The 72,089-nt window shown below is 40.6% G+C and overlaps 3 protein-coding genes, 3 long non-coding RNA genes and 1 pseudogene across 6 annotated transcripts; 3 read left to right on the top strand and 4 right to left on the bottom strand.

Annotated features, from left to right (window-relative positions):
- The first annotated feature begins 27,131 nt into the window (after nucleotides 1-27,131).
- Nucleotides 27,132-27,596, top strand: LOC141589889 (putative mitochondrial protein AtMg00310). The gene has a single exon (XM_074410508.1). The coding sequence runs from the start codon at nucleotides 27,132-27,134 to the stop codon at nucleotides 27,594-27,596; it is 465 nt and encodes a 154-aa protein (XP_074266609.1).
- An 18-nt stretch (nucleotides 27,597-27,614) lies between these two features.
- Nucleotides 27,615-28,690, top strand: LOC141589887 (uncharacterized). Its single transcript, XM_074410507.1, has 2 exons — nucleotides 27,615-27,816; nucleotides 27,900-28,690. The coding sequence occupies exons 1-2, from the start codon at nucleotides 27,615-27,617 to the stop codon at nucleotides 28,688-28,690; spliced, it is 993 nt and encodes a 330-aa protein (XP_074266608.1).
- An 8,618-nt stretch (nucleotides 28,691-37,308) lies between these two features.
- LOC141590978 (uncharacterized) lies at nucleotides 37,309-38,101 on the top strand. Its single transcript, XR_012520570.1, has 3 exons — nucleotides 37,309-37,415; nucleotides 37,526-37,645; nucleotides 37,751-38,101. It is a non-coding gene; the product is annotated as an uncharacterized LOC141590978 (long non-coding RNA).
- Nucleotides 38,102-38,844: 743 nt separating this feature from the next.
- LOC141590979 (branched-chain-amino-acid aminotransferase-like protein 1) lies at nucleotides 38,845-54,495 on the bottom strand (annotated as a pseudogene).
- A 317-nt stretch (nucleotides 54,496-54,812) lies between these two features.
- Nucleotides 54,813-55,550, bottom strand: LOC141590977 (uncharacterized). Its single transcript, XR_012520569.1, has 3 exons — nucleotides 55,455-55,550; nucleotides 55,133-55,234; nucleotides 54,813-54,917 (listed from the first exon to the last, which is right to left on the bottom strand). It is a non-coding gene; the product is annotated as an uncharacterized LOC141590977 (long non-coding RNA).
- A 589-nt stretch (nucleotides 55,551-56,139) lies between these two features.
- LOC141590976 (uncharacterized) lies at nucleotides 56,140-56,844 on the bottom strand. Its single transcript, XR_012520568.1, has 3 exons — nucleotides 56,714-56,844; nucleotides 56,347-56,411; nucleotides 56,140-56,256 (listed from the first exon to the last, which is right to left on the bottom strand). It is a non-coding gene; the product is annotated as an uncharacterized LOC141590976 (long non-coding RNA).
- Nucleotides 56,845-60,679: 3,835 nt separating this feature from the next.
- On the bottom strand, nucleotides 60,680-62,755 carry LOC141589886 (uncharacterized). Its single transcript, XM_074410506.1, has one exon. It carries the CDS (start codon nucleotides 62,753-62,755, stop codon nucleotides 60,680-60,682), a length of 2,076 nt encoding a protein of 691 aa, XP_074266607.1.
- Nucleotides 62,756-72,089: the final 9,334 nt, after the last annotated feature.

Genomic DNA, 72,089 nt, shown 5'->3' with positions numbered 1-72,089 from the left:
ACTTGCGCACCTTGGCACTCATGCTCTTCTGAACAAAAACAACAATGAAAACAATCAATCAATAGTACTAAAGAAGGGGAAATCAACAAACCCTAATTTTTAAAGATCGCCTAATTCAACTACAACAATATAATTATCAATAAATCGGATCAAATAGAATTAAACTGAACAAAAACAACAATGAAAACAATCAAAAGCGAAAAAAAATCATAGAGGATGGATGATAATTACCTATATGGATGCGCAACAACTGTAGGAAGAAAGAAACCGCCATCGTCGCATATGGCACTGTGATATTTGAGAGGAACTCGGTGGGTGAGAGTGAGATGAGTAGTGAGTAATGAGAAATGAAAGTGAGACGGAATGAGTGGAGTAGAGAGTAAGAGAGAATGGTAAATATGTGGTTGTGAGTGAATGAAGAATGAAGGGCCGAGATACAAAGGGAAAGATCCAACGGTAGAGGGAGAACTTGAGGTAGCACTATTCATAGCTACAGTTATCCCAAGTATAAACTTTTATAGGAGTTAAGGATAGTTATATATATGTACGATTTTATTTTTGAAAATATATTTGTTATTAAATTTAATAAAATTTATATTTTATAGTTAAACACGATGGTGAATGGTTGAATGTTCGCTCTTGGTTAGTCTTGGTCTTTTGATATTATTTTTAATCATGATTGATACTTGTATGGTTAAGGTTGAGGAAAAGTCTTGGTCAACTGTTATTTTTAATCATGATTAATTAAGCCTTGTTCAGAAGAGTACACAAGGATTAGCTAAGTAAGCTTAGGCGTTTGGCGTTTCATCAAGTATCCCTTGTAACAGGCATATCCGTTACAAACTTACAACGGCAGGTTAAGTATTATTCATGTGGGTAGATAAGACAAAATAGATTGTTACTCTCTAAACACTCCGCTTTTGTTTTATCTACCTACATAGGTAGTACTTGACCCGTCAAGCTTGCGATGGATATGCCCGTCACAAATGAGAATTTGTGTAGGCGTTTAGGGATGCCTCATAGACAAAATCACGGTTAACTACAGTTGAAACGAGAAGAAAAACAATTTTTCTCTATCGAATAATCCTTGGACAGTTAAGTAAAATCAAGACCCAAACACAATGGGAGGAGTGACTCGACTCGAAAACAACTCGACCCAAAAATAACCTGATCCAAAATCCTGCTCGAATGATCCATATCCTTCACATGAAGCTAAGTAATAAGATAAATAAATGTGTGATTATCAAAGAATGTTGAATCTTCGCTCTAATTAGTTAAGTCTTGGGTCTTATTTTGTGTATTTTTAATCAAGATTGATAATTGTATGGTTAAGGTTGATCTATGGTTTTAAGTCTCTGTCTTCTGGAGTGTAACTTGGGCTAACCTTTTCAACAAAGAGTAATACGCATTTTCGAGGACCGTGGGCCGTGGGGTAGTTAAGGAACGAATTTGAGTGCACGATATTAAAGGTAAAATGAAGCTGTCTAATTGTCTATCAAGGGATATTGTTTACACAAATTCTCATTATAGACGGATACTATCCGTTTATACGTATAGACGGATACCATTTCTCCTCATAAAATACCCATTTTCCATAAATTGGGAAGCACATGGGGGTGCCCCACCTTGTCCCCCCTACCAATTTTATTAGAGATCTTTACCCGTCTGTTCGCCCCACCCGTCTATACCAAGACCTATTGGTTTGTTTAAGGCTTACGGCCAAGACATATACTCCCTCCATTCAACTCCACTTTGCAACTATGCTTTTTGCGCGGGTGTTAAGAAACGGATTAAAAAAACTATTAAAAGTACATAGGGAAAAGGAATGGTGGGGTTAAAAATATTAAAAAAATATAAAGGTGAGTTTTATGGTGGATTTGTGTGGGGTATGAATGACATTTTTTGTAAATATAGATTTTTAATAAGGATAGAAAGGTCTTTTACATGTCCAAATAAGGAAACCTGTAAAGTGGAGTTGAATGGACGGAAATAGAATACTTGTAAAGTGGAGTTGAATGGAGGGAGTAATTTGATGAGTTGGTATGGTTCTCACATCATAATTAACTAGTTTGAATGCCCGTGCGTTGCAACGGGGTAATTAACTTATTTATAATGCAAAAAAAAAACGTTATAATGGTTTAATGTTTACATTTTATGTGTAATGATTTGTTTACATATTATTAAAATATCTCTTTAAAAAAAATAAAAGATTTCATATAATCACCCCACCTTATACTAATCTTTCGATGTGGGACAATTCTACTATTTATAAGTAATATATTCACCAAACTTGGATTTTTTTCTGATGTGGGACAATTCTACTATTTATACGTAGTATATATTCATCAAACCTGCATTGTTTTTCATTGTGGACAAATAACATACTCAGAATTACACCATCTTTTTTGCACTTAGTTCGACATCCAACCAGATTCCGAATACCGAATACAGACAATTGTTACTCATTATATCTAATAGTTATATTTAAATTTAATAATATGATCAAGTACTCTCCATTAATATTTGTACGTTGTTTTTCTTCAAAAAAAATTTAACATAATTGAGATACGGAAATTTCTTGTGGTACCCCTTAATTTTGTCAGATTTTCCATGTTATCCCGTTTTAAGAATCTGCCTATGGTACCCTTGAGGTTCTATTTTTTTGCCCATGGTACCCCCTAATGTAAAGGCTGTTAAATGGATGTTAAGTTTGATAGCGTGGCGATAAAATAACAATTAAAAAATAATACCCCCTTTATTGTTTTATTAGTACGGATATCTCTCTCTTTTAAATGAAAATTTAATTAACTATATCATTATAATATTGGAAATTTCTCATGGTAATCTTGAACTTTGATAGATTACACATGCTACCATGGACTTTTGTTTTCTATTTTTTTTTATCATAACTAAAATATGTGGAAATGATAGGAACCTATACTCTAATGATAGAATATTTTTTAACACGATTCTAATTATATTATTTAAACATAGTATATTTACCACACCTACGTTATTTTTCAATATGGGACATATAAAATCTATAGGTAGAAAATATAATGATATAAACTTTTAAGAGCTCTCCAAGACAATACTTAAGAGACTCAAAAGATTTTGGGTTGATGCCTAAGTTCCAAGGATGTCTCATATTTATAATCATAGAATCACCCACCTTATGCTATATTTCGATGTGGAAAAATTCTATTTTTTATATGTAGTATATTTATCACATCTATATTATTTTTCAATGTGGGACATATAACATACTATGAAATACACCATCTTTAATATGTGCAAATTATATGAAATCTATATATACTCTAATGATAGCATTTCTTACCATGAATCTAATAATATTATTTTCATAATTTTTTTACCGACATTATTTTGCCAAATAAAATGTAAAAGTTTTTATATAAAAATTAGAAACATCACTTGAATATAAAATATTAAATACAGAGTATATATTATAATAACTAAAAGATTCTCCAAAGATTAACTTATGTTAGATAAACATCAATTTAATATAATATAGAAAATGTATATTTATGGGACAGTTCTATTATTTATACATAATATATTCACCACAGCTACATTATTTTTCAATGTGGGACATATAACATACTAAAAAGTACATATCTTTTATATCAAAAAATTTTGGGTTAATACCTAAGTTTCAAGGATGCCTCCTATTTATATTTATAGAATCACCCTACCGTATACTATTATTTCAATGTGAGATACATAATTTAATTATTTAGACGTAGTATGTTCATCATGCCTACATTATTTTTCAATTTGAAAGATATAACATACCAAGAAATACATGTCTCTTCTTAAAAAAACCACTATTGTATACATATTATTTTTCTTTGAAGGTAAAACCACTTAGTCTCGATCATTAGATAGGGATCTCTACATCGTACATATAACGACTCATTAACGCTCTATTACGCATTCGAAGACAACCATTAGTAAAATCTTTAGTTTTGTCTTGCGTCAGAGACTACCATTAGTAAAACCTTTAGTTTTGTATTTTTTGATTTTCTTGTTCATGTTCTTAACTCTTTCCCGGGTAGTTCCCAACGATTTCCACTTTATTTTTTATATCATATCGTAGATAACCTTTAGTTTTGTATTTTTTGATTTTCTTGTTCATGTTCTTAACTCTTTCCCGGGTAATTCCCAACGATTTCCACTTTATTTTTTTATATCATATCGTAGATGTTCCGGGTGTAATTCCAGAGCAGATATTTGTTACCACTCGTAGCTCGTAGAATGATGTCCTTGCTTGAATCCTCCTTGCGGTCTCCTGAAACGATGAACAAACTGAGGGCTCGGCTTTGGCCGAGCGTACTCACTCCGACGCTCAAGTCAGTTAACTTGGAGAGGTAAGTTGTTGTTACTTGGCTAAGAGTATAGTGTAGAGAGATAAGGAAGATATTACCAGATGAATAGTGGTTATTAGGTTAATTTTTTGATCCCTTCCTCAATGAAGGTTGAGGAGTATTTATAGGCTTTCACCTTTTGTCACGTAGTGGCCAAGTGGCCAAGTGGTAGCAGGTGGAAAGACCGTTCTACCCTCGGCCGATGGACCTATGGCAGGCCGGCCGAGGGGTCTTGGATATGAGTACGCGGATATGTGCCCCGGCTGGCTGGTTGTCATGCCGAGACCCAGGTGACAGGCCGATGAGATGTATCGGCTAGGCTGTCTAAGTCGTTGACTTTGCTGTGGATACCTTTGACCATGCTCAATATGTTGACTTGGTCAGCGGTGCAGAATATGCCCCATCAATTTGCCCCCAGCGTAGTCTATGCCGTGGTATGGGCTCCGATGTACGTTGAGCGTATATTCTGCGCAAGTATTTTTGCAAAAATTTCTGCATCGGCTTCTTCTGATCCGTCGGCGTGGTTCTTGTTAGGCCGTACCATATCCCCCCTCCACATGGATGCGTAAAGGGGATCCGATGTGGAAAAGAATGTGACGCTGGCCGAGACCAGGGCTGGGAGTGCCGGTTGTTTTTGGTTGCCCCCGGCCGGTGCTTCCTAACTTGGCTGATCAGGTGGCCGGCGGAGAGCATGTATTTAGGAATTTGTTGAGGAAGGTGAATGGGCGAAGAGATGTGAATTGGCGTGTTGGAGACGCTTGGTTACTGTTGCATTGATTGACGTTCAACTGTTGCAACGATTGACATTCCGCGGTTGCATGTCCGACACGTGTCTGTTCGCTGATTGGCTGACGCTTCATGGGCTGTGCCCTGATTGGTCCTTTTCCATGGGCTTTTCCCTATAAATAGGGCATTTTTTTCGTGATTTTGGCCATTATTTTCATTTCCTCAAATTTTCTTAAATTTTCTCCCAAAATCTTCATTTCTCTAAACTTTCAAGGGCTGCTTTTTCTTCCAATCTTTAGTCTTCGATCCGGCGAGTGTTTTTCTTCGAGGTAAACAAACAAGTTCTCTTCTATTTTGTTAGTATTTGTTGTGAATATGTCTTCTGCTGGTGCTGGACCTAGTGTACCTGCGTCGGGGGGCCCTAGGTCCCCTTCTCCTGAAGTCGATCCTCGAATTCTGGAGGAATGGGAGGATGATGATTCCTGTGGTGATTTTGGTGATGATTTTGGTGATGAGGTGGAAAGGCCTCGTCCTAGTGAGGGGAGGCAGTACGTTATGGACCACGGCTACGTCTGTAAGATCCGTCTTGACCGTACTTGGACTGATAAGCTCGCCAGATGTTCCGGCGAGAAACTTTTCGGGGGCCATTTCTTCTTTGGAAGGGGATACAAAATTGTTATCCCTGAGGAGGGCCAGGCCGTCTGTTGCCCTCCACCAGGCCATATCGGCGTATACATGCGGCATTTGGAGTACGGGCTCCGGTTTCCGCTGAATAGACACGTTATGGCCATAATTAGAGCCATGAATGTTGCCGTTGCACAACTGCACCCGTTGGCTATGAGGACCATAATTGGTTTTGTCTGGCTCTGTCTCTTCAAGGGAGAGGCCCCGACGGTGAATTTATTCCGCCGGCTTCACCACCTCAAGCCATCAATCTCTGGCCGCGTCGGATGGTACAAAGCAAACGGAGCGGGTTACGTCTCTGTCGACAAACTCTCTTCTTGCAAGGGTTGGCAAGATCGGTGGGTGTACGTAAAGGTGCCGGATGACTATCCGCTGCCCCGCTCCTTCCAGCAGCGAGTTAACTTGCGGTGTGAGACTCAGGCGGAGCACGACAGATGGATCACCCGGACGAAGCTTAAAATGGATGCCAGCAGTGTCTATCTCAAGGAGGATGAGAGGCTGGCAATGAGGCTCTTTGAGGTGGACAAGAGTGGTGTGCCGAAAAGATGGATTCCCCCGACGCAGATCATTCTTCAGGATGAGCCGCTCTGCTATGTCGGCCTCATACCGGCCCTGGCACAGGGTGAGTGGGGTCGGTGTGAGGCCCATCACCGTTCTCAATATTCCTTGTTTTTCGAACTTCGGTTTACTTTCTCTACTTAAATCTTGTTTTGTCTCTTTCACAGACCACTTTGGAAAGGACCTGTCTGAGGATATTCTCCGTAGAATGGGGCTGCACAAAGATAAAACCGTTGCTAATTTGCATCCCAAGGCTCCAGCCCACGACCGCAGGGTGTCGCCGAATGACCTTATGGAGCAACGGCTGAAGGGTCTGAGCAGGGAGGAGGCCCAGGCGAGGGTGATTAGCGGCGTAGTGCGTCGGACGCGAAAAACCCGGTCTTCGGTAGGCGACGCGTCGTGACACCGGCTCCCCCTAAGAAGGTGGAGGTTGTTGATATTCCCGATGAGGGGGACTCTGATGCGGAGGGATCTCCTCTTATCCGCAAGAGGAAAAGGATAGCTTCTGCCGCTGGCGTGGAAGTGCCTTCCCCGGCCAAGAAGGCCAAATATGGTACCTATCTATCCTGTGGCTCAACTTTAGCCAAGCTTTCTGGTATGTCGATACATGTTGATACTGATGCTTTTATTAAAATTTTGCAGACCAGCCTCTGTCGGCTTTCTCTCTCATTGGGCAGCAGGTGGAGGGGACCTCTGCGCAGGTTGGTGATCAAGGCGCCACCGTCAACCCTTCATCCCAGAAGGCTTCCCTCTCCCAGCCGCAGGCTGTCGATCAAAGCGTCACCACCGTCCCTTCATCCTAGAAGGTTTCCGTCTCCCAGCTTATGGAGGAAGGCACGAAGCTAATTAAGGAGCTGGCGAGGTGGAGCGTGGTTACCGGTGCTCGTCTCATGGAGCAGGAGAAGGCCGTGGCTCGGGCTGTTTATGAGCGCAATGCCACTAAGCAGGTGGTCGCTGCGTCGGCGGCCGGATCTCCTCAAAGAGCGAAGCTCGGGGGAGATGCTGAGAAGGCGCTCTTGGGCGAGAGAAAGCTCGGGAGGACGCTGAAAAGGAGGTCCTTGCCGAGAGGGCCAAGGCCGAGACTGCGGCACTGAAGTCGCGAAGTCGCTGGAGAAGTGTAACCTTGTTCGAGGCGCGCCGACCTTTATCTCCCGCAGAGAACGAATCCAGGGAGCTGCAACAGCCCAAAGTGAGGTGGTTCGAGGCAAAGAGGCCATCATCGGGCAAAAGGAGAAAGACATTGAGATGCTCCAAACCGTCATGCTCCCTAACATGTGTGCCGAATTCGGATTTGGCCAAGGAGTCGCTAGGGAGGTGATCGGGGAGCTTTTCCCTCTTGATGGTTCCTTTCCATGGGGCAAATATGACGAGCTGCTTGAAGATAAGCTCGAAGCCAAAGAGAGAGCCGTGGCGGAGAAGGCCCAGGAGGCGGTGAGGGCGAAAGTAGAGAGGGAGGCGGCCGCGGAGAAAGCAGCTCTTGCTGAGAAGGCTAGGGCGGCCAAGGAGGAAGCCGAGAGAATGAAGGCGGCTGATGCTGCTGAAGCTAAGGCTGAGGCTGCTAGGAAAGCTGCTGGGTTGCCTATTGAAGAAGATGCGGCTACTGCTGCTGATGGCGAGCAGCAACATGCATAGGAGAACAAGTTTACAGCAGATCTGCGTTGACTCCTCACATACTACCATGTCTTTGCTCGATGAGAACAAGTTTACAGCAGATCTGCTTCAGCTGTTCGGGAGCCAATTAGCAAGCCTTTTTCCCGCCATCTTCGGTGCTTTAAATGACATAATTGTAGCTTTTGCTTTTCTCTCCTTGTATTTTGTACAATTTTGGTAGGCTGAGTTTTGGCTTATCCCAATGGGGACGGCTGTCATCTCCATTCTCTTTCACCTGTTAACCTGTTATTATTAACAAGAGTTTGCTTCTTTTGGTTTTCGCCCTGGCTTGACCGAGGTAGTTTAGAGTGTGTATCTCAACTGTGTTTAACGCTTTCAAGCCATTTTGTTTGTTTATCAACCGTGCTGGCCGCGACTGTTGCGACGTCTTCTTTCTGATGGAGACTGCCGCTCTTGTCGGTACGACAGTATGAGTCGCGCGTCATTACACGGATAGCGTGTTACGCGGCGTCTACCACTTTAAGTGACTGCCGAAGCGTCTACTATTTGGGGTGACTGCCACAGCGCTACGTTTCTTCATGGAGGCCACCGCTCTTGTCTATGACAGTGTGAGCCGGCGTCTGTTAATGGATAGCGTGTTACGCGGCGTCTACCACTTTAAGTGACTGCCGAAGCGTCTACTATTTGGGGTGACTGCCACAGCGCTACGTTTCTTCATGCAGACCACCGCTCTTGTCCAATTGACAGTATGAGACGGCGTCTGCTTCCTTGACACGACCGCCGCTCTTGCCGGAAGGACAGTGTGAGACGGCGTCGGCTTCTTGGTGGAGACCACCGCTCTTGTCCAATTGACAGTATGAGACGGCGTCTGCTTCTTCATAATGACTGCGGGAAAAATCAGCACTTTGATGGGAAAACTTAGATTATTCTACATTAGATACAAACATGCGTCGGGGTGCCCACAACTGTTTTGGACACCTCCGCCGCTATACAAGGCTTTCGCAAAATCGCCAGCGTCCTAAAGGCTCGCCCCCCTCGTCAGACGTCAGTTGCATCCATGAGGTCGTCTTCCTGTTGTAAGGATGGGGCTTTTCCCCTCTCTGACTGTTTTGCCACTTTGAGGGATTGCATGTTGCATCCTCCGCGGATATCTGGACGTTGACCACCTTGTCCTTCTCGTCCTTGGAGACGAGCTTTTGCGCTTCCCCCCGGTCCGAGACATACAAAAGTGTAAGAGCCCGGATGGACATTACCGCGTCGGCCTCGCTCAGAGTGACTCGGCCTATGAGAACGTTGTAGGCTGACGAGCCGTCGATAACCACGAACTCAGCTAGGACATTCTTGGCCGCATTCCCTTTGCCGAACATCACCGGTAGTTTGATTGAACCCAGGGGTACCAGGCCAGCCCCGGAGAAGCTGTATAACGGATGGGTGCAGGGGCTCAAGTCCTTGATTCTTAGGCCGAGGCTGTGGAAGCACTCCCTGAACATGATGTTCGTATAGGCGCCTGTGTCAATCAGGCACCTCTTCACCAGGTGGTTGGAAATGTCCAAGTTGACGACAAGCGGGTCGCTGTGAGGGGCGATGACTCCCTCGTAGTCCTTCTTCCCAATAGTCATATCGGGAATGTCAGGGGCGATCGCTGTGCTGGGCACAAAGTTGATGGCCTGATACAACTCGTTCAGGTGCCGTTTGTGCCCATGAGCTGACCCACCGTTTTCGTTTCCCCCGATGACCACATGGATCACTCCTATCCGTTGAAAAACGGATTTCTTATCAGAGCCGCTGGCGTCAGTCTTCTGGCCTTTGGCCACATACTTGTCGAGGCTTCCCTTCCGGATTAGCTCTTCGATGGCATTCTTCAGATGCCGGCAGTTGTCAGTGAGGTGACCGGCGCAACCGTGATACTCGCAGTACTGGGTCGTGTCACCGTCTCCTTTTGGCTTGGGTGGCCGTTCCCACTTCTGGCCCTCGTCCCTGCTCAGGGCGAAGACTTCGGCGGCCGATGCGATCAGAGGGGTTTTGTCATTGTAATGCCTTTGGTAAAACATTCCCGAACTCCCCCCGGCGCCCGTCGAGTCCTGTTTCCTGGCGGATCTATCAGACCGTGACCTGTTATTGTCACGGCGTTTATCATCGGACCGTGACCCCTTATTGTCACGGCGCCTATCATCGGACCGTGACCCGTTATTGTCACGGCGTCTCTCATCCGGGTTATCATCCCGGCGGTTTTTTGTTTCTGAGGGCTCAGCCTCGCTGGGGCCTAACCAGGTCTTGTGATAGTCTTCCACCTTGATGGCCTGGTCGGCCATCTTCCTAGCGGCGTCTAGGCCAAGGCCTCCGTGCTTGATGAGCTCGTCTTTTAAGGTTCCCTTTGGGAGGCCCTTCATCAGTGAAAAAGCCGCTAGTTCGGGGTTGATCTCCCGAATCTGCTGTACCCTGCCGTTGAACCTCTTCACATAGCTTCGTAGAGACTCGCCCTCCTCCTGTTTGATAGTTAGGAGGTCCGATGTCTCCACGGCCTTCCTTTTGTTGCAGGAGTACTGGGCTAAGAAAGCGTCCTTTAGGTCGGCGAAACAGTATACCGAACCGTCGGGGAGCCCCTTGTACCAATTCTGAGCCATCCCATGCAGAGTTGTCGGGAAGACTCGGCACCAGACCTCGTCGGGCTGCTCCCATACCGACATGTAAGACTCGAAGGCCTCGGCGTGGTCGGTTGGGTCGCTATCTCCTTTGTACGTGAACGCCGGCAACTTCAGCTTAGTTGGTACGGCGGTGTTAAGGACATAATCACTGAGTGGCTGCTTGACTACGTGTCGAATGACACGCGGCGACCGACTCCTCGCATTCCTAGTCCGGCTTCGCTCCTCATAGTGGGAAGGACTCCTTCTCCGACTTGGGCTTCTTCTCCGACTCTCCTGAGACGGGCTTCTCTGGTTCCTCCGGGGTGTGCCGCGTTGGTGCTGCGGCGACGCTGTCCTCTCCCGAGTGCGAGAAGGGCTTATGTTTACCACGCCCACCTTGGGCTCCTCCGGCGTCTTGATAGGGTCGGCTTCTCCCAGCGCTCCGTTCAAGTTCCTCGGAGTCACGTTTTGGGCCCTAGTCTCCTGGACTGTTTCCGCCGCTCTTGTCGGCGTGACAGTGTGAGACGGCGCACTCCCAATCAGGTCCAGGAGCGTCTTCAGTTTTGCTACGTCAACCACCTGTCCCATGATGGTGACCTGGTTGGCGGGCGACGGCGTGTCCGGTATTGTCGGCATTCCGAATTCCGGTTGGATTACTCCGCCGGTGGAGGGTCATACGACTCGCACGGTGAAATGTATCATCTTGGTGTGGCTCGGTTTCGTCATTAACGAACACCTCTTGTTGTTTTGACATCCTCTTAGCTTTTTGGGTGGGTTTTTTTTTGTGTTTTTGTTTTTGTTGTTTGGGAATGAATGTGACTAGCTTCTAGTGTCTATCCCCACAGACGGCGCCAATTGTTCCGGGTGTAATTCCAGAGCAGATATTTGTTACCACTCGTAGCTCGTAGAATGATGTCCTTGCTTGAATCCTCCTTGCGGTCTCCTGAAACGATGAACAAACTGAGGGCTCGGCTTTGGCCGAGCGTACTCACTCCGACGCTCAAGTCAGTTAACTTGGAGAGGTAAGTTGTTGTTACTTGGCTAAGAGTATAGTGTAGAGAGATAAGGAAGATATTACCAGATGAATAGTGGTTATTAGGTTAATTTTTTGATCCCTTCCTCAATGAAGGTTGAGGAGTATTTATAGGCTTTCACCTTTTGTCACGTAGTGGCCAAGTGGCCAAGTGGTAGCAGGTGGAAAGACCGTTCTACCCTCGGCCGATGGACCTATGGCAGGCTGGCCGAGGGGTCTTGGATATGAGTACGCGGATATGTGCCCCGGCTGGCTGGTTGTCATGCCGAGACCCAGGTGACAGGCCGATGAGATGTATCGGCTAGGCTGCCTAAGTCGTTGACTTTGCTGTGGATACCTTTGACCATGCTCAATATGTTGACTTGGTCAGCGGTGCAGAATATGCCCCATCAGTAGATAATGATAGAAAATCTTAAGAGCTCTTTAAAACAATATTTATGAGACTCAAAAAATTTTAGGTGGATACATAAGTTTCAAATATGCCTCCTATTTATAATCATAGGATCACATCAACTTATACTAATCTTTCGATGTGGGACAGTTCTACTATTTATATGTAGTATATTCACCACACCTACTTATTTTTTAATGTGGGACAAAACATACTAAAAAGTACACAATTTTACGTATTAAGAAGTACACCATCTTTAATATGTGCAAATAATATGAAATCTATACTCTAATGATAGCATTTTTTACCACAAAGCTAATTATATTATTTTCATAATTTTTTTAACGATATTTTGTTGCCAAATGAAATGTAAAAGTTTGATATAAAAATTGGAAATATCACTTGAATATAATTTAGGAAATATACATATTATAATAATTAAAAGATTTTCCACTTTATTTTTTACATTAAAAATTATACTTTCCTAAATTAATTTTGATGATGTGGACGCTCTAGAATCGCTCGAAAAAACTCTCTTTTATATATATATATATATATATTTATACTCGGTCCGATTTCATTCAAACTACCTCTATTTATTGTCAAATTTTATTTTTTTAGGCTATGTTAGACTTCCTCAACTCATATGTTTACCACTCATACTGAAATGTTAAAATTTATTAACAAATTATGAGACACATTCACCACTCCCCCGGTTAATATTATTACTTTGACTATTCACGCTATCTTTACAGTTATATCAATTTCCGTTAATTTTATAAAATTCCTATTTAAATAAATAAAATATTTTTCTTAAATCTAATTGTTAGCTAATTTTTCATACTTTCTTTGTTGTTTCTACTATTATTTTCGTCTACTATTACTTTCGTTATATTTGTTGTGATTACTGTTACTTTCACTACTACCGTCGTCATTACCATTTATTTCAGTTACTATTACTTTCTTACGCCTGGTGTTCTTATTGTTACTTTTATTGCTCACTAGTCGCTGCGCCGCGCCCTACCGGGCGCGGAGCCTCAATTTGACGAACATTTGTTATGATTTCCACAATAATTGGTTTTAGTTAATGTGTGATTTGCTTTAGATTGTCTGGTGAATTAGTTGACGTAGTTGGCCTTTACCATTGAACAGATTGAATGACGGTCGTACACAATTAATTTGGGCATGGTAAATGTTATAGTATAGCTAATAGCACATACAAGTACCGAAAAGGCATGATAATCGTAGTATCAAACCATATTGGTAGGATTCAGTTGGGACAAAGGTAGGAATATATACAATTAGTAAAACATAAGTTAGCTGGCACGCTAGATGCTTATAGCCAAAAAAGTAGGGTTGTCTATGTTACTAATCTTCCGATACAATCTGATTTGATCTGTTTGCTCTGATCTTCCCGCTACTGAAGATACTCGGGGAACTGCCTCAAGGGTACCTAACCTGAAGCGTTTTTTTGCTTATAGTTGAAAGTGTGTACTGGCAACAGATCTGCTTCAAAATTAGTCAAAATAGTCCTGACATATTTGTTGTTTATATTAGAGAGATTTTTTGGAGCATCCACTTCAACTCTTGAGTTCTAGAGAGACATGACTTGAAGGTACAACTTAGTTGTCTTAAATTTGTTTTCAATGTCTTCGAGGTAGCCACGTTTAGCCTGCATTGAATGAATGTATTAATGGTTAGTCGCAGATAAAATTTAGGTTTGACCATTAGGCTTCCTTGTTAGGCTGGCATAAGGCAGGGAGTCTACCCTATGCATGCACACTTTAGGTTACAACTCCACTATTCCCAAGTTCAAATGCACCAAATATATCACGGGTTTAAATCTCCGTCTCTAACCACCATCCAAGGCCAGATCAAGCCTACTCTAGCTGACTTTAAATCCGCTCCCAATCAAATGAAAGGCAACAAGAGAAATTATACATGGCATTGCCGTCACTCATCAGAAAATGTCCGACTTACCATGAATCTGACTTACCATCAATCTCTAACAAGCCTAATGCTGAATTCAACACTACTCTCAATCACCTCCGGAAAGCAGAATCGGGTTTCCAACATTTAATGTTGGCCAAGAAAACTAACGATGGAATTAATATAAAGTGCTCTTAATTTACCGGGTTATCTCTGAACATCCATTTAAGTGTAAGCCAAAAATCATGGCGATAGCAGTTCCTACCCCTCATCAACGACAATATTGATAATCAGGTTAAGGCAAAATCCAAATATCAGAGTACCTAAATCCCATCAAATTTACCACAAGTTATCTTCCATGCCATGTTCTCTAGTTCATCCTCGTATTGAAATTTACATTTTAGAACCCCTATATAGGGAGTAAACTACTACCCGTGAAAACCATTTCAGAAAGCAGACTAATTAGAAAATATCAACTATGCTATTTTCCTTCCAAAGTTCGTAATATACTGTCTCCATCATAGTTCGTTAAACGAAGTACACACCTGAACTGTATACCAAATCTTCACCGTCAAAATATGAAAAAGAAATATTGTCGAAAGCGTTATAAACCCCTTAGACGAGAACCAAGAAGATGAGCACACAAGCACAACACCAAATCCAAAGAGAATGGGGTAACTAACCTTTGAATCCGTGTAGTTTATTTGACTTGAAACCATCTTGCCCAGAACCATATTACTTAACTTCTGAAATGCATCTGACCGAAGCGAGCATTTTATGAAGAAGAAAGCAATTTGTCGCACATTCAACTCCCTTCTTCATATACCAATAAAAGCTGGTCGCACTGTGTAGAAAGTCGAACCAACTACCTGGAATACCAGTAAGAAATAGCACAATAAAATATACAGTACTAAACCGTTCTAGGTCTTATAAGTAGGGGATAATAGCAAACAAAGAATGTAGCAAAAAAAGAAATGTAAATAACAAACAAAGGTCTGACTGTCTTAACATTATAAGATTTATTACTCAAAGACATTTCTCGTAACCTATCCTCCTCTCCCTCATGCCTTTACCCCTCTTGCTACTACTCCTTCCCCCTCCGCTCCTCATGCCCCTCATAATACTCCACTCCTCTACAAGAATCAATGGATGTATACAACTACTCAAGGAAGTACCCAATGAAAAAGAATCCATGATGTTCTTCTCTTCACCACCACCAACCCCCCCCCCCCCCTCCCCCTCCCCCTCCCCTCCTCTCTTTCCCTCCTCATTCCGGCCTTTTTTTCCCTCCCTTCTCCCTCCCTTTCCCTTATGCCTTACTCTACTCCTACTTCTCCCTCCCTTCCCCTTTGCCTTACTCTACTCCTACTTCTCCCTCCCTTCCCCTACACACCTTGGTCCCGTCTTCCCCTACCCCTTATTCCTTTTCCCTAGATCTTGTCGCGATCTACATCCAAGAAAACGGTCTTCACTTGTTTCTGCGTACTCTCTCCTACAAGAATCAAGTCGAACAATACTATAGAAAGGAGGTTAGTTCATTTCTTAATCTAAATGAGCAACTTCTCTAAGAAACAAATTAAAAACAATTCACAGAAAATAAATACTAAAACCTGAAACATTAGTGACCATGTGAATCAGGTGTAGAAAATAAGTAAATGATGCCCAAACACACAACCTTTGTCCACGCTACAAAATAAACCTGTGCTAAGGTGAGGCGTCACCGAAGATTTAATTAAAAATTTTAATTACTCTATTGCCTCTTGCAATTTTCCATGATATGATCTCATTCTACATTGACATTTAATTTTATCAGCTAGTTCTCTTTTTTATTGTTTATTATCATTTCCAACAATAAATATCAAGAAATTTATCGAATATAATAACAATTTGATGGTGTTTTTCCTAAAGACAATGAACTATCCATAATACACATACCCTTTTTTTTCTTCTAATTAAACCTTAACAATAAAAAACAACCTCAAGCAATTGAATTCATTTTTTACAATGGAAACATGCATGAGCCAGCTAAAAAAATTACAATCTAAAAATTTGGATGAAAATGTGACTTTAAGATCTGGTGAGCCTTTACATGTTTTAAATAAACCGTAATTTGGAGATACCTAATTTAAATCGCCAAGTCGTCAACCTCACTATCAATGTCGACCTACTTCGTTTAACCTTCCCGCTCCTTCCGAAACATTAATCAAAATAAATTATCGGAAGATATTTCAAATGTCGTTCAAATTCGACCATAGATTTCAAACTGAAAACACTCGATTAAACATTTATTTTACTCATTACAGTATGAAAACATCCAAGATAACTGTCGGGTCATATCCCTCATTAGCATCAGTATCACAAAAGTTAGTTTGCCAGTAAAATATAAGGTTTTGTTTTTTAGTCTCCTCTTTCTTCCTCCCCCACAATCCGCAGAAAACCACATAGGGATCTCCTCCCTCCCTACTCCCTATGTCTCCCTTCCTCTACTAAAGGAAGAAGAGATTTCAATTTTTTTTTTAAAAAGAGCTATATCCATGTAAGAACACTAATCGCCAGTTAAAGCAAAAGCAATGTACTCATCGTTTCCATGGTACACCTGAAATGACCAACATGGGTGAACTTACCAGAGCTGATGTGTCCGCTAACAAGAAGAATGATAATTTTTTTTTAAAAGAACTGAAAAGGAAAAAAACACCGCCTCTAATAAATGAATTAGATGGTACATTATGGGAAGAAGCAGAGCAATTTTAAACATTTAAAAAGTCACATGCCAGTGAATATCAGTAACACAAATATACAATAAACTGTAAAAAAATTGATTACTAACAATACAAGTAACTCCACCAAGAATTGTTGACAACACCGTACCATGTCCTGAGGAACGCACCAATCGTGTACCTGAGGGGTAGAAAATAGCACAAATAACCGTAACACTCTCTCAACGTGTCATTGAATACAGTTTCAATTAAACTATACACTCATGATAGAATACCAAACCAAATTAAACTATACACTCATGATAGAATACCAAACCAAATTACACTCATGATAGAATACCAAACCAAATTTACATCTTGAGCATCTAGGTATGTTTCAATTAAATGTACATCTTGAGCATACAGGTGCAACGATGGGGTAGATATGTTCATCAACTACTATCATTTATCATGGCAATATCAACCATCATCCAGTAAAAACATGAGTAGAAACCTCAATTAGGTAGAAACTGGTCCGATTTGAACCAACACAAAAAAGTCATAACCATTTATGCGGACAGATTTCTGTGATACCTGAAGACCTCAGATCACCACAAAAATCAAACACTCCTAAAATCACAAAATTCAGTAAAGACATGATAAAAATTAAAAAATCGGAGTATTAATTAACCTACTAGTTTTAGGCCCGTGCAAAAATATGCACGGGTATATTTCATGTAATAATAAAATAACACAATATGATGTTTATAATAATAATAATAATATAATATTTTTATAATTATGCCCGTACGGATAGAATTTTACGGGATTTAATATTTAAAAACTTGAATAAATAAGGTACTAATAAATTTATCATTTGAAAAATTTAAACTGTTTTGAAACTCTAGCATTTACATATTGAAGAACTTTATTTTCAAACTAAAATTAGAAATATTAGAAGAATTAATGAAATGAAGAAAATAATGTACATATATATACCGTAAACACAGAAAATGCAAAGAAGGGGAGGAATGTCAATGGCAGTGGGCTCCGGAGCCACAAATGCGATTTTGGTGAATATATTTTAACATGGACGAACATGAAAATAAACGACAATATTAGACCTGTTAAAATATGACCCGATTGTTTTAGGGTCAAACACCCGTAAATCTTGACCCGTGACCCAAAATGACCCTGAATCCGAAATGACCTGTTATTCTAAGGCCGAAAATCGACCCAACCCGTTCGACCCGATGGGTCAAAAATAAATGAAGAATATTATTAAAATATTAATATTTTTATTTTATATTCGAAATAATAAATATAAAATATAGTATATTATTTTTATATTTTTAATTAAAAAATTTATTTAAACGTCAATTTTATATCATTAAATAATAAAATAATTATTAAAATAATGAATATAATAATATTATTAATATTAAATATAATTTAATTTTAAAAAATGGTTTTGGGCTGGAAAATGGTAAAATAAAAGACGTCATAAACTTTTATCTGACCCGTATTCTGAACCTAATCCGACCCAAGACACGTATCCCGACCTGTAAGGCCCGACTCGAGACCCGGCCCGTTTGACAGGTCTACACGACATTATTGTCACTACGGTAAAACAAAAAATGCAGAAGATATAAAGCACAAGCAAACTAAATAAGCCCAAATTAAAATATGGACCAACAATATTACTTATTTAAGAGATTAACCTAGAAGCTCACACTTAGACCGCCTCACTCCTTCATGACTCCATCTCACCTCATCTCCCCATCTTGTTCTTTTTTTTTTCCTAAACTCTCTACATCCTTTTTTTTTGGTTTTTGCAATAAAAACTCTCTCTACATCCTCATATCATTTAATCTTTCGTCCCTCATATTACTCAACTTAAACAACGTTTTTCATTTCTTCTCATTTAATGCATAAAAAAGCTTTTCGATAGACCAAATTAACAATTCTATTTAAAACTATAGGATCAGAATTGAAGTTTGAAGTTAATTATTAAAGAAAACAATTAGAATAAATTCTTGTATGCATGCTCCAAAACTTATATTGAATTTTTTTTATATTCACTTGCATGTATTTTAAAGTGTATATATTTTTTTCAATTTTTATATACTTTATATTGGTAATTTCAAATTTATTTATTTTTATTGTCGTTCTATATTTTGAAGTGGTTGTAAATGTGTTTTTTGGGTATTTTGTAAATTTGTTTCCATTGTACTGTATCTATCTCTAATACAGTATAAAGTTGCATTTTCATAAATTAAAGATTTACCTAAATCTGGATACTTCATACAATATCAATATTTGAAATAAATTGTCAATTTTTGGGTTTGTAGTGCATTTCATAGATTTAATCTCATTATTATTTTTAATTTTTTTTAATTTCTTTTTTTTTGTAGCTAATCAATTGGATCTGATGATAATTGTCTTTTTTTTAAAAAAACATAAAATTACGAAATTGAATTTGTTCACAATAGTAATTGAAAACTGGTGTGCCTATTCGAATGAAGGGGGGTGGGGTTATAAATTTTGACGTCAAATATGAGCGCCTTCCTACGTTTTGTTATGGTTGTGGTCTCATTGGTCATGGCGAGAAGGATTGTGATGATGGTCCGTACGAGGAGGAGGATCTAAAGTTTGGGGAGTGGCTGCGTGCGTCGCCTTGGAAAGTCGTGAAGACTGTTAAAGATGTTCATGGGAAAGCGGCTAGAGATCTAAGGGGGAGCTTTGAGGCTTCGAAGTTGCAAGATTCTGAGGATGCGGTCAACTGTATGATTAATAAACTACAATCCATTGCTATTGATTTTCGTAAGAAGAAGGTGGATGCTGCTGGGGTTAGTATGGTCAGTGGCGGTGATGAGATGGTGGAGGGGGATGTGAGCTTGACGGAGCAGGAGAGGGCAGGAAGGGAGAATGATATGGTGGAACAGGGGCGTGGGGAGGAGGGGGAGGACAGAGGGGTACATGGGTGTCAGGAGGGTGTGGAAGGGGGAGAGAATAGGGATGCTTTGAGGAGAGTTGAGGGTGGCTGTGGTGTGGAAGCTGAGGAGCGGCCTGGTAGCAGCTTGCTTACGGGATTGATGACTGGAGTTGCTGGAGGAGGTGAAATCAAGGGGGGATATGGGCAGGGTCGCAAGTGGAAGAAGCAGGCTCGTAGTGAAGGGGCAGGAGCTGAGGGTACGGAATTCCAGAGGGTGGTGTTGAATGCGGAGGGGAAACGGAGTAGGGAGGAGGACGAGGCTGCGGAGCTATCCAAACGTTCGAGACTTTTTCTAGACGGGGACGTCTTTATACCTGAGGCGGAGGTTGACGAGTGTCAACCCCGCCGGGCCCAATGAATATTTTAAGCATCAATTGTCGGGGCTTGGGCAACCCCGACTCTAGGAGTGCCCTTCGTGATCTTGTGTGGAGTGAGGCCCCGGCCATACTTTTCCTTTCTGAAACAAAATTGTGTGGTCGTGAGATGAGGAAGGTGCGTGAGAGTTTGGATGGTTTCTTTGGTATAGAGGTAGATAGTATGGGTCGTTCGGAGGGCTTGGCTTTCTTATGGAGGAAGGAGGTGGATTGTACTTTTATTTCATCGTCTGTACATCATATTGATTTTCATGTTAGGGGCGAGGAAGGAGAATGGAGGATTACTGGTTTTTATGGTTGGCCGGCTGTGGCTGACCGACACCTTTCATGGGAGCTTTTACGTCTTTTTGCGAGGCAGTCCACGTTACCATGGATATGTTTAGGAGATTTTAATGAAATTTTATTCTCTACTGAAATGAAGGGCGGAAGCAGATCTCAGAGGCAGATGAATAATTTCCGAGCTGCAGTGGATGAGTGTGGACTGCGGGATGTGCCGTGGGAAGGGTATTATTTCTCTTATGATAATGGGCAAGTTGGGGAGGCGAATAGACAGTGTATGCTTGATAGAGCAATGTGCACGGGGTCTTGGTCGGATTTATTTCCTTATGCTAAGCTGCTGTATCGCAATCGGGAATGGTCAGATCACGCTCCTATCAAATTGGTCCTCAATTATAAATCCTATGAAGAGACTAAGGTGAGACCGTTTCGCTTTGAGCAAATCTGGGTGGGGTCCGAGGGGTGTGAAGAGGCGGTGGTAAGGGGGGTTGAGAAGGGAAGGGGAAATCTTGTTACGGGTTTGCGGGAATGCACGAGGGAGCTGAAGGCCTGGAAGAACACGAGTATTAAGCAGATAGGCCGGACTATTGACAGGAAGCGCAGACAGCTGGAACGCCTCAATGAGGGAAATAGGGATGAAGAGAGTGTGGCAAGGAGAAGGAAATTAGTTGTAGAAATCTCGGACTTGGGGAGGCAAGAGGAGCAATATTGGCGGCAGCGATCTAGAGCGCTTTGGTTGCGAGATGGGGATAGGAACACGAAATTTTTTCACACTAGAGCGGGGGAGCGGAAAAGGAAAAATTATATCGCAAAGCTAATTGATGATGAGGGGGTTGTCCAAATGGGGGAAGAGGAAGTCGGCACGGTAGCTATTAATTATTTCGAAGAGCTGTTCCATTCTTCGAACCCGAGCAATTTTGATGAAATTTTTAATGGCTTCAATCGAAGGGTGACGGGTCCTATGAACCAGATTTTGCAACTTGATTATAGTGAAGAGGAGGTTATTGATGCTCTCAATCAAATGCACCCTCTTAAGGCTCCGGTCCTGACGGTATGAATGTGCTTTTTTTATCAAGCTTATTGGAATACTATTGGCCCGTCTGTGCTTGATACGGTCCTTGCAATTCTCCGTGGTGACCGGTCTCCGAAAGAGTTTAATAAAACAAATATTGTGCTAATTCCAAAAAAGAAAGCCCCGGATAAAATTCGGGATTTCCGGCCTATTAGCCTCTGCAACGTGGTGTATAAATTGGTCTCGAAAGTCCTAGCTAACCAGTTAAAACAGTTTTTGGGTGAGATTGTCTCGGTGAACTAAAGCGCTTTTACCCCGGGGAGAGCCATAACTGATAATATTATGATAGCTTTTGAGATGTTTCATTATATGAAGGGGCTGAGGAACACGGATGGGTTCATGGCTATTACGCTTGATAGGGCCCAGGCGTATGACCGTGTTGAATGGGCTTTTTTGGAGCGTGTGTTGCTCTCGCTTGGGTTCGATGGGAGCTGGTACGGGAGGGTTATGGACTGTGTGAAAACCGTCTCTTTTTCAGTGCTTGTTAATGGTAACCCGTCAAGAGAATTTCGCCCGGCTAGAGGACTAAGACAAGGTGACCCGCTTTCCCCGTATCTTTTTATCCTGTGTGCCGAAGTCCTTTCCTTTCAAATGCGAAGAGCGGTTGAGATTGGGTCGATACATTGTAATACCCTGTAAATTTGAAGACCTTTATTATATTTTAAAAGTAATATTTTAATCTATTTTAATTTAATATTAATTTATTTGAAATAAAATTTATTTGATAAAATATAATCTTATTTTATTTTGAAGAAATGTAATTATTTTTGATAGTTTAGAAATGTTTAAAAGTGATTGAAACTATATTTAAACCTTTCCCTTTGATAAAATAGATTTCGGTTAAAAGTCGTAAAATTGGGATTTTCCCATTTCTTACGGTCGTTGGGTAAGCGAGTTTGGATATTGGGCATATGAGTACTTAATCTTTTAGTAAAATCGTGTTTAGGAACTTTAATATTCTCGGAAATCGCGTTCGACAAATATTTCTAATTACCGTCGAAGCAAACCCCAAAACGTAAACAATTGACACCTCCCCATGCCTTTGTTTGACCAGCCACACCTCCCTCCTTTACTCCCTCTTTCAATTTTCATTTCCTCCATAACTCACTCTCTCTCTTCCTTTCATCAAACACCGAAAACCCACTAAAAATCCTCCTTACAAACCCTAAATCCTTCATAAATCCTTCATTTCTCCACCAATTTGCATAAAACTTATATATTTGGAATCTTCTCTTCAATCCTCATCTACTAGTAAGCTTTATTTTCATTTCCCTCAATTTTTGTTTAAGACACTTTTTTTAGGGTTTCGAATTTAAGCTTAATAATTGTGTTTTTGTTGTTCTTATAGGTGAAAAATTTGAAGATGAGTTAGGTGACTCATATGTTGTTGAAGATGAAGAGTAATTTTGGGTTTTAGAAGCTTTATCAAGTTATTACTTGTCTCTTTGCTAGCTTAAGGTAACTATTCCGAGTTACTCGACGAATTAATGTCACATTAGTAGTTGTATTTGTTGTTTGTTGTCGTTTGTTGTTGTTTGTTGTTGTTTGAGACGATCTTGTTGATAAATGAATGAATTGAGTAAGATGAGTATGCTTATGTTTAGTTTATGTTACCCATTTCTATATTATTGTTTGGAACAAATTTGGATGAAGAATTATGTGTTGTGACAAGTCCGTGTTTTGGCTGAAACGCGTCAGTACCGGACCAAGACGGTTTCCAATGTTTCCAAAAATATGACAGATTGAACGGCATCGAAAAATTATGTGGTTTAGCCACTTGAATCACTCAATTCGGAGTCCGTATGAGTAAATGGCGTCGTTTTATCGATTAAAATTTATAGAAAAGTTTACCCTTGTGTGAGACGGTTATTTATGCTATTTTATTATGCGAGAATTTTGTGGAATTAGTTATTTTGTAAGTTGGAATGTTTTCTTTATGTTGATAGTGTTCACATGATAGAAATTGGAAATGGCATGAGAATGATATTGTGATGAATTATGTGATTTGGGTTAAAGTAGGCCAAGATTCTGAGCTGGGCCAGATTGACCGAACGAGTTTGGTCAAACTAGGTTTAAACCGGTCAGCCTCGATTTGACCGATTACCCGTCGCGGGACTAGGGTCGAGGGTTTGTCTTTGAGGTGAGATTGGTTGTTATTGGATGTTTTTATGTTATGCCTTGATATTTGTAATTATCATTTCACATGTTGGTTGTTGGATGCTTTGGATGCCTTATGCTTGAGTCTTGTTGCCTCTTTGCCATTTTAGCTTGTTCTCATGGATTATGGTATTGTTGGTTAGCTGGAATTTGAATTATTATTGATATTGGAGACATTGTTGGATTTTCAGCTGAATATGCTCTTGCATAGCCTTTCATATGCTAGGGTGTGTATGATCATTTGTGTGTGCAAGTTTGGACTCTTTGCCCCTCTTATGGTTAATTGGGTGTCCTACTTGTCTTGTGTGGTGTGGGCTAAAGTATTCAAGCTGGGACTAGGTCCTAGGTGAGTATTTCGGCCTTCATCATAGATAGGCCATTATAGTCTTTTACGAGTGTATGTTCACCGCTTAATAGCCTTTGTGTCTTAGCTTGGTGGGTTTATATCCAATTTAGGGCATGACCTCCTGACGCACTCTTAGAAGTATGTGGTCAGCTTAAGTACTATCCAACCCTTTGGTGGACTCCTTAGGGGTACTCATGTGTTGTTATCATGGGTCTTGGATGCGGTAGTGTTCCGCATGTCGCTAGGTCTGCGCAGGTTTAGGACTAGGGTGTTTACCTTACCTCGTGGTATAGACTCGAGTTACAGAGTGACTATTGACTGTCCTAAGAACTTATGCCTGTCTCTAGATATATTGTCCTTTCTTGTTTGATGATTCTATGAATCATAGAAGGTTAGATGCAAGCCGGCTATGGTTGATAGAGTTTGGATACCTGGATGTTATGTGATTCACATGATAGTGTAGTATGAGTCGGTCTAGTATTCACATGCTAGGACTATGTGTTGTTATATTGTTGTTCACATGATAAGCACGATTGTTTAACATCTATATGCTAAGGCTATGTGTTATTCATATTCATATTCTTATGTTTACATGTTATATTAATTATGACATTTCGTGGCTGGGAGAACTCGGAGTTACTCCCCACTGAGTGTGGCTTTCGTATTTGTATACAATGCGATTGACAGGTAGGTGATGCATATATGGGGTTCATGGACGAGCTAGCGAGCAAAGTAACCTTGGGACCTAGATTGGCTTTATATTATTGTGACCCTTAAACACTTTTTATGTCATATACTTTTTAGGGACATATGTCTCCCTTTTTCATATTTGGGTTGTATAACTTTATTTTGCGACTTTAGCGATGTTTTATTTATGAGATTTATTTTAGACCTTGCATTTTTGACACCTTCCTATTTGGATATTTTTATAACAGGTTCAGGTTCTAAAAATTACAGGTTTTTTTACCCAAATGAACCTATTACAAACATATCCATGCAGTTTTTATCTAGAATTATGTGTTTACTTTTCCGCAATGAATGAGGGTGTCACAGTAATTTACGGGGTGTTACATACATGGTATCCGTATAAGCATGAATGCACCTTCAATCTCTCAACTCTTTTTTGCCGATGATAGCTTATTCCTTGTTAAAGCCACGGAGGAAGAAGCGGATGCGGTGTCTGATATCTTAAGGAGGTATGAAGCAGCGTCGGGACAGCTGGTTAACTTGGAAAAGACCACCGTCTCTTTTAGTAAGGGTGTACCGAGGGGGAGGAGACGTCTCATTGCAAACCGGTTGGGTATTGTGGAGGTGGAGGAGCAACTGTAACACCCCCATACTCCAAGTGCCTTACCAGGACCACTCAGGTATAAGGATACTACCATTTCGGTTACCCGAGGCATGATGATCATAAGACAATGAAGAAACATACTTTATTAAATAAGTTTAAGTGATTACATAACAAAACCAACTGTAAGCAAAATACAACTGTTCTCAAACTATAAACCAACCGAAAGGAACTGTCCCTAACAAACACAAATGGAAGACTAAAGACTCTGATATGTGATGACTCCATCCCCAGCTAGATCCCACGCGTATCCAAGAGATACCTGCCAAGCAACTGCTCACCACCCCCGAATGGATCACCACAGTTTTTAAAACATTTAAAGGGGGTCAGTACTAATCACACAACTTATATATATATCAACAATCTGATAAACAGACAGCTCACACCGTCACACATCAAATCACACCAGTCCCATTAATCTCAATCACCGACTGTCCACTGGACCAGCCCTGCCAGTGGGGGACCACAGCCGTACCCACCAAATCCCCGCTCTCATATTGAGCGATTTCCCTGTTCATTAATGTGCACATCCCCTTCCGTGGCGGGTTCCACGAAGGGCGAAACTAGGGCGTGAAGCCACTCCCGCAAGTGACTCCACTCAGCCGAGAACGCATCTCGAGAACCAGAGACAACAATCACAATCACAATCACAATCACAACCGTCACAATACAATTACGATAGTAAACAATCAATCTCAACACATCAACAATCATCCCATTATGGGACTAATACTGAGTAGGAAATCCTACCTGGAAAGCACAACTATCAGACGGTCTCAACAACTGTATCAAAAAGCCTCTTCTACAAATCCTCCTCCTATCATACATACACATAATTACTACCAATCATAATCTACATCAAAACCCCCAAATCCCCTTATTAGGGTTTAACCAACTTAAAGGAAATACTGTAAAAACGGTACATAGATCTTACCCTCGACGCAAGAATCTCAACGGTATAACGAAAGGTGAAATCCGACCCTCCAAACTCCGGGATTTGCTAACAATGCGATTAAAGTGATGAACGTACTTTGCTTTCTCTCTTGACAGTAATTTAGGTTTTCAAAAGTGTTTAAGAACAATGACGGAAAAGGTTATATACCTTAATCGCATAATTAACAAAACCCGAGAAATAACTCCCCGTAAACCGGCTACTCGATCAAGTGCCCCCTTACTCGATCGAGTACCCAACAGGTCAGAAACTTTTATAAAACGCAACTCACCCTTACTCGACAGAGTAAGGCCTACTCGATAGAGTACCCAGAGACTTATAAATACGGAGTATTACAGTCTTCCTTCCTTAAAAAGAACTTCGTCCCTGAAGTTCAACCCATACATAAAAACAACCATACTAACTCGACCAAGACACAACAACTTAGCTAAGAACTCAAGAACTCGACCGAACATAAAACATGAACTCTTAACACCCACTCCACCAACTATGTTTACTTCCACAACATGACTCACGATATCGTATCTACCACATATATATATCTCTCACGACACCAACTCCATACATAACCAACTACCATCCTCTAACGCTGCTAGTTCCATAATATCATCCCTATCAAATCCAATACCAAGACACTCATAGACATCAAACGGAATGTTACAGCAACATCGCTACTTGGGTCTCCCAACGGTGGTGGGTCGTTCAAAAAAGTTCTCACGGATATTCTCCGGGATAAACTTAGTAAACGGCTGCAAGGATGACGCGGGAAAATCTTGTCCAGGGCAGGTAAGGAGGTTCTTTTAAAGGCTGTGGCCAATTCACTCCCTACCTATGTTATGAGTGTGTTTAAAATTCCCGTCAAATTTTGTAATGAGCTTCGGATGTTGATGTCTCGGTTTTGGTGGAATCATGAGGAGGGGAGAAGGGGCATTAGTTGGAAGGCTTGGAAGAAATTGTGTCAGCCTAAGGGAATGGGGGGTATGGGGTTCCGTGATTTTCAGCTGTTCAATCTTGCGCTACTCGGAAAACAAGCTTGGCGACTTGTTACTGAGACGGGTAATTTATGGGAACATATTATGCGAGCCAAATACTATCCCGATGGAGAGTTCATGACAGCGCAGCTAGGTGCAAACCCGAGCTACACATGGAGAGGACTGATGGAAGCTCGGGCCGTTTTGGAGACTGGGATGAGACGGAGGATTGGGGATGGGAAGTCGACGAGGGTGTGGCGTGATGCGTGGCTGCCTGGGACCAATACGGGTCGGGTTATATCGCCTTGTGTAAATGGGAATGAGAACCTGAGAGTTTGTGAACTTCTTTCCGAGCAAGTCGGCTGGAACTTGGAACGAGTTTCGAGCTTGTTTTTGCCTTTTAAGACAGAGCGTATTCTTAGCATCAGAGTGAGCCAACATCGGCCTATGGATATTTGGTATTGAAAAGCGGAGAAGGATGTGATGTATTCCGTGAAGTCGGCTTATAGATCTCTAGCCGAAGGTGATGGGATGGAGGTGAGTGGGTCCTCGGATAGAGAAAGGGAGATGTGGCTGTGGAAGAGGCTCTGGAATGTCCCGGTTTGGCCCCGAATGAAGCTGTTCTTTTGGCAACTGTGCAGTGAAGCGCTGGCAACGAGAGCGAACATCGCGTCTCGGATTAGAGGTGATATCTCTTTCTGTTCTTTATGTAATTCTTTTTATGAAACGAGTATTCATCTTTTTAAAAATTGTGGGGTTGCTCAAAAGGTGTGGGAGGGTCTCGGGTTAGGGGGCGGGGCGGGGAGGGAGCCACGGAAAGCGGGATACGTGACTGGGTGGAGGAGAGATGGAGGGAGCTCGGAGGGAGGGAGCATAGGCTTTTTATGTTGGGTTGTTGGGCGATATGGGAGCATCGTAACAAAGTTATATTCGATGCGAAGGAGGTCGATCCTATGGTGGTTATTAGACGGGTGGGAGATGTGGTAGCTGAGCTTGAAGGGTCGGAGCATGAGGTGAGGCGAGGAAGAAGGGGGAGGGAAGACGGGATGGGGGTTGAGGATGGAGGAAGCTGGCGGTCGGCACCTTCGGGGTGCGTTAAAATTAACGTGGATGCGGGGGTAAAGGAGGGGGAAGGAGTGGGCCTAGGCCTTGTTTGTCGGGATGATTGGGGTGCGGTTTTGTGGGGCATTTCAGTCGTGCAGGACCAAGTTTGGGAGCCGCATGTGGCGGAAGCTGTAGCTGTTTTGAAAGGTGCCAAGGAAGCGGTGCGGCTGGGATACGGGGACATCGTGATGGAAAGTGACTGTGCACAAGTCATTGAAGCGCTCAACAATAAGCAAGCTGGTCATAGTTATTTTATGCTAGTTATAGACGAGATTTTATGTTTAAGTGTGTATTTTAATTCTGTTGTTTGGTCGTTTTCTAGTCGGGTGAACAATTCGGTTGCCCACGCTTTAGCTCATGTTTATCCTAGGATTTCTGGTAGAACGGAGTGGTCGAGTGTCTTACCACCGACTGCGAACGATGCTGTTTTGTTTGATCTTTCGTTATTAAAGTAAGCCTTCGGGTTTTCCCCTCAAAAAAAAATCTCATCGATTTAATGATTTTTTAAAATTTTAAATATTTTTAGTTATGTTCATTTACTAATTTTATAGATCTATTTAATTTTTTTTATCTTCTTGTTTAGCACATAAAAATATGCCAGATTTCCCTTTTTAATGCATGTACTATGTTTATTTATGATTTGATGTAAATTAAAATATTTTAATATATGCATAATGAAATTCTGAAAAAGGGAATGGGAGATATTAAATAACTGAAAGTGAATGTGGGGGATTGATTTGAGAAAAGAGACTAATTAATTGTCATATAAATCATGGCGGGATCCACATGCAAAATATATCCCTAAATTCAGCAACCAATGAGAAGTTACGAATAAACCTAGCTTTTATACTAGGTAGATATCGACACAGATTCACATCAGTCTTGTTATCATGGAAACGGAAAAGGTAATGTACCCATGGCTAAGACATCACTCAATTGATCATCACAGTGCACTCTTTTTTCGTAATTTAGCAATAGAACATAAAGAGAGTAATCAAGCGACAATATACGACTCGTCCTCCTTCTCTTTCCCCAATTCCTATCCACTGGCACCCCTCCTCTCCATTATCCTTGTCCTTTTTCCCTTTCCCTTTCCCCTTCCCCTCCGTATCCTCCCCCTTCCTCCATCTCCCCATACTTCCCTTCCTCCACATCCATTTTTCCTCTTACTTATACTCCTCCCTTTTATACTGTGACTACCCCTCTTCCCCCTATCTCGTTCTGGATACGACTCGGACAAACCCATAAACATAGACTAACTATAAAAAAAGTTATACCCAAGTAACCCGGCAAACCCAAATAGCCACATTCTTAATTGACGCTATAAACAGGTGCACAATTACAAATCACAGCTCAATATACCAAATTTATTCAAATTCAAATTCACCTCGAAAATTCCAAAGTATGTATATTCATAGTACAACCATTATCCATACTGACACCGACTATAAGCCCCTCCGTATCCTCCTCCTTCCTCCATCTCCCCATACTTCCCTTCCTCCACATCCATTTTTCCACTTACTTATACGCCTCCCTTTTATACTCTGACTACCCCTCTTCCCCCTATCTCGTTCTGGATACGACCCGGACAAACCCATAAACATAGACTAACTATAAGAAAAAGTTATACCCAAGTAACCCGGCAAACCCAAATAGCCACATTCTTAATTGACGCTATAAACAGGTGCACAATTACAAACCACACTCAATATACCAAATTTATTCAAATAAGTTATTCACCTCATCCAAATTCCAAAGTATGTATGTTCATAGTACAACCATTATCCATACTGACACCGACTATAAGCGAGTATTAAGCCACAAGTTTCCTTAAAATTGGCATTAATTTACAAACTCCATCATAAACTAAAATTATAAATTAACACTGAGTATAAGCGGGTATTTGTTCATGAGCTCCGTCATCTCCAATTATCCGTAACTTTAGCTGACATTCACGGAGACTGAGCAGATCTTTTAGTAGATGAATGAAAACCCTTGCCTATTCTACAATGTTTTTGGAAGATTAGACATGACACAGCAAGTAACCAAGCCCTCTCATAATGGTACAACATGTAGTTCGAACAATTCGAAGCCCATCTGAACATCTGCCATGATCGAAGAAACAAGTTCCTAACCACAAACTACTGCCTGCATTCCTTTTAGTATTTAACATCCTAGTTATTTCATCTCATCCATCACTTTTTAATTAGGGGTGAGCAAAACCGTATACCGATACGGTTTTAAAAATCGCAAAAATCACTATACGGATCCGATACGGTTTAACCGTATATACGATTTTCGGGTACCCGGAAAAACCGTGTATACGGAATCCGTATATACGGATACGGTTTGGTGACAAATGCCCAATTAAACATTTTAATTATTTAAGAGCTAATAATTATCTCTAACATGACCACCTCTTATAAAAGGCTGATTTTTGTTTATTGAGATAAGTTGGTAAAAAAAGTCATAAAAAACATTAAAAGAGTGGAGTTGAAAGAGAACCTTTGCATTTTTTTATTTTTTTTATACAAAAACTTCAAACCGTGTCAGAAACCGTATATACGGTTTCGTTTTTGCCCGACCCGGATACGGTACGGTTTTTATAAAACTGTATCGTATATACGGATTTTCGTATCGTATATACGGAAATCCGTATAACTCAAACCGTATACCGTATCATATCCGTATTATAAAACCGTATCGTATATTTTTGCTCACCCCTATTTTTAATTAGCTTTTGCAAATATAATTACAAAAAATATCAATGTTATAAAGAAGATTAAAAGCCATGTAGAATCACCAATCAAGGTGCAGCCATAAAGATTGAATGCAGGACTCATTCCAGAAAAAACCTGCATAATATAAAAATGGTTTGTTAGAAAGCACATTTCAATGTATATGACTGCTATATGGGGGAGCATATCTAACAACAGTATCATCTAACAAGAGTTTAAACTAAGCTCAGGGATCACTAAAAATATATTTTATGGGTACTATTTTCCCCTACTCCTTGGACCCAGCCTACTTTGGAAGGCTTGGCCCCAGAATGGTCCAGCCAGTGAGGGTTCGCTTCCATCTCACCTTAAATTAAGCATTAGAGAGCTCGAAATAAAAGCTACTTAGTTTTAGATTCAATATTTCTATCAAATGGAGAAGTTCAAAGCAAAAGCTCCAACATCAATCAGAATAACAATAAAACAATAGTTGATGTTATCATGAAGTACAACTCCACATAACTCTCTCCAGAAATTTCTAGATTTAAAAGTCTACGAAGAGGACGTAGAAAAGAAAATTACCTTCTTCCCACGAGTTAGACTTAGACGAATACACTACAAGAAAAACTAAAACAGGCGACCGAAATTTGGCGACTGATATTGGTAGTCGCCAAATTGGCGACTGATTCACAAATTAGCGATCAAATCGATCGCTAATTTGGCGACTGATTTTTTTAAAAGGGGAATCTAATTTGGCGACCGATAATCGATTTGGCGATCGATTTCAAAGTAGTCGCCAAATTGGCGATCAATTTCATCGCTAAATGGCTTTTCGGCGCCAAATTTTTTATAGAAAAACGGACACTCCTCTCTCCGCTTTACTCTTTCAAACAAAAAAAAAAAAAGAGAGGAAGCAGCAACGGGCGATTAAGGCGACGACAACAACCACACAACCACACAACCACACCACCACTTCCACCACCGTGGCCACCGTTCTCATTGCCTCCATCACTCTCTTTAATTAGGTTAGTTTTTTTTTTGTTTAATTTCAGTTTAATTAGTTTAATTTGTTAGATTAATTTGTAGTTAGTTTGATTAATTTGTGGTTAGTTTGTTAGATTTATTTGTAGTTAGTATGTTAGATTAATTTGTAGTTAGATTTAGTTTAATTTGTGTTTGAATTAAAAGGGAATGATTAAGGGGATTTGTGTTTAGGTTTAGGGTTATGGGTGGGGTTTTGGTCGGCGGTGGGTGGCGGTGGTCCGTGGGTGGCGGTGGTCCGTGGGTGCGGTGGGCCTTGGTGAAACCGTCTCCTTATTATTATTATTATTAGTATTAGTATTAGTATTATTATTAGTATTCGTATTATTATTATTATTGTTATTATTATTATTATTATTATTATTATTATTATTATTATTATTATTATTATTATTATTACTAATTAAACCGTCTTATTATTATTAATATTAAGCTAAGTGAAACCGTCTTTTGCATTAATGGAATTAGCTAAGTGGAACCGTCTTTTGGATTAAGAGAAATTACTATTAGCTAAGTAGAACCTTCTTTAGGACTTGATTTTGATAAATTTAGTTTGATAATTCATGTTATTGATGAATTGAGGTAGAATAACCTTGTTATTTTTGTTTTTCTTTTCTCTTTTCAGGGTTGTCACCGCGTTGTTGCTTCTTGTTTTCTTTTCATTTTTGCTTTTACTTGATTAGGTAACCTCCTCTTACCAGTTACCTTTTAAATTTACTAATTTTAGTTCAAATTATGTTACGGACTTTAGGATAGAAGCCTTTATTATGTGGTTGAATTGGGCTATTGAGTGACTTAATTAATTTAGTACTTGATTGTGTTGTTGTTTGATTTGATGTTGACTTAGTACCGTTCAAGAATTACTCATTAGGAGTAATTCTTGAATAGTCCCCATTTTGGGATCGTCTTTGCACGTTCAAGTCATTTAGGTAGTAAACACGTACTTGTGATTTATTAATGAGGAATGAGTTTGGTGGCGATCCCTTTAATGTTCTCCGAATACATGTATATGTGTATTTGGAGAACGGAAGGGAATTGTCGCCGAATTTTTCCTCATTAATAAATTACAAGTGTGTTTGCTAGTGACTTGAAACGTACATTGACGGGTTTAGGTTGGAGTGATAAGGACCCCATTCGAAGATGGATTACTTATTGACAATATTTATATATTGTTTTCATATGTTTATTGTATAATGTGGAGTATAATGTTTAAATTTTGTATGTAATATTATTGTTATTTTTTAAAAATGTTTAAATTACTTTGGGGTCTTCTTTAGATTAAAATGAAGAGATTGGAACGTTCATGGATGTATGAAGGAAGATTAGACCATTCCAATAAGAAAAGACGTCCTACCGCTAGATTTATAAAGGGTGTTAGCGAGTTTATTGAATTTGCTAAACAACAAGATGAATATGACTTGGTAGACAAAAAACTTAGGTGCCCTTGTGCCAAATGCAAAAACCTGAAATGTAAAGATTGTGGGGCGGATAGATATGAGACAAGTGAAGGAGATACAATTTTGGTGTTGAAAAAAGGCAACGGTAGTAAGAGGGCCAAAAAGAGTAAGAAACCAATAGCATGTAACCAATTGTTTTACTTTCCTCTCGCACCAAGACTTCAAAGAATCTATGCCACCAAAAACATTGCCGAACAAATGAGATGGCACAAAGAAAACACACGTGCTCCGGGGAAGATGAGTCATCCTAGTGATGGGGAAGAATGGAAACGATTTGATCAGATGTATCCTGATTTTGCCAAGGAACCCCGCAATGTACGACTTGGCTTGTGTACGGATGGATTTGATCCTTTCGGTAATTTTGGGAGGAAGTATTCTTGTTGGCCCGTTATGGTCACACCATACAATTTACCACCTTGGTTATGTATGAAAAGACCATTTATCTTCTTGTCACTTATTGTTCCCGGACCAAAAAGCCCGAAACGTAATTTGGATGTTTATTTACAACCATTGGTGGAGGAGTTGAAATATTTGTGGGAAGTTGGGGTGGAAACTTATGATGTGTCTAAAAAACAAAATTTTCAACTTAAAGCTTCCCTTTTGTGGACAATAAATGATTTTCCCGCCTATGGTATGCTATCTGGGTGGTCTACACAAGGACAAAAAGCATGTCCTTGTTGCATGGAGGAAAGTAAAGCATTTTGGCTTCCCAATAACAAGAAAATAAGCTGGTTTGATTGTCATAGATGCTTCTTACGAGAGGGAAATCCACATAGGAAGAACAAGAAAGCTTTCACAAAAGGTAAAGAGGTGCTTGATGCCCCTCCGAAACGAGTGCCTAGGGATGAGATATGGAAGACGGTATGTGATTTACCATCCCCTATTGATGGTACCGAGGAAGAATTTAAAGAATTGAAAAAGCAAAAAAACGGTTGGTTTAAAAGAAGCATTCTTTGGGACCTTCCTTATTGGAAGACAATGTTGATAAGACATAATTTGGATGTAATGCACATAGAAAAGAATTTCTTTGAGCAACTAATTGACATGATCATGGATGTAGAAGGTGAAAAATGTGATAACATTGCTTCTAGAAAAGATTTGCAAAAATTTTGTCATCGTCCCAAATTACACATTCGCGGCGACAGGTCTAAGCCAACATCCATTTTCACTCTCGACAAAGCTAAGAGAAAAGTATTGTGTGAGTGGTTACAAAATTTGAAGTTTCTGATGGGTATGCATCGATTTTAGTCGATGTGTTGATCTTAAGAAGTCAAGTTGCAAGGCTTGAAAAGTCATGATTGTCATGTATTCATGGAGCGATTATTACCCGTTACTTTGAAACACCTCGTGCCGACAAACGTTTGGAATGCAGTTGTTGAGATTAGTCAATTCTTCCGAGATTTATGTGCCTCTTCAATATGTGTTGATGACATGATTCGTCTAGAAGAGCAAATACCACAGATATTGTGTAAGCTTGAAATGATCTTTCCTCCTGCATTTTTAACTCCATGGAGCATCTACCGGTTCATTTGCCATATGAAGCCAAAGTTGGGGGACCCGTCCAATATAGGTGGATGTATCCATTTGAAAGGTAATTAAGATAATCTAGCTACTTTTAAATTAAAATTAATAATAATAACTAATCTAGCTATTATATGTTAACTTTATTATTAATAAAATTCATCATTAACTTTTATAGGTTTCTTAATCATTTGAAGAAAAAAAATTGGTAATAAAGCTAGGGTGGAAGGTTCTATATGCAATGCTTATTTAACGGAAGAGATTGCAAACTTTTGTTCTCTTTACTTTGAAAAACATATAGAAACCAAAGCAAAAAACTTGAATGTTGAGAAACCGGATGAAGTAGACGGAAGTTTACCCGAATTTTTTCAAACTCAAGATGATGAAGGGTGTTCATCAAAGGGGCAAACAAGATATTTGGATGATAAGGAGTATAATCGTGCCCACCTTTACGTGCTATCTAATTGTGACCTCTTGGAGCCATATGAAACACAGTTTGTTAATGATTTCATTCAGAGGAATCCTAATATAAGTAAGGATGATGTTTGGGACAAACATGAGGACCAATTTCCATCATGGTTTCAGAAACATGTAATTGAGTTGAATATTCAAGATGATTTGATAAGAAGTTTGGCTTTTGGTCCTTCAAAAATGGTAAGAACGTGGAATCGATACTCGGTTAATGGGTTTAATTTTCAAACATTTAACCACGGTAAAGGTAAGGCTAGGTGCAATTGGGGGGTTACTATTTCTTCTCTTGATGACAACGAATACTATGGTATAGTTGAAGATATCTTTGAAATTAGTTATAGTGGACGTGACCGAGCTTATAAAACTGTCTTATTCAAGGTTGACTGGAAGGATAATTCTGTATTTGGAATGAGAGTACATGAACAATACAAGCTTGTAGAAGTGAATCGTACTAGAACATACTCTAAGTATGATCCATTTATACTTGCACATCAGGCTCATCAAGTGTATTTTGCTACTTATCCAAGCACAACAAATGATAGAAATCAAAATGCGTGGTGTGCAATCTTTAAGACAAAGGCACGGTCACAAGTTGATACAACTTTTTTCCAAGAAGAAAACATTTCAAATGAAACGCTTTTGTCTCCACCCGATGAAATCAACTATGAGCATGAGAATAAAGATGGTGAAGACATGGAAGAGGAAGAATATTATGATGTGGAAGAGAGACTGCCGGGGGAGGATGAAGCAGAGGAGGAGGAGGAGGAGAGAAGGGAAGAAGAGGAGGAGAGGAGGGGGGAAGATGAGGTGAGGAGGAGAAGGGAGGAGGAGAAAAGGAGAAAAGGAGGAAGGACGAGGGGTTTGGAGATGAAGATGATTATGATGATGATGATGACGATGATGAGGATGAGGAAGAGGATGAGGATGATGATTAAATTGGTATAATTTTGTATTCCTCAAGAGTAAATTATTAAAATTTAGAATTCTGTATAATTTTCATTTATCATTATTTGTGTTAATTTTTATTTGTATTATCGCGATGGCCGGAGCGGGTCGAGGTAGGAAGCGTGGAAGCGGCTCGGGAGGAGGACAGAGTACGCATCCGGAGCGGGAGGAGGAGTTTGTGCGGGAGGATCCGATCTGACAGACGGTGACGGTGAGGAGACCGACGCTACCGACGAGCCAAAGACGGGTGCCGATACGGTACACTTCGGATCATCGGATGATTCTTGAGCCGACGGGATTATGGTAAGTTTTATTCTTTATTAGTCTACTATTTTTATTTCTTTTTTTTTTTTTTTTGTAATTTTACATGTTCAAAATAAATGCAGGTTTATGGACGATTGCGTGATACGAGGTGTCACGAAAAGCACGAAGACTAATTTCGTGGGTCCAATTCCTACATCGTGGACACAAGCTTCTCATGCACAAAGAGAGGCGTGGTTCAATAACTTTCGGGTATATATTTTCCGTAATTCTTTGTTTTAGAAACCAAATAATTAATTTTGATAAATTTTTTAAGAACCAAGGTTATACTTTTATTTTATACTAATATGAAATTTTGTCGCTTTTTTTTGTAGTTATCATTTGCTTGGTCACCGTCTCAAGAATGTAATGTCCGTATCAGGTACAATGACGTCGGTACTCGACGATATCGGGACGTGACTTGGAAGGTAGTTAGGCGCCCAAAGGAACCAGACCACATGAAAGGTATTTAATTAACTTGTTTTGTTATTTGTATTAATTAGCTTATACTCTCTTATATTATAAATAATATCAGTAACTTATTAGTTATGATTTCATATGTGTAATTGCAGGTGACAAGTATGAGGGCTTAATAAAGCATACCAAAAGTGAAGCTTTTGGAGAAGTCTAAGCAAGCATCCCTCAACAAAAGAGGAGGAAAGGAAGACGCCGTGAACGAGCCTACTCATTACGCGGGTTCACGATCGTTCTGGAATCGTATGTTGGGTGTAAGTACTTTGTCTATTATTTTACACTTTTTTTTTTTTCAATGCAACATGTTTATTTTATGTTAGATTTTTTGTTGATTTTATAACATGTATGTTTTTTTTTCTTTCAGAGAGGAAAGAAGAAGTCACAGCCGATTGCGACGGTACCGGAACTGTTTCTGGACACGCATTCCAGAGTTGACGGAAAAGGGGTTAGAACTTGGACTAAGCCAAAAGACAAGCAATTATATGTAAGTTTTCCGTAACACTTAATTTTTGTTAGTTTATTCTCTTTTAAAATGTCGTATATAAGGTGGTTACCATATTAACTTACTACCATTTGTTTAATATTGTAGGAAGCATTTGAACGAGAAAAAGCCGTCAATCCAGAAAGACCGGACAATGACATATGGTATGAGTTGGTGGATGGCTTCAAGAAAGGGCACGTGTATGGTACCGGAAGTTCAACACCGGCTTTCTATGAGAAAACGCGTAGAAGATCGACTTCAACAATTCCCAAAGAACACGTATCAACCGGGAATTATTAGTCAACTTCAAAGTCAAATAAGAGAGCGTGATGAACGTGATGCCAAACGTGATGAAGAACTTGCCAAACGTGATGAAGAATTCCGGCAAATGAAGGAAAGAATGGAAATGTTTGAGAATTGGTGGCAAGGTTGTAACCCCGGACCTAGATCCAACTACGATCCAAATGATCCGTATGGTCCACATGGGGGGAGTGGAGCCGGTGTTGGCTTCCAAGTAAGATGATTTTAGCATGTAAGTTTGTAAAACTTGAACACTTTAGACTTGAACATTTAAAATAGCTTAGCTTGTAAAACTTTCATTTTCAATATATGAAATGAAGTTTGAGAAATTGGGAGGTGTTGGGTTGAAATGTATGGTGTTGTGTGTGTTGAAATGGGATGTATGGTGTTGTGGAACATCGGTTTGTATGCAGGTTGTAAATATTTGGCTAGGAATGAAAACGAAAAAAACCACCAAAACATACAGTAGCTTTGGCGACTGAAATGGGATTTGGCGACTGAAATTCAGTCGCCAATTTGGCGACTGATTTCAAGGTAGTCGCCAAAATGGCGACTCAATTGCGCCGCTAAATCCCAATTCGATCGCCAAATTACATCGAAAAATCGCTCGTCACCCAAAAAAGGCGACTGAATTGGCATTTGGCGACTGCTATTCAGTCGCCAATTTGGCGACTACATTTAATCAGTCGCCAATTTGACGACTACCCTATCAGTCGCCATTTTTGGCATTTGGCGACTGATTTTTCAGTCGCCAAATTTGGCGACCGACTTTAGTCGCCAAAGCTAGAAAAGGCGACTAAGGTCCGCGACTGACGTTTGGCGACTGATTTCAGTCGCCAAATTGATTTTGGCGACTGATTTCAGTCGCCAAAATCAGTCGCCTGTTTTAATTCTTTTTGTAGTGATATGGGCATTATCGAACATGCCATTCCTTATTAGAGTGGTAACTATAGCTTCCTTCACCTGCATTGAGGATATGTATATGTAAGAGCTAATAATATGGCTCTGTAGGTGAAAATCATTCAATATACAGCCATAATCACTTCCTTGCGAGTTGGAATATCGTTGAACGCCAAAGCTTTTGCTGAATCAAATAATTAGCAGAAGCCATATTTGGTCCAAAATAAGGTATCAACATTACAAGTTTACAACCCATATTGAGTTAAAAATACAAAAGAGTGAAGTTAGAAAGGCGTTAAGGAAGATGGGATCAAAGAAAGCAGAGGGATCGGATGGTATACCCATAGAAGTTTGGAGGTGCTTCGGGGAGAAAGGGATCGAATGGGTAACCATGCTCTTCAACAAGATTTGGAGGAGCAACAAGATGCCATCGGCTTGGAGGAGAAGCACTCTTGTCCCTTTGTACAAGAACAAAGGTGATGTTCAAGAGTGTTCCAATTATCGGGGAATTAAACTTATGAGTCATACGATGAAGTTATGGGAGCGGGTAATCGAGCAAAGGCTTAGGAGATGTGTGGACATCTCGGAAAACCAATTTGGATTTATGCCCGGGAGATCGACTATGGATGCGATTTTTATCATGAGACAGTTGATGGAATACCATCGGGACAAGAAGAAGAACTTACATATGGTTTTTATTGACTTGGAAAAGGCATATGATAGGGTACCAAGAGAAGTACTTTGGTGGGCTTTGGCGAGAAAGGGTGTGTCGCGAAAATATATTGACCTCATAAAGGACATGTATGAGGTGGCTAGTGCAAGTGTTCGCACTAATGTTGGGAGAACGGAAGAATTTCCTATTACCATCGGGGTGCATCAAGGTTCAGCACTTAGTCCTTTTCTGTTTGCTATAGTTATGGATGAGTTGACAAGGGATATTCAAGACGACATCCCTTGGTGTATGATGTTTGCTGATGATATTGTGTTGATTGATGAGACAAAAGAGGGGGTGGAGAGAAAGTTGGAATTGTGGAGGCATACTTTAGAGACTCGTGGGTTCAGGCTGAGCAGGAGTAAGACTGAGTATTTGAGGTGTCAGTTCACTAAGGTGGCAGAGTTGAGATCGACAGAGGCGGGGAGTATTATTTTCGATGGGAATGTTGTTGAGGGTTCGGATTTCTTCAGATATCTGGGATCTATTATTCAAAAAGATGGGGAGTTAGACGGAGATGTGGCTCATAGAATTAAAACGGGATGGTTGAAATGGAAGAGTGCCTCAGGGTTTCTATGCGATAAAGATATGCCCCAAAGATTAAAGGGAAAATTTTATCGCACGGCAATTAGGCCTGCCCTACTTTACGGCTCCGAGTATTGGGTCGTGAAGCATTGTCACATTCAAAAGATGAGTGTGGCGGAGATGCGCATGTTGAGGTGGATGTGCGGACATACAAGGAAAGATCGGTTAAGGAATGAGGTTATTAGGGAAAAGGTAAAAGTGGCGCCAATAGAGGACAAGATGATGGAAAACCGACTAAGATGGTTTGGTCATGTGAGAAGGAGACTTATGGACGCACCAGTTAGGAGGCCGGAGACTTGGAGAACAGAAAAGGTCCCTAGAAGCAGAGGAAGACCGAGACAGGCATGGTTGAGAGTGATAGAGCACGATATGAGAGTTTTGGGGCTTGAGGAGAGTATGGTGACGGAGAGGGCACAATGGAGGGAAAGGATACATGTGGATTTTTAGTATTTGATGTTTTTTGACAGATTTAGTGTTTTTTTTATTTAATTTAAAGAAATTAAATTATTTATTCTTCTCTCCTTTATTACATTTTTTTACCAACCACTTTCTTATAGATTTTACCGGGTTCATTCCGGATCCTTAACTCTATTTCGGTTTTTAAAAATCGTTTTAATCTTTTCTCTTGATTTAAATTTTTAGTTTTTTTTAAAAGAAAGACGGAATTCGATTTTAAAACCCCTAAGTTTACCTTGACTTTACACTACATTTTCGTTCTTCCTTTTTGTTTTTCATCTTCCCTTTTTTTATTCGCATTTGAGGCGTGCGTTCACCCATGGACGGTTCGAAAGGATGATTCATGTCAGCCGACCCCAAATCATTTTGGGATTAAGGCTCTGATGTTGTTGTTGTTATTGTTGTATTGAGTTAGAAATAATGCGTGCCAATCATGATCACGTCATTCACAAAAAACTCTTTTATTTAGACTTAAAAAAATAGAGATCTCTCACTTAAAAAGCCGTCACAGGAAGAAATTACAACATTACACCATTGTCGCAAGTGCTACCACGAACGACAAGATAATGAGGGGGTTGGATGTACGCAGTTTTAACAATGTAATAACATCTAGAGCATGTTGTTTCAGGATGACCCATAATGTAAATTGTGTTGAACATTGCACAGAATGACTGCTGCTAGTTGACCCAAAAAAAAAGCACAATCAATTTAGTGAGGCCTTTTATTTTATTACTACACAACATAATCAAGAGCCAACGAAAATTGTATTTGGCTCCAATTTTCACTGACCTGTCCAGATGCTCCTCAAGCTTAAATATTTTTCCTTTGTAGATTCTGAATCCTTCCCAGACTGAATCACCCCCTTGTACCACTGAATCAAAAACTGAAACCTTGAACGGGCACCAGTACAAAAAAAAAAGGCAACAAAGATTCATGTGGTTAGAGCATAAGCAATAACCAATACAAGAAAAATAAATCAAGACACTCTCAACAAAAATAAGAAACGAAGTAAAAGAACCCCAGATATATAGCTTCTCAATATTGTAGTTACCTTTGCACTTTCACGCGGTAAAATCGCATCCCCTACCCATGCAAGCAGCTTCTCATTTGCTAGCACAGAAAGACCGGGAAAGGGTAAGCATGGACTCAAAGGAGAAAATTATCGCTGAACACGGCGCTTAAGAAAGGCATAAAATGGTAAACATTGTTCCAACAAGTCATAGTACGAAGGTGGAAAGGGCTGAGACATGAAAATAGAATAGAATTATCAAAAGGAAAAGGCACTGAAAATCAAACCATTGCCAAAGTTAAAGGAAAACACGAATCAGAACGCACTAATTCAATAGCATTTTAACATTCAGCCACATGGGGGATATAGGCATATAGCCAAAATATATTCTTGAAATTTTATTATAATCATTTTTTTACAGCAGAAGACAGTTACCAAGATATAGCGTGAACAACTCAAAAAGTAAAAAATATTTTTTGAATGATATAGCGTGAACCTTCCCATAAGGAAGCACCTACTCATCATACCCAATTATTAAGATTAGTATCAATGAATTAAACACAAACTGAAAGAAAACAGAAGACCAAAATTTGGGATATTTGCGTTCTGTTTTAAAACCTGTTGATTTATGGACACTTCCATACCACCATGGAGCCCATACACCCATCTATGGGTTTTGGACCAGCTTCCCATCTGCAGAAGAATAAATACATTTAAAATCTTAACTATAGCTGCAACTTGACTTCTGAGTCAATTGAAAACTACTTCCTTTGTCCCAATCATTTATTTACCTTTGATTAAAATACCCCTCACAAAGAATAAAAACAGTAAACAAATGATTGGGATGGAGAAAGTTTTATTTTAAGGAACTCTGCGAAAAATGCAGCCAAGAGCATTTAAGTGGCCAAGTAACACCTATTAGTTAATTACTCAGTCCCTTGTGGCAGTCAGGCTAATAAGCCAGATGTATTAAGCTGAGTATCAATGACTCTTAAGCACAGACTGAATCTTCAATACCAAATTCCGTCTATATCTTATCAGTTTTATTAGGCATGCATGACAAACAAAAACATACACAATGCCGAGAGAGATTTATGTATCCATGCATTACACAATGATGGAATGATCTTTCATTCTTCATAAATTATCACAGTGTTGAGAAGTTGTGAACAGAGAAAGCAATGTTATTCGTGCAAATTCCTTACTTGAGCATAGCAGGCTGGAAGGGGGTATTCAGATCCTCACAAAGACCATGTAAAGTTCCCTACAATCACACAACGGAAAGAAGAAATATTTATCAGTCTTCGTGCGTAAAAATTACTAAAAACAAGAAAAATACACAAATTTGCAGAATAGAGTTCTAGTTACGGTAAACACAAAAACAGGATCGGTAGAACAAAAAACACTTTTCACTATGCATGGTCCAGGCCATATCAGCAATTTAATTACTAATGGAAATAAGAAACTGGTAAAAGATAACTTGACTTGCAGACAACCGATATCCCATATCCCATTGAATGTATAGACACCGTGAAATGTCAAGGAAGCCAGTACAAACTTCATATTGGAACATGTTTGTATTTCCCGTATCTTACAATTTAGCTAGCTAAGCACCGAAAAAAAGTGAACCCACAAATTCACATTCAACAAACATCTCAAGATAAAAACTAATGTAGAAGTTTGCCTTAACCTGTGGATCTCGTTGAAGTTCTCCAGCATCAACGATCGCTGGTGGATTTCCCAGATCATGTAGCTCACTGTATATGGTGACCAATGTAGCTAAACCAACCTCGAGAAAAGTCGGGGGCGCAACCTCATTGAATGATGGCTAGCAAACAAGTTCAAAAAACTGATAATATGATTATAAGGATTTGATTTCGTCATCAGAATAATTTGTCCACTTCACATGGTCCTCACTGATAATTTTATTAGATATATGTGTTCCGGGTGTAATTTCGGAGCAGTGTTGTGACCACGTAAGCTTGTTGAATGATGTCTTTGCTTGACTCTTCCTTTCGCTCTTTCTTGTTTAAGATGAACAAACTGAGGGCTCGGCTTGGTACCGAGCGTACTCACTCCGACGCTCAAGTCAGTAAACTTAAAGAGATAAGTTGTGTGTTACTTGGCGAAGTATATTGTAGAGAGATAAGGGAGTTTATACCAGTTTTTGGGATTAATTGTGGATCGTTTTCTCAATGAGGATTGAGGAGTATTTATAGACTTTCACCTTTTGTCACGTAGTGGCCAAGTGGCCAAGTGGCAGAACAGGTGGAAAGACTGTTCTACCCTCGGCCGAGGGACCCATGGCAGGCCGGCTGGCCTGGTTGACTCCATGCCGAGGGGACGGGATGTGAGTACGCGGATATGCTTCTCGGCCAGCTAGGTGCCGGGACCGAGACCCAGTGACAGCCGACGTGCGTCGGTTAGGTCATCTAATACGTTGACTTGCTGTCTTTTGGCTTTGACCTCGCTCAATGTGTTGACTCGGTCAGCGGGTGCAGAATATGCCCCATCAATTTGCCCCCAGCGTGGTCTATGCCGTGGTATGGACCTTCGATGAGTGTTGAGCGTATTCTGCGCAAGTTGAACTTCTTCCCCGACTTCTTCTTCCTCGGCCTGGTTCTGTTCAGGCCGTACCGTATCCCCCCTCCACATGGATGTGTAATGGACATCAAATGTGGAAAAGAAAATGGCGCTGGCCGAGACCAAGGTTGGGAGTGCCGTGTGCCTTTGATTGCCCCCGGCCGGTGCTGCCAAGCTTGGTTGATTAGCGGGCCGGTGGAAAGTAGATACCAGGAAGCGTGTCAAAGAAGAGTGGTTACTGTGTGTCGATTGACATTCCGTGGCTGCATGCTTGACATGTGGCTTGGCATTGATTGGTGGACGTTTCATGGGCTTTGCTCTGATTGGTCTGCTGAATGGGCTTTGCTCTATAAATAGAGCAGTGTGCCCCTTATTTTGACCGCAAAACTTCATTTTCTCAAAAAAAATTCCTCTCTCTTAGTCTTTTTCGAAGAAATTTCTCTCTAGTCTTCAAAGCGTTACTCGGCGTAGCACTTTTTACAAGGTAAACAAACAAATTTTTCCCCAACTTTTTACTTGTTAAATAATTGTTGTCACCATGTCTTCTGCGGATGCTCAACCCAGTACCTCTGCGCCGGGGGGAGAACCGTCGCATCCTGATGAACAGGAGCCACTGGTCGTCACCCCGATAGGGTTTGGGGGTCCTAAGTCGCCTTCCCCTGAAATTGATCCAAAATTTTTGGAGGGTTTTGAGGATGATGATGATGAGGCGACTCAATCTGATGAAGAGAGGTCGCAGCTCTTGGATCACGGCGACGCCTGCTCGATCAGTCCTGATCGTGCTTGGACGAATAAGTTCGCTAGTTGTTCCGGTCCTGATCTTTTTTAAGACCATTACTCCTTCGGCAGGGGGTATAAAATTGTTATCCCTGGGGAGGGTCAGGCGGTCTGTTGCCCTCCCAAAGGCTGTATTGGCGTGTACATCAGACACCTGGAGTATGGGCTCCGGTTTCCTCTGAATGAATACGTCGTAGCCATAATTAAAGCCATGAACGTCGCCGTGGCACAACTGCATCCGTTGTCCATCCGGACGATAATCGGCTTTGTGTGGCTATATCCCTTTAAGGGGGAGGCCCCAACGGTGAACCTCTTCCGTCGGCTCCACCATCTTCGGCAGGCTACCCTAGGTGGCACGGGGTGGTACAGCATACAGACCGAGGCGGGTTATGTTACCGTTTCGAAGTTGTCATCTTGCAAGGACTGGAAGGGGCGGTGGGTATACGTCGAGGTTCCGGAGGACTATACGCTGCCCCGGTCCTTTCAGAGCCGCTTCAATTTGCGGTGTGAGAATCAAGGGGAGCATGACAAATACGTCTCCCGGAATAAGCTTAAGATGGACGTCATGAAGGTATATCTTAATGAGGACGAAACGCGGGCGACGAGGCTGAGAAGGATGGCACGCCGAAGGGATGGATACCCCCGACGCAGATCGTTCTTCAGGATGAGCTGCTCTGCTACGTCGGCCTCATACCGGCCCTCAGCCAGGGTGAGTGGGGTCGGTGTGAGGCCCATCTTTGCTTTTTATGTTTCTGTATTTGAACCTTGGTTTATTTCTTTTGCTTAACTCCTGCTTCGTTTCTTTTGCAGACCGATTTGGCCCGGAACTGCCTGTCTCCGTCCTCAAGAGGTTGGGACTTGGCGAGGACGGGAGAGTTGTTGAGCTGCATCCAAAGGCCGCGCTACGTGACCGCAGACCGGCCCCTCACGAACTTATGGAGCAGCAGTTGAAGCCATTGGATGTGACGGTGGCTCAAGCACAGATTGCTGGTAACGTGCCGCGCCGGAGACCAAAAACAACGTCTACGGCGGCAACGGCGTCAACTCCAGCTCAGTCTTCTATCACCGTTCTGGAGGCTTCTCCTCCTTCAAATAAGAGAAAAGAGGCCGTTGCTGCTGTTACCGAGGCCGGGAAAGGAAAGGGACCAGCCGGCCCTCTGCCTAAGAAGGCCAGGACTGGTACGGATCTTACCCATGGCTCGGATTTAGCAGGTTCATTGGGCATTCCTGATGACAGACTCTCTGACATGTCAATGAATGTTGACATGGATGCTTTGTCTGGATTTTTTGTAGATCAACCGCCGCCGGCCATCGTTCTCTCTGAACGGCAATTGGAGAAGCGGCCTGTGCAGACGGGCGATAAGAATGTCACCGCCGACTCCTTATCCCAGAAGGTTTCCCCCGCTCAGCTTGTGGCGGAAGGCACTAGGTTGACCAAGAAGCTGGCGAAGTGGAATGAACTAGCAGGCGCTCATATTATGGAGAAAGAAAAGGTCATGGCTCGAGCTGCCCCTGCGCTTGAACGGCTTAGGCTCGAGCTTGCCGCTGCTAAGAAGGAGGCCGAGAGGTCGAGGGAGGACTTCCAGGCCGCCAAGAAGGACCTCCTCGCTGAGCGAAAGCTTAGGGAGGACGCTGAAAAGGCGGTCCTAGCCGAGAGAGCCAAGTTTGAGGCTGCGGAGGCTGACGTTGCTAAGCTGTTGGAGGAGAAAGACAAATTTGAGGGCGGCTATAAGGCCATGATTGATCAGAGGGAAGAATGGAAGTCTTTGCATTCGGCTGAGGCGAAGGAGCATAGGAACACCAAGGCTATCCTTGCTCAGAGGGAGAAGGACATTGAGACGCTGCAAACCGTCGTCATCCCTGACATGTGTGCCCGGTACCGGGACCAAGTTGAAGAGGCTACCAGGGATGCAATCAAAGAGCTCGTTCCTGAAGGCTCCTTCCCGTGGCAAGATTTTGACCGACTTCTTGATGAGAAGGCGGATGCTGCGGAGGCCAAAGCTGCGGAGGAGGCGAAGGCGGCGAAGGCTGCTCAGGAAGCTGAGGCCAAGGCGGCCCATGCTGCAAAGGTGAAGGAGGCTAGGGAGGAGGCTGAGAGAGCAAAGGCAGGTGAAGCTTCTGGGCCGTCCACTGTTGGTGATGCTGCTACTACTGCCGGTGGCGAGCAAAAACAGGCATAGGGAGACGGGCGGTCATCACCAAATTCACCCGGCCCTTCTGACAGCTTCAGCTATTCGGGGGCCAACTATTGAGCCTTTCCTCCCTGCCATTCTTTTGGCGCTTCAAGTCTTATGTCTGTAACCTTTTGTTGTACCTTTTGTTTTTGTTAAACTTTTGGTAGGTTGTGTTTAGGCTATCCCTATGGGGACGGCCGTCGTCTTTGTTTTGCCTTCACCTGTAAACATTTTTCAATAAAGTTTGTTTATTTTGCCTCCATCCAGTTGTCTTATTACGTTTCTACATATTGAGTGCTTTTTCGTTTTTACTTCCGGCTTGGCCGAGGCAGTTAGAAGGCGCATCTCAATTGTACTTAAACGTTTATTAACATGTTGGCATGTCGGTCGCTTCCTCCTCCACCCCCGGTCTTAGCCGAGGCGGACAGATTTGCGCTTCCCAACCGCCGTTGTGAACATGTTAGCGTATCGGTCGTTGTGTCCCCGCTACTCCCGGCTTTGGTCGGGGCAATCGAGGTTACGGCTCGACAGCGTTCGTATCTGTAGACATATTGATCGCTTCCTCTTCCACTCCCGGATTGGCCGAGGCGGTCAGATTTGCGTTTCTCAACTGTACTTATACGTTCCTAAGCATGTTGGTCGCTTTCGCGAGTATCAACCGCATTTGTAGTGACTGCCCGGTTGGCGTCTACTAAGCATGTTGGTCGCTTTCGCGAGTATCAACTGCCATTGTTGTGACTGCCCGGCTTTGGCCGCGGCGTCTACCTTGGTACGATTACGGAGGGGACGAGCATTTTGATGGAAAACTTGGATCATTCTTCATAAGATATAATCACGCGTTGGGGTGCCCACAACGGTCTCGGACACCTCCGCCGCGATACAAAATACTTCCTAAGGTTGTCTGTGTTCCAATGGCTCATTAGAGGAACACCCTCCATGTCTGTCAGCCGGTATGTCCCCGGCCTCATTTCTTCAACCACTTTGTAGGGTCCTTCCCAGTTGGCCGTCATTTTACCATGGATGTTTCCTTTGTTTGTTGCGGCCGACTTTCTCAGGACTAGATCTCCTACTCTTAAGTCCCTTTTGTGGACCCTACGGTTGTATGCTCTTCTCATCCGGTTTTGATAAACTGCCAAGTTGAGCCGTGCCGTGTCTCGACTTTCTTCGACCAGGTCTAGGGAGGCTCTAAGGCCTTCCTCATTTTCGACTGGGTCAAAAGTTTTCGTTCTGAATGTCGGCACCGCTGCTTCAATTGGCAGTACGACCTCAGACCCATAGACTAGGTGGAATGGACTGTACCCCGTTGCTTCTTTCTCCGTGGTTCGAAGTGACCACAGGACGCCGGGTAGTTCATCAGCCCACCTTCCCTTTAGATCTTCAACCTTCTTTTTTAGCCCGTTCAGGATTGTTTTATTAGCTGCTTCCGCCTGCCCGTTGCTCTGAGGGTGGCAGACGGCGGAGTATGCAAATTTGATACCGAGCTCTTCCAACCAATTCATCACCATGTCGCTCCAAAACTCTCGGCCGTGGTCAAATACCATGACTTGGGGCAACCCAAATCGAGTTATAACGTTCTCCCAAATCACTTTTCTTACGGCCGCCGTGGTCTTGGAAGGTACCGCGACAGCCTCGACCCATTTGGTGAAGTAGTCAACGGCGACAATCAGGTACTTCCTTCCTCCGGAGGCCGTCGGAAATGGCCTTAATAAATCCATCCCCAACTGTACAAAAGGAAGAGGACTAAGCACCGGTTGCAGGTCTCGGGAAGGTGCATGTATTACCGGAGCATGCATCTGACAATTTTTGCACTTCTTGGTCTTTGTTCTGAAATCTTCAAGCCTAGTGGGCCAGAAGTAGCCGGCTCGGAGAGCTTTGTGGGCTAACGTTCTCGCCCCCATGTGATGTCCACAGATGCCTTCGTGAATCTCTGTCAGTATTAGCTCCGCGTCGGCTGGGCCGACAAATTTCAAGAGTGGCCTTATTACAGACCTTCTATATAATTCTCCTTCGAACACCAAGTACCTTGCGGCGATCCTTCTTATTTTCTGCGAGAGACTGCGGTCCTCCGGCAACTCATTTGTAAGTTTGAATTTCATTATCAGAGTCATCCACGTCGTCTCGGCTTCGATGTCGCCCACCATGCCGACGGTCTCAGTGATGCTTTTAGCATTTCTTATATCCACCAGCACGGTTCGACTGACATTCTTGATGCTTGAACTGGCAAGTTTTGAGAGAGCGTCGGCTCGGTTGTTCTCAGACCTGGGAATGCACTGTATCTGGAAAGATTTCAATTTTGCGGTGTCAGCTTTTACCCTTTCCAGGTATCTTACCATCCCGTCGTCTCGAGCCTCATACTCTCCTCTGATTTGATTAGTCACTAAGAGTGAATCTGTCTTCAACACAATATGCTCCGCCCCGGCAGCTCTAGCTAACTCGACTCCAGTTATCACCGCCTCATATTCGGATTCGTTGTTTGAGGCCGAGAAGGTAAATTTCAAGGCGTACTCAAACACGCCCCCGTTAGGGCTGATGATAAGGATGCCGGCTCCTGAGCTGTTCGCCGTGGAGGACCCGTCGGTGTATACTTCCCATACCCCGGGATGTGATTCTTCTTGATATGTGCACTCGGCCAGGAAGTCTGCAAGTGCTTGCCCCTTTATCGAAGGCCTCGGCTTGTACTGAATGCCAAAGCCGGATAGCTCTACTGCCCATTTGATGAGCCTGCCGTATTTTTCGAATTTTTCCAATGCTTTCTCCAATGGCTGGTCGGTTAAGACCGTCACGGGATGTGCGTCAAAGTAGGGTTTCAGCTTCCTTGCGGCAACGACGACGGCAAGGGCTGCTTTTTCGATCGATGGGTAGTTTCTTTCGGCGGCTAGCGTGTGTGGGCGATAAAGTAGATTGGGTGTTGCTTTGCTTGTTTTCTTCTCTCGACGATTACGGCGGCGGCCGGGGCCGCGAATCGATAAATATAGGTATAGCGTCTCCCCCAGCGTCGGCCTGGACAGGGTTAGGAGAGTTAGTAGGTGGGCTTTCAGTTGCTTGAAAGCCGCACTCTGTTCCTCCCCCCAGCAAAAGTCTTTATTCCCCTTCAACACTTTAAAGAATGGGGTGCTCTTGTCGGCCGACCGAGAGATGAAGCGGGCGAGAGCCGCCATTCTCCCGGTCAGCATCATAACCTCTTTGCGATTCCTCGGCTCCGGCAGGTCCAGTATTGCTTGGACTTTCTCTGGATTGGCATCAATTCCCCTGTCGCTGACAAGCACGCCGAGGAACTTACCGGCCCGGACACCGAAGTTGCATTTCTATGGGTTAAGCTTCATTCTATATTTCCTTAGTGAACAAAATATCTCGCTCAAGTCGGCCAAGTGCTCGGTGTCAGACTTGCTTTTTACAATAGCATCGTCGACGTAAGCCTCGATGTTTCGCCCTTTTTGATCTTGAAACACTTTGTCCACCAGCCTAGTGTAAGTTGCGCCAGCGTTTTTCAAACCGAACGACATCATTTTATACATGTATGTGCCGTGTATGGTGATGAATGCGCACTTAGGCATGTCTTCCTCGGCCATGAATACCTGATGGTACCCTGAGAAGGCGTCTAGCAGGCTCAGCATAGTATAGCCTGCCGTTGCGTCAATTAAACTATCTATTCGAGGCAAGGGATAACAATCTTTAGGGCATGCTTTATTAAGATTTGTAAAATCAACACACATCCTCCACGCCCCTGATGACTTCTTTACCATTACAACATTTGCTAGCCACTCAGGGTAAGTACAAGGCATGATAAAGCCCGCCTCTAATAGTTTATCTACCTCAGCCTTGATGGCCTCATCTTTCTCGGCTGAGGAGTTCCTCATCTTCTGCTTGACAGAGCGAGCGGTGGAGAGTACGTTCAGCTTGTGAAAGATCACCTTCCGGCTCACGCCTGGCATCTCGGCTGCTGAGTATGCGAAGACATCTTTGTTCTTCCTCAGCAGGTCTAGGAGATTGGCTCTGAATTTTGGCTCCAGGCCGACACCGACAGTTACGGTGCGCCCTGGGTCAATTTCCACTTCTTCGGTCTCGGCTCCTTCGACCATGCCGACGTTGGTGTGCATCGGATCACCCTCCTGCTGTAAGGATGGGCTCTTCCCTTTCTCTGACTTCTTCGCCACTTTGAGGGATTGCATGTTGCACCCTCTGGCAGATACTTGGACATTGACAATTTCGTCTCTTTCGTACCTTGAGACGAGCTTTTGTGCTTCCCCCTGGTCCGAGACATACATCAATGTCAGGGCCTGGATGGACATCACAGTATCGGCCTCGCTCAAAGTGACCCGGCCTATCAGAACATTGTAGGCGGACGAACCATCAATAACCACGAACTCAGATAGAACATTCTTAGCCGCATCGGCTTGGCCGAACATCACCGGCAGTCTGATTGACCCTAGGGGTACCAGGCCGGCCCCAGAGAAGCTGTACAGCGGGTTAGCGCAGGGGCTCAGGTCTTCAATCTTCAGACCGAGATTGAGAAAGCACTCCCTGAACATGATGTTCGTGTAGGCGCCTGTATCAATTAGGCACCTCTTGACCAAGTGGTTGGCTATCTCTAGGTGGACTACGAGCGGGTCGCTGTGCGGGGCAACGACTCCGTCGTAATCCTTCTTTCCGATGGTTATATCGGGGACGGTGGAAGCGGGGGTCGCTGTGGTGGGCACAAAGTTGATGGCTTGGTAAAGCTCATTTAGGTGCCGTTTGTGCCCATTAGCTGACCCACCGTTCTCGTTTCCTCCGATGACAACCTGGATCACTCCCATTCTTTGGAATACTGATTTTCTGTCCGCCCCGTCGGAGCTTTTTCCTGGGCCTCCAGCTACATACTTGCTGAGGGCCCCATTTCGGATTAGCTCTTCGATGGGTTCCTCAAATGCCGACAGTTGTCGATCTTATGGCCGGCTTGGCCGTGGTAGTCGCAAAACTGGCTAAGGTCGCCGTCCCCCCCACCTTGGTGGGCCTTGCCCATTTCTGCCCTTCATTTTTGCTCAAGGCAAAGACCTCGGCCGGTGATTTAACCAGGGGGTGAGACTGCTGTACCGCTTCGGGGTGTATGGTCCCGAACTCCCCCCGGCGCCCGCCGAGTTCTGTTTCCTATTAAATCTCTCAGGCCGTGACCTATTAACGTCACGGCGTCCTTCATCTACGTTATCCCGGCGGCTCCTCCTCTCTGGGTGCCTAGCTTCACTGTGGCCTACCCAGGTCTTGTGATAGTCCTCCACCTTTATGGCTCGGTCGGCCATTTTTCTGGCGGAGTCTAGGTTGTGGTCCTCGCACTTGATGAGCTCATTTTTGAACTCGCCTTTCGGCAGGCCTTTCATCAATGCGAAGGCCGCCAGTTCGGTGTTCAGCTCACGAATATGCTGAACCTTAGCATCGAATCTCTTGACGTAGCTCCGGAGGGACTCGTCCTCCCCCTGTCGGATAGTCAAGAGATCAGATGTCTCCACGGCCCTTCGCTTGTTGCAAGCGTACTGGGCTATGAAATTGTCCCTTAGGTCGGCATAACAGTACACCGAGCCATTAGGTAGCCCCTTGTACCAACTCTGTGCCATCCCATGCAGGGTTGTTGGGAAGACTCGGCACCACACCTCATCGGGTTACTCCCACACCGACATGTACGACTCGAAAGCCTCGGCATGGTCGGTTGGTTCACTATCCCCTTTGTATGATATGGGCGGCAGCTTCAGTTTGGTCAGCACAGGGACTTCGAGGACATAGGCGCTGAGGGGCTGTCTGACCACGTGTCGAATGACACGCGGCGATCGGCTCCTTGCAACCTTAGTCTGGCTTCTTTCCCCGTGGCGGGAAGGGCTTCTTGTTGTCCGACTTTGGAGAGTCGAACTTCTTTCTTCATTTCTTCGGGGGTGGCCTCGTTGTTGCCGCGGCGACGCTGTCCTCCCGCGCATGGGGGAAGGACTTCGGTCTGCCACTGGCACCACGGGCACCGCCGGCGTTCTAACAGCTCCTTGTATTGCTCCGGACAAGTTGTTCGGAGTCACTTTATGGGCCCTGGTCGCCTGTGGAGGCTCTGCCGCCCCTGTCGCCGTGACAGGGGTAACCGGCGTACCACCCATCAGGTCCAGGAATAGCTTCAATTTGGCTGCATCGACCACATGTCTCATGACAGTGACTTGGTCAGTAGGCAGCGGTGTTTCTGGCTCTCTCGGCATCCCATACTTCACCGGCTCAGTGACTCGGCCGGTAGGGGACCGCTCGATCTCAGAATTTGGGAACGTGTCATCCTGGTAGAATGCAGTTTCGTCACTCACAATTATTTCTGGTTGTTTTGACATCTTAGCTGTTGGTATGGTTTTTTTGGTTTTTTTTTTTTTGTAAGGTAGGTGACTAGCTTTTAGTGTCTAGATCCCCACAGACGGCGCCAATTGTTCCGGGTGTAATTTCGGAGCAGTGTTGTAACCACGTAAGCTTGTTGAATGATGTCTTTGCTTGGTTCTTCCTTTCGCTCTTTCCTGTTTAAGATGAACAAACTGAGGGCTCGGCTTGGTACCGAGCGTACTCACTCCAACGCTCAAGTCAGTAAACTTAAAGAGATAAGTTGTGTGTTACTTGGCGAAGTATATTGTAGAGAGATAAGGGAGTTTATACCAGTTTTTGGGATTAATTGTGGATCGTTTTCTCAATGAGGATTGAGGAGTATTTATAGACTTTCACCTTTTGTCACGTAGTGGCCAAGTGGCAGAGCAGGTGGAAAGACTGTTCTACCCTCGGCCGAGGGACCCATGGCAGGCCGGCTGGCCTGGTTGACTCCATGCCGAGGGGACTGGATGTGAGTACGTGGATATGCTTCTCGGCCAGCTAGGTGCCGGGACCGAGACCCAAGTGACAGGGCCGACAGGCTGCGTCGGTTAGGCTGTCTAATACGTTGACTTGCTGTCTTTTGGCTTTGACCTCGCTCAATGTGTTGACTCGGTCAGCGGGTGCAGAATATGCCCCATCAATATGAATTATTAAAAGACCTAACGACTAACCAAAATCCAGAAATTTACGACTCTTAGGAGCATACTTACCAGAATGTCCAGTGGATTTCGTATCACTATGATGTGCTTTCCCCTCTCCTCCAATTCGCTTGACAAGCCAGGAAGGCGTTGTTTAGCCATGTGCTGAGACCAAAAGTAGACTACTATCATGAGGTCATTATTTCTTTGCCTAAAATCATGAATACTAATGAACGTTGACAACAATTGCAACAGCAACAACGACGATGTTACTCCAATGCCTCGAAGGCTGCCGCATATGAAAGGGAAAGGGAGGGTTGGAGACTCAAATTTCTGCTGCCTTACTCATGTGTTAGCAACACAGAGAGACCATTTCCGGATAGGAAGACGTATAATGAAGAACCAACAGTCAGCCCAGGTGGGTTTAATTAAATACTACAAGCAAGCTAACATTCGTCAACAGATTAAGAATAGCAACGAGAATCAGCAGAAACCTGAACGTGGCGCATAAATTCCATCCCCAAGGCCCTGACCCACAGCACTCCCCATGGCCCTATCCACGTATCCAATGAGTGCATACTGGCAGCAAACTTAAGACACCACAAGTAAAAGCGAAGTGTTACAATACGACAAGCAAGAAAACATACATAAATAGATCACGAACACCAACAAGAATCGGTAGTAACCTCTAGGTCTGCTGTGCCATTTGCAGCGTTCAGGGTTAGTAAATACAAACCCAGGAAATGCGTGGAGATGCTGGAAGCTGGTTAGTAGGCAGCCTAGATACCTGAAAGGTAAATAAGAAATTGTCATAAATTAAGTTTAGAAGGGCTGCCAGATAGCCTTTGAGCAGTTGCTTAGAGGAAGAGAAGGTGCAAAAGATAAGTTGTAATGGAAACAACAAAACTAAAGTCACCACAAGTATAAGGGAAAGAATTAAACACGACAAGCAAGAAAGCATACGTAAATAGATCCAGAACAGCAACAAGAATCAGTAGTAACCTGTAGGTCTGAGGTGCCATCTGCAGCGTTCAGGGGAAGTAAATGCAAACCCAAAGAAGTGCGTGGAGACGCTGGAACCTGGTTAGTAGCCAGCCTAGGTACCTGAAAGGTAAGCAAGAAAGTGTCCTAAATTAAGTTTAGAAGGGCTGCCGGATAGCCTTTGAGCAGTTGCTTAGAGGAAGAGAAGGTGCTAAAGATAAAAGGTAATGGAAACAACAAAAACTAAAGATGCCACAAGTAAAAGTGAAGGTATTCGATCAATACGACAAGCAAGAAAACATACGTAAATATATATAGAACAGCAACAAGAACCAGTAGTAACCTGTAGGTCTGAGGTGCCGTTTGCAGCGTTCAGGGGAAGTAAATGCAAACCCAGGAAGTGCGTGGAGACGCTGGAAACTGGTTAGTAGACAGCCTAGCTACCAGAAAGGTAAGCAAGAAATTTTCAAAAACTATGTTTAGAAGGGCTGCCAGATAGACTCTGAGCAGTCGCTGAGAGGAAGAGACCGTGCTAAAGATAAACGTTAATGGAAACAATAAACCAATCCAACTCTCCCTAAATAAACCAGTTAAAAAGTCAGTGAGACAAGGACCTATACTCTATCAAAACCGTAAATAAGCAAGCTAAATACACATTGAATCCCAAGCAACACAACCAAAAGCAACAAACACGCTTAAAAGACAGTGAAACCACGAGAAATGAACACATAGATCAATTTGTACAATCACCCAATAGCGCAAAAGTACCACAAGCAAGTAAAATGTCCGCTTTAAGAAACGACAAGTATGATTGACCAGAAACCAGCACCTATATATGCATAATCAGAACCCTAAATAACCACACAATAACATCGGCACATTAAGACAAAAACGAATTTCATATAATTAGCATTAGAAACAACTGATTTCCCACACATAACAACAAAATGAATAAATAACGAAATCAAACTGAAAATAATCAGTATAAACAACATTTGCTTTCACAAAGGAGGATGAGATAATACCTTTTGAGAGATTCCCATTAGATTTGCAAGCTTTCTTGAGGAAGCTTGAGAGCTCGATGAGTTATACAACAAACATTGGAGATTATCATTTCAAATCAGGGACCGCGCGATAGCATTGAACTGATGTAAAATATAAACAAAGCATTAAATTTAAACAGTAACAACCAATTAAGAATAAAAAATAAATTACACAAAGAGTACGATATATACCTATTATACTCCGTATAAAGAAAGAGGAAAAATGAAGAACTGAAAATCAATGTCATTCTGCAAAACTCGATAGTCAAATAGAGTAAAAATCAGGAATATTATTATTAGTATACAGGGGCGAACCTAGAAATAAAAATTTGGGGTAGCGAATTTTTCTGATGTTGTTTTATACTTATATTAAGGTGCTTATTTAAAAAATTTGGGGTAGCAAAAGTCGATAATCTTAGCCATTTTCCGGGTATTTGGGGTAGCGAGTGCTACCCTTTGCTACTATGTAGGTTCCCCCCTGTTAGTATACGAGAAACCCTAAAAACCCAGAAAACTGAACCAATGTAAAGATTGATGAAGATGGTATTTGAGAATCCACCATTTTGAGTGAGAGAGATATGATAAACAACAGTGGATGAGAATTGAAGAAGGTGAAGCTGCGATTAGGATGCGCGGCGGAGTGAGAAGGACTTTGAGCAGCAAGATGGAAAGTAGAATGAAATAAAAGGATGAAAGGTAGGGAAGGAAATAGGGTAAAGTTAGAATGGAGGGTGAGATTGAGAGTGAGAGATGAAGGGTCGAGATTTTGAAGCAACTATTAGATAGAAAAAGTCCGTTTTTCCATTTTCCATGTTGGAAAATTTGGGGCATTATAGCTGGACTGTGATGAAGTCAATTCCCGCAGTACTTGCGAACCAATTGTCAAATCGACGTAAAGAATGTGCTAATTTAATTAATACTGTACCAACTACGACCAAAGTTCTTAATTAAGACTATAAAAAGCATATGTATTACTCTTAAAAATCAACAAGAAAACTTCCCTAAACAAATTACGAAAATGGCAATTAAGCTTAAACGCATCATAGTAACCCTGATGGTCTCTCTTTTGATCATCTTTATGAGTTTAACTTGTGACGCAAGGCAATATCACGCCGGTATGTGTACAGTATACGTAATGCTGTCTATTTTTTTTTGAAAAACCCTCGAGTATATGTGGTAGCCTACTGACTATGTATATTTCAGAAACTAATTTTAGTACAAATGCAATGTTCTTATTATGAGGTAGACAGACATATATTATAGTGTTGATTTTGTTTTGGTGATTCAATAGACCTACTAGTTTAGATGCCGCGTAATAAATGTGCGGTATTTATAGAATTTTTATTTTTGTAATACTTAATCATGTTAAATTATCACCTCGTTAATTTTTCATATTTTACGACATTATATTTTGATATGAGTGAAAAAAAATTAAACTATAAAATTATTCAAGAAAACAGAGTAAAATTGAACTGTAAAATAGTAGTGGTATCTCATTAATTGTTCATTTTTCTCGTTATTGTATTTTGTTTCGAGTAAAAAAAAAATTAACCTTGAAATTAATCTAACAGAACTAAGTAATGTGCTGAAATGTTTTTTTTTAAAAAATTATTTTTTATACCACAAAGCTAATGATTCTAATTTATAAATTCTCTCAATTTTTTTGTATGAAAGTAATCAAAAAGATTTATAATCTTGTTTATACATAGTATTAGTCAAGTCATTCTCAAATAATAGTATCAATAAAAGATTTAATAGTTTATTGTTTTATATTATTTATACTTTAAATAAAATATTATAGTTTAGTGTTTAGTGAAAATTATAATTTGAAGAAAAGATTAATTTAAATGAAAATGATTATACTCCGTATAATGAAATACATTATAATTATTAATTTCCTTATTTAGTGAATACAATTAAATTATTAATAGCTTCCTTATTTAAAAATATGTTTTAATTTAAAAATTTGTGAGTTCACATATTCTTTTAGTAGATAGGGGATGGCCGGATGGCCGGATGGCCGGGATCAGACTAAGCGAGCACAGTCGATTTATATTGTAATTACTAACGTGGTTTCACCAACTGGTCAAGGTAGAAAGGTTAGCAGGGGCAACCACCCCCTTAAAACCCTACAAATTTTGAGATATTTAGTTAGATTTTCATTATCAACTTGTTCAGTTAGTAGTTTACTAGTGTAGAGCCCGTGCGAATGCACTGTATTTTAGATGGTCATGTGCAGAAAACTTAATAATTAGAGCTAATAATAGTATATAAATGAACTTTAAATTTTATTTTTAATTATCTACAATTGTTAATGTGCAAAAATACTAAGAATTAAAATAGAGCGAATATTTCATTTTTACTCGGAATAAGTTTATATTTAAAAAAATAAGATTGTTTACAAAACTTATGCTTATTTTTACGTATTTGAAGCATAACTATTTTTGTTACTACATACGGAGTAACAATTTAAACGGAGTAAAAAATTTAAAGAATAAAAAAGTGAAAAGCACACACTGATTTTAATAAAATGAGTAAAATTTGCATACGTTTTAAATATAATATTTAAGATATTTAAAATAAATATATTGGACTAATGAGATAATAATGAATAAAATACATTTAGCCCAACTATAAAAGTTGTGGTGTTTGATAAAATACTGTGAGTCTGTGGCACATAAAGGTCATATATTAGATCCAATACATATCTAGATAAAATTAGGCCCAATTTCTAGCTAACATTTAGGCGGGAAAATTTTCAGTTTTCTTATTCTCCTAGTATAAGGGGGATTCCTGAAAATGTTCGACCTTCTAACGACAAATCTTGGCTCCGTCCCTAGTCACTGGTCTAACCAAAATCTTATTTGAATACGTTTACGGTTTATGGGCTTATATATTTCTATTTATGAGTTATTGACAAAAACAAATGGAGCATAATTTATGAGTAAATCTTTTCTGATTTAATTTGATCCTATGGTATTTTCATGAGATGTTATAATTAAGTTACTAATTAAGTTTATGTGAATTTAATAATGCAACATCGCCTACGTTGTTCTGTCCAGAATGTATTTGTCATAACTCTGATGAGCTTAATCCAAAGGCATATTGTTGCGGTTGTGATTTCAACAACCCTGACACTCAAGATGTCGAACATGAGAACAACAATATTCCATAATAATCAGGGTGTTAAAATGCGGTTCAAATCATTTAATCAGACACTTACAAGTTCGTCTTAAATATAGAGAAATAGTTCGAGCAAAAGAAATATATTTATAATTACGGAGCAATATATATTTGTGCACTATAGTATTGTTTAGAACTTATAATCGGTTGGTGGTATACGGGTACGATTAGCTAGTACAAATAAAAAAAAAATACCTATAAGATGGTGTCGATTACAGAGTATATTCGAATTTATGTACTTATCTCAATGTGTCGAAATTTGAAGTATAATCATAATAGTTTCTTTTGAACTTTTATTTAGAATTTTTTTTCAAAGTAGGGTTATGGAGCAAACTATTTCTCGTTTTGGTGTCCATTTCAAACTAATTCTCGCCAATGGGTCCACGTCATCAGTTTTTTTTTTTTTTTTTTGCAGTTTTGAATAGAATCGCTACTTGGGAAAGCGATTTGCCATTTTTCAAACAAAATCGCTTTCTACAACAGCGATTTGGGTCTTGTAATTTCCAAGAGAACAAACAGAAGCTACCGTAAACATGGAGGAAAGAAATCAGAGGCAAATCGCTAACTCAAAGAGCGATTTGGTTTAAATCGCTAAGGAAAAAGAGTAGTTCCAATCAAATACAACAAATATGCCCTAACAAACTGATGAATTGTCAACTCATTAGCATTATTTGGCAACACTCGAAAATTAGCAGCTAACCACTTTAATTTTAAGGTGGATCCTTTTATCCATTCGGAAGATGGTCTAAGCCCTAAATGATGTTCCACTAAATCACCCCAAGGTAAGTCTCCTCGACCCGTGATTGGCAAACCACCAACCTTAAGACCCAATAGCACATTCACATCTTGTAATGTTATAGTAGCCTCCCCAACCGTTAAGTGAAAAGTGTGAGTCTCTTGTCTCCATCTCTCAACTAAAGCGGTTATGAAATCCGGGTGAATACCAACAAAAGATAGTCTATGTATTCCATGAAATTGCGTACCGCTTATGAAATTTGCAACCGCATCAGGTACTTGGAAACCCTCTTTCGACCTAAGATGATTTCTACACACTAAAGGAAGCCATTCCTACAAAAAAAAAAAACAAATAAAAGTGAGAAGACTAGGATTTGTATATAAGACAACAAATTAAATGAGTCAACAAATGTGAATAGTTTACCTCTCTTTCCCCTATACAACTACTTCTATGCTCGCCTTGTAGAGTGAGAAGACTAGGATTGAAAGGGCTCGGTTCCATCTATTGCTCTACACAAATAAAAAATAAATTAGATGAGATCACATATGTGGGATAGTATACAAAAAAAAAAATATTACTATAATTAATATTATTATGTAAATTTATTTACCCCGGCGGTGTAGAAGAAGAAGCATTTTTTGTCGGACATGAACGTTTGTTATGACCCGGTGTACCACACAAGCTACAAGTAACTGTTTGTTTTTGCACCTCATCCATCTCATTATGAATTCTTTTAGATATTGGGCGTCCATGACCACGCTTTTGTTCGGGGTTTGGGATGAGAATGCTAGCACACCAAGGCTTCCAATAACCCTGGTCAGGAACGGGATGAAAAAGAACGCGATACGAACCTAGGTACTCCCCACATGAATAGAAAGGATCAACGTATTGGTCCGAGTCGATTGAATGCTCACGGCATACCGCCATGAGATGTGAACATGGGTAATGAAGGTTTTGCCACTTGTTACACGTGCACGTTCTTTGTGAAAGAAGCACTGTATGACTATGTCTTGCTATGCTTCCTTGACGATGTCCACGTTTAGTAACTAGTTCATAGAGCCCCGTTTGTAAATCATAACATGTTACCTCGTGATGTGCGGCAATGTCATCATTATCCTCTATCTTTGCGGTGACTTTATCGGCCCATTTGAAACCATTAGACAACCTTTCCCTAGCAATCTCTCTCCTCTCAACAAAGTACTTGTTCACTCTTGTAAAAGTGGCTTTGACAAGTGCTTGAATAGGGAGAAATCTGACCCCTTTTAAAACTCCATTAAAACACTCACACATGTTTGTCGTCCTTAGACCGTATCGTTTTCCCCCATCATGGGCAAGACACCATTTGCTATGAGGAATCCCCTCCAATAAAACCTTGGCATTCATATTTATTGCCCCTATACCCTCCATTCCCTTCTCAAACTTTCTAAGTTGGTGTTGAAAAGCAGTTTTTGTAAAAGCTTCCTTCAATTCTGTATCTTTGAACATCGTGTTTATGTTTGATGCATGATGGCGAATACAATATTTATGAAAAGCAAAAGGTTCCTCCCACCCACTACCAACCTCGGTCATGGCTTTTAGGATCCCAGGATGTCTATCAGAAATGACACATATACCTTGGCGTTGTGTGATGAAGCCTCTTATGCAAGCTAAAAACCAACTCCAAGTATTATACCTCTCTTTGTCAACAATTGCAAAACATAATGGATAAAGTTGTTCATTCGCATCAACCCCCATGGCTATCAATAAAACACCGTTATACTTGCCATATAGATGAGTTCCATCTATAGTGATGATAGGCCTACAATGGGGGAATCCTTTAATTAAAGGTCCGAAAGCCCAAAACACCCGATCAAATTGTTCACAATTAGGGATGTGAGTTGACTTGTTAACAAAATGAACAACGGTCCCCGGATTTGACTCTTTCAAAGCGTCAAGGTATCGAGGAAGGTAAGCATAAGATTCCTCCCAATCACCATAAAGGTCGGCAATTGCTTTCTGTTTGGCAGCCCAAGCCTTAGCATAAGAGATCGTGAAATTAAATTCTTTGGTGATGGCCGCTCTAAGCAATTGCACTTTCGCTCCCCAATCGGCTTCTACTAGAGGTTTAATGGCATTACTAATAAACTCTCTTTTCAAATTGGGGTGATCGCGGGATGGTTTCTTAACCACACATGTTGTTTCGTGTGGTCCTTTATATGACACAATTGTGAAAACATTGGAGGTAACATTTTTTTTGGTAGCTCTTAGATACCAATTACAAGGGTTAGGTTTCCTTCCACATTTGTAAGTTATAGTGTGAGATCTTGACTCAATGGTTTTAGAAATTTTGTTTCTTTTGACATTGTATGAAATTATAACTTCGCGCAACACTTCTTTGTTTGCAAACTCTTGTCCTACATTAAACTCACCACCATTCACATAAGGGACATCCTTTGTTTTGTACCAACTATTTACATAATCTTCATCAATTGCATGAAGCTTAGTAAATTCGCTATTTGGAAGACCAAGTGAAATAAGGTCAACATCAATATCATCATCTTCACTAAACAACATAACATCCTCTTCTTGGACATTCCCTTCAATCTCATCCCCTTCAATATTACAATCTATACCCCCTTCATCAACATTATTAGTACCCAATGACACACTTGACCAATTGGGGTTCTCGACTTGGGTAATCATATTTGTAAATGAGAAAAGTGAAGATTGAAAGGAAGGTTGAGTAATTTCATTAGAGGGGGCAATAGGTACCAAATCTATGTACAAATCCAAAGAGGCCGCTTTCGATTGACACACACTTGCCCACATAGCTCTTAAACTTCGATCATTATTCAAACAACACAATTTATAACCTCTCACACTTACTTGGAAATTTCATCCTAACATTTAGCTCAAATTTTGTGGGATCAACCTCTAATGCATCATGAATTGCACTCTTAAGCTCACTAAATTTTATTTTATTATTGACAATAATAAAGGTTTCACATCCCCCTTTGTAAGAAATACTCTCACCTTCTTCAACAACATCACCATTCCACCAACAAGTTAAGGGATAATTATTTACCTCCATTGCTATGACCACACAAGTAAATTAAAAAAGATTAATAAACCAAAGTTACTAATTAACCAATTTCAAACTCTAATTATTAAACACACACAACCTATTACAAATTAGTAACTAATTCAACAATAAAGATTGCAAAAACATAAATAATTAGTACCTTTAGGCCCTGTTCTTTTGGACTGAAACTTATCTGATCTGAACTGAACTGAACTTATAGGATCTGAACTGAACTTAACTTAACTTATAGGATCTGAACTGAACTTATTGGATCTGAACTGAACTGAACTTATAGGATCTGAACTGAACTGAACTTATAGAATCTGAACTGAACTTATAGGATCTGAATCGAATCGAATCGAACTTATAAGATTTGAACTGAACTTAAATTAAGTGAGGTATAGGATCTGAACTGAACTTATAGGATCTGAACTGAACTGAACTGAACTTATAGGATCTGAACTAAACTTATAAGATCTGAACTGAACTGAACTTATAGGATGTGAACTGAACTGAACTTATAGAATCTGAATTGAACTTATAGGATCTGAACTGAACTGAACTGAACTTATAAGATCTGAAGTGAACTTATATTAAGTGACTTTAAGTCCAAAAGAACATGGCCTTAGATTAGATAGGATGAAGAGAACTTGCTTGTTGATAATTTGTGTGAATTAAGATAGCAAATAAGCAAGATTTGGGAAGTAATTAGAATAGTCGAAATATAGGGTTTGCAATTTGGGGTTTTTTTTTACTGTGTCGAGTAAATGGGGGGGGGGAGTAAAAAGAATGATGTTTTTTTTTATATAGACAATTCAAATCGCTATTTGGGCTGGCGATTTGACAAAATTTCACAACCAAATCGCTGTTTCAGGCAGCGATTTCCCTTGAATACGTTCGTTTAAGTTTAGAGTAGCTTCTGTTTGTTGTTTTCAAAATTACAAGACCCAAATCGCGGTTTTAGAAAGCGATTTTGTTTCAAAAAGGGCAAATCGCTTTCCTAAATAGCGATTTTATTCAAAACTGAGAAAACAAAAAATTTGATGACGTGGACCCATTGGCGAGAATTAGTTTGAAATGGACATCAAAGCGAGAAATAGTTTGCTCCATAACCCTACTTTGAAAAAAAATTCTTTATTTAAGCTCTCCAATATCACTTTGTGTATTTTAGTTGTAACTACTAGTATGTGATATTCTTGATCACAATTTTCTCTATCTATATGTTTCTCCTTTGCCTTCCCTCAATTCTCGGTATCTAAACAGAGCCTGAACGACGTAGCTTTGATTATACACTTACTCCCTCCATTCAACTCCACATTACCACTTTCTTTTTTCACGTTTGCCAACGCGTCTTTTACGCGCTAAATATCGTTAGCTACGTATTTGCAAAAAATATAAAAGTTAGATATTCTTAATGTACTCGTAACGACGAATAAAACAAGATCCCACATGAATATATTTTCACTTATGTATTGGGAGAAAATTGAAATTGAATGTTTAACTATGAATAGTGTACAAAATAGATAATGGTAGTGTGGAGTTGAATGGAGGGAGTATAAGTTATAACCTGGACATTAAAGTGTTTCCTTGGGATTGGAAACTTCATATTACTTACTAACCTTTTAGAATTAAATTTCTCTGGGTTTTTGTTGGCAGTGGAGTTTCCGTATAGGCTTTACTCCACGGGAAGGTTTGATTATACACTCGGTTACTTATGTTGATGGAAGTAGAGGCCGTCGCTCTGTGGCTCACAGGTTGAGTTTCGTTGAGATGGTTGCTCCTTATGGTGATCCCAATGAACCACATTACAGGAAGAATGCATTTGATGCTGGTGAAGATGGCCTAGGCAAGAATGCACACTCTCTAAAGAAGCTTAGTTTCTCAATTCTTGTTGCCATGCTTCTTGGTAGATATCTCTTTTATTGGTTTTGCGTCTTTACGGGTGGAATCAAGCACTTACTAGTTAGTAGTTACTAGGCTTGTGTTCTAGATTATGATGGAATAAAGCAAAACAGTTTAATAAATTGGTTGAAGTGCTGCACTTTTCTTTTCTTTTTTTTATCGTGAATTAGAAATAATTCAACACAAGACCGATGTAATTTTCTTTATAGGTCATTCGAGAAATCAGTATTGTTAACATAGGTGTAAAACTGTAAGACCTTATATATCTGCGTCCCCTTATCTTGCCATTGGTTAGGGCTTTTAGGCAAATGATGTAATCGTTTGTCCTTTCCCCTAGATCTGAATATCAGCGGTATCTTAGTTACTAGTTTTAAACCCGTGCAAATTGCACAGGTCTGCTATTTTAACATCGTTATCATAAAATAGTGTAAACAAATGATTTAACTTGTTGGGTAGTAACCCCAACATTGTTGAATGAGACTTAAGACTAGTAACATATAGAGTCTTTATGTTTAGATATGTTTAAGTTACTACTATTTATGTTAGATGTTAGTAGAAGTAAATAATTAGGAGTTAGCTTTTGAATGGAATAAAGACACTTTATGTAGCTAGGTAAGTTAGGACTTAGGACCTTATATAAATAAGGGTCTTAGTCATTGTTGGAAAGTAAGAGTGTGTGCTTAATATCCCGAGTTAAGCATAGATTGAAATCTTAGCTAGTTGCTAAGTGTTGGAAGATTGATTGTATTATTGTTAAGGTTGAAGAATAATAATACAAGGTTGGGTTGTGGGTTAATCTCACAACAAAATATTGTGTGTCTTTGCATTTTATATTATTTGTACCAAAAACCCCAACAAGTGGTATCAGAGCTACGACTCGATGGTGAAAAGTTTTGGTACAAAGTTTGAGATGGAGTTGTTCAATGGCAAGAACAATTTCTCGTTGTGGCAAAGCATGATAAAGGATGTTCTCATACAACACGGGTTGTATGCGACTCTTGAAGACAAAAGACCCGATGATGTTCAAGTTCTCAAATGGGAGGACATTAAGTTGCGCGCGGTTAGCATAATCCGATTAGCCCTTGCACCAGAAATCAAGTATAGTGTGTTAGAGGAGACAAATCCTAAGGAGTTGTGGACCAAGTTATGTAGCATTTATAATGCGAAGTCCTTGGCTAACAAACTATTTTTGAAGAAAGATCTTTTCGAGCTCGAGATGGTAGGCGACGGCGATTTGAGGGATCATCTAAACAAGTTTAATGGCTTGATCACCCAATTGGCGAGTTTGGATGAGACATTCAAAGAAGAAGATAAGGCAATAATGTTGTTGGCTTCTCTTCCCAAAAAGTATAACACGGTTATTACTAGTTTACTTGTGGGGAAGACAACATTGGCCTTAGATGAGACCGTTGTAGTTTTGCTTGAGTCCGAAAAGTTGATGAAGCAAGGAAGTGGTGGCTCTTCAAGTGATGGTGGAGCTTTTGTGGGTGAATATCGTGGTAAGAAGAAGGGCGGTTGGAAAAAGCACAATCCTAATATCAAGTGCTTCTACTGCGATGAGTTAGGCCATATACAAACTGTATGTCCTAAGGCAAAAGAAGATTTGAAGGAGTTGAAAAAGACTCGTGCTAGTGGGGTTGCAGCTATGGTAGAAATTGATGATGGAGAACTCTTAATGGTTCATGGTGAAAAGGAACCTAGTGAGAGTTGGGTATTAGATTCGGGAACTTCTTATCACATATGTGGGAGAAAAGATTGGTTTTCCTCTTATGAAGAATGTGAAGGGAAGGTGGTTAGTTTGCCAAATGGTGATAAGGCAAAGATTGAAGGGATTGGTGAAGTTAAGGTCAGACTTCATGATGACCAAGTTAGAAGGTTTGGTGATGTTAGATATATACCAAACATTAGTAGAAATTTAATCTCATTAGGTAGATTAGATTCTAAGGGTTGTACCATTCATGTTAAGAGTGGTGTTTTGGAGGTCACTAAAAAGGGTAAGGTGATTCTCAAAGGTAAAAGAGGTAAAACTAACTTATTCACATTTGATGGAAGATGTGTTGAAGATGAGTTAGTTCAAGGGGAGGTACTCTCAAGTGAAGGGGAGGTGCTTCCAAGTAAAGGTTGGGTCGCTCCGCTCGATGATTGACAAGTCCAAAGTAATGTTGGGCTTAAGGGGAGGTTTGTTGGGTAGTAACCCCAACATTGTTGAATGAGACTTAAGACTAGTAACATATAGAGTCTTTATGTTTAGATATGTTTAAGTTACTACTATTTATGTTAGATGTTAGTAGAAGTAAATAATTAGGAGTTAGCTTTTGAATGGAATAAAGACTCTTTATGTAGCTAGGTAAGTTAGGACTTAGGACCTTATATAAATAAGGGTCTTAGTCATTGTTGGAAAGTAAGAGTGTGTGCTTAATATCCCGAGTTAAGCATAGATTGAAATCTTAGCTAGTTGCTAAGTGTTGGAAGATTGATTGTATTATTGTTAAGGTTGAAGAATAATAATACAAGGTTGGGTTGTGGGTTAATCCCATAACAAAATATTGTGTGTCTTTGCATTTTATATTATTTGTACCAAAAACCCCAACATAACTTCTGTATCAAATTACATTAAAATTTTAATATTGAATTATAAATTTTAGTCTTAAATCCGTTCAAATTGCACGGATTTGTTGTTTCAAATTTTGCTATTCTCAAAATATGAAAAATAATAATTAAGTTTAAGTTGAAGTCCTATTTAAGATTTTCAAATTATATTATAAGTTCATTCGCAATTAGCAAGTACCTACATGGCGAGCATAGTGAATATGTGACAATATTAACAAAACAGTTTACATTCAAAATATATCAAAATAAAATAAACACAGATAAATTCGAAAAGAAATTAATAAACTGTTATAATGTAAAATAATAAGTAAGTCCGGATTCACGGGGATATTTTTATTCTCTGGTTTTTTAATAAATTTCAAGAGTGGTAAAAAGTTTAAGTAGCCATTAACATATTCTATTTTTTTTAAATAATTTCTCTTAGAGAAAAGGATCCATATCGAAAATAGTAAATCTGGTTTCAAATTTTGAGAATACGTATCCGATAAAAAAAACGTAAATCTGTTTTAAAAGTTTGTCGATACTATTATGTTTTTTATTTTTTATAAAAACCGTATTGTATATTTTTGTTGACCCTAACCATCTATGAGCTTATGAAATACGCATTTTAGGCTTAGTCCATATACATTATAACCTTATAATAATAACCTTTATTATTAGTATTTAGGTTCGGCCAGGTGCTTCACATCAATAACTCTTTTATAGGACTGTTCTACATTATAGGACTGACAAAAAAAGCACAAACATAAGACATTAAACATAAGAAAAACACAAATACTATGATACTTTAGCTGTCTTAAGCTTAAGACAGGTAATACCGTCTTAAATAAGAATTTATGAAAAATTAGTATCCGTTTTTATTACCATTTTGGCCCATATAACTACTATGGAGAAATTTTACCCTTATCTAGACCTGTCAAAAATATAATCCTACCCGTAAACCCTACCTGACCCGGTCTTTTAGGGTCAAAGACCCGTAAATATTGACCCTTGACCCGAAATGGCTCATTAATTTAAAAATCTTTAATATAACTTTTATTTCATTTGAATAAAATAACCACTAAAATAAATGCGTTTATATAAATGTCTTAATATAAGTATGATAAATAATGAATATAACCATATTATTATTAATATTAAGTATGATAAACTAAAATACATCATAAATATTTTTCTAACCCGTATTTTCACCTTAACCCGACCCGAGACACGTTCGATGCGACTCATATTTGACTCGATTTGTATTCAACCAGTTCCATATTCTAACACAACCCGTAATACCGACCCGAAACCCCCACCTACCCGACCCATGACATCCAATAGAAGTACAATATCTACCCATGTCCTAAATAAAATCCTTGTTTGACCCCAATGAGCCCGTAAATACATCTACCCATTTGGGCATTTGGCCCATAGTACGGAGCTTAATTGCCAACCTTTCTTATTTCCCTAATAATTTTCATCCTATCTTAATCATATAAAAAAGGCATTAAAGTACTATTTTCTGACTCGTATTGCAACCCTAACCCGACATGTGACCCGTATAACTCGATCTATATTCAATCCGACCCATATTTTGACCCAACTCATATTCTGACCAACTCTTATAACCCAACCTGAGACCCGACCCGTCCGACCCGTTTATCAGGTCTAGTTGGACCATATACTTTATGTAGATTGAGTCAAATTCACGGTATCATTTATTTGTGGATATAGGCCTACGAAGCTAAATATAATCTAAAATCGGGAAAGTGGTGATTGACCCCCATAACTCTTAGCAATTGTGAAATCGACCCCCATAACTTTTAATTAGAGTAATTTAACCCCATAACTTATACATAAAGTGAATATAAACCCAATTCAAAATCTCACCAAAATCTCACCAATATCTCATGGTATAGCAACATGTATACGTATAGTATAATCATATACGAATACGGACAATCTATAAACAACTTATACAGTTACACTAACTTTCCTAATTTTCTTCTGTGTCAGTTACTTCATTTTCATTCCCATCAATCCTCCAAAAAATCGACTCATATACTCCATTAATGGCCTCCTTCGTTTATTGTCAACTCAATTGCTAAAGCTATTAATTCACAAGTAGCTATATCACTCCCTTTCTCTTTCATTTACTAAGTAAACCCAAAACCTAATTTTTACCCCAAATCATCTCAATTTCTACCATTTTACTGTATAAATCGGTATCGGGACTGTCCAAGGAATGATCTACAACACATTTACGGAGCTCAAAATACCTCAATAGCTAAACCCTCGGGCTTGATTGATCGAATTGAGCAAATTGAACCGCCGGAGCTGGAAAGGATTCTTGCAGGTAATGTCACAAACACAAGTAAAATTCTTGTTCTAGTTCTATAAATTTTTTGCGGGTCTCAGAGAAGTAGCATCTGTTCTTGATTTCCCTAGACTTCTGGTTCATCATGTGATTTCGATCGGGGTACTGTTATTTGTTATACCTTTGTGATCTCAATCCATATCCCTATACTGATTATTGGTACCTTTTGAGGTAACTATTGTTTTCAAGGAGATCATTTTGTGAGAATTTAAAAGATCTGTGCCTAATTCAACTATTAATATTGTGTGGAGAAGAATAAAGTTTTAAGGAGCATAATGACAAGCAATTCAATGGTTTTCTGCAAAGTCGGGAGCAACTTGATGAATAAAATTGGCATTCACATATGGATGGGTTCATGAGTCCACTGAACGTGGCTTCTCTCAAATTACTTACCCTTACACATCTTCCTTTACGGGTCTTGGGGACTTGGGGCAATGACTCATTATGCTCTCATAGCCCACGCAACAGGAAACATCTGATTGTTGGCGTCCCTAGCAGTTGCACAAAGCAATTCATATATTGTTTATATATTGTTTTCATATGTTTATTGTATAATGTGCAGTATAATGTGAAAATTTTGTATGTAATATTATTGTTATTTTTAAAAAATGTTTAAATTATTGTGGGTTCTTCTTTAGATTAAAATGAAGAGATTGGAACGTTCATGGATGTATGAAGGAAGATTAGACAATTCCAATAAGAAAAGACGTCCTACCGCTAGATTTATAAAGGGTGTTGGCGAGTTTATTGAATTTGCTAAACAACAAGATGAATATGACTTGGTAGACAAAATACTTAGGTGTCCTTGTGCCAAATGCAAAAACCTGAAATACCTGCTTGACATTAAAGTAGAAGAACATCTCATTATAAACGGGTTTAAGCCAAATTATTACAATTGGATTTCACATGGAGAAGCATATTCTCCAATTCATGAACAAGTTCACACCCAACAAATACAAATTGATGAGAACCCATATAGAAAGATGGTTGTTGATGCTATGGATTCCACTATTTTTAATAGTGATGACCATACAACCATTTGTGAAGAACAACCGCCACACCCACAAGCAAAAGCCTTTCTTGACTTGTTAAAAGCCTCAGAAAAACCCTTGTATGAAGGAAACAGAATGACATTGTTACAAGCCGCTTCTAGGCTAGTTACCTTGAAATGTGAGTTTAATATGTCATTTCTTGCTGTTGATGGCATTGCCTCGTTCCTTGAGAAATATTTTCCCGATGATAATATCATGACCCGAAGTTTCTACACTACCAAAAAAGTAGTTAAAGGTCTTCAGTTACCACATGAAAAGATTGATGCATGTCCTGAAGGATGTATGCTATTTTGGAAAGATATTGCTTTGCTTGACAAATGCAAAGATTGTGGGGCGGATAGATATGAGACAAGTGAGGGAGATACAGTTTTGGTGTTGAAAAAAGGGAAGGGTAGTAAGAGGGCCAAAAAGAGTAAGAAACCAATAGCATGTAACCAATTGTTTTACTTTCCTCTCGCTCCAAGACTTCAAAGAATCTATGCCACCAAAAACATTGCCGAGCAAATGAGATGGCACAAAGAAAACCCACGTGCTCCGGGGAAGATGTGTTATCCTAGTGATGGGGAAGAATGGAAACGATTTGATCAGATGTATCCTGAATTTGCCAAGGAACCCCGCAATGTACGACTTGGCTTGTGTACGGATGGATTTGATCCTTTCGGTAATTTTGGGAGGAAGTACTCTTGTTGGCCCGTTATGGTCACACCATACAACTTACCACCTTGGTTATGTATGAAAAGACCATTTATCTTCTTATCACTTATTGTTCCCGGACCAAAAAGCCTGAAACGTAATTTGGATGTTTATTTACAACCATTGGTGGAGGAGTTGAAACATTTGTGGGAAGTTGGGGTGGAAACTTATGATGTGTCTAAAAAACAAAATTTTCAACTTAAAGCTTCCCTTTTGTGGACAATAAATGATTTTCCCGCCTATGGTATGCTATCTGGGTGGTCTACACAAGGACAAAAAGCATGTCCTTGTTGCATGGGCGAGAGTAAAGCATTTTGGCTTCCCAATAGCAAGAAAATA

Source organism: Silene latifolia, chromosome 7 (assembly GCF_048544455.1).
Source record: "Silene latifolia isolate original U9 population chromosome 7, ASM4854445v1, whole genome shotgun sequence".
NCBI classification, from domain to species: Eukaryota; Viridiplantae; Streptophyta; class Magnoliopsida; order Caryophyllales; family Caryophyllaceae; genus Silene; species Silene latifolia.
Note: the sequence above shows the minus strand (reverse complement) of the source record. Positions and strands in the feature narration are given on the sequence as shown.

What these genes read in the sequence shown, in the direction of transcription:
- LOC141589886 (XM_074410506.1), bottom strand. Translation starts at nt 62,755, where the DNA reads ATGATTACCCAAGTCGAGAACCCCAATTGGTCAAGTGTGTCATTGGGT.
- LOC141589887 (XM_074410507.1), top strand. Translation starts at nt 27,615, where the DNA reads ATGTATTCCGTGAAGTCGGCTTATAGATCTCTAGCCGAAGGTGATGGG. An exon ending in CATCGCGTCTCGGATTAGAG is followed by an intron (nt 27,817 to 27,899) that starts GTGATATCTCTT and finishes GTTGCTCAAAAG; the next exon opens with GTGTGGGAGGGTCTCGGGTT.
- LOC141589889 (XM_074410508.1), top strand. Translation starts at nt 27,132, where the DNA reads ATGGGGGGTATGGGGTTCCGTGATTTTCAGCTGTTCAATCTTGCGCTA.